Raw genomic sequence first — 71,904 nt, 5'->3', positions numbered from 1 at the left:
AAGAAATTTTAAGAAGCTTTTATTCCATGTCATCATCATCCTTTACTCTATCCTTACCCAGACCCTTCCTAATCATTCCACCTCAGCACCCTCTCTGAACCAGATTCAATATAATTTTGTCCCAAGGTCTCTGCAGGCAGAATCCATGGTAGCTGCTATCAGTGAAACAGCTCATAAAATGTAAAGATATAGACCAGGGCTCTTGGCTCAAGATCAGATGTGGTGTACAAGGAAAGGGAAGCTGTTTTACTGTTCCTGGAATAGCACGTAGTGCTGGAACTTGCCAGACTTCAGGGAATGCAGTGTTTTGTGGGCACCCCAAGTATTTTTAATTTTGTTTCTGACCCACATCCAGCAGTCCTTAGGGTTTACTCCTGGATCTGTGCTCAGGAGACCACATATAGTGCTAAGGAGTAAACTCAGGTCAGTTATGTTCAAGCAAATGCCTTACCTGTTGTACACTCTCCAGCCTGAAGAGTAGGTACCTTAACTTTTGGTTGCTCTAAGAGATATTCAGTCAGGCTATCACCATTCTTAGAGAATCTCTCCCTTAGATTTCACACACTAAGAGTGATTTAGTAGTCAATAAACATGAGGGAACTGGGGACAGGATACTAGCAGGGTAATTTTGATTCATCTCCAGATTATGGTTGCTAAAAAGCAGAGCTGAGGGCCAGAGAGATAGAACAGGAGATAGGGTGCTTGCCTTGTATGTAGCTGACTGGGTTTGATCCTACGCAGCACATATAGGTCTGGGGATACTTCTAGGAGTGATTCTTAAGCACAGAGATAGGAGTAATCCCTGAGAATTGCCAGGTGTGACTAAAATCAAACAAACACCCTCCAAAAAGCAATGTTCGAACACAAAAATATTTATTTATTTTTCTTCTTTAAAAACCCAAATTTAGAGATGTGACTAACTGATTTTATAAGTAGATATACTACCGTAGAAGTAGGGTAGTATATCTATTAAGTACAAAGATTTAAAAGGTATTATAAAGACTTACATAAAATAAAAGGATTTATAGTCAAGAAGAAGATAAAGCAAGGTTATTTGCAAGAAAAAGAGAAAGAAATATTCTTTTATGTAAAACTGTTACAGAAAGATTCTATTTCTGTCCTAGCATAGGCAAGACTGAAAGCTGAGGACCAGAGACAAGATAGTTGAACTGGGGCAGCAGTTTAGCAGGTAGGGCATTTACCTTGTACATGGTCAAAGTTCAGTCCCCCAGAATCCTATATGGTCCGCTTAGTACAGAGTGAGGAGTATACCCTGAGCAGCACCCAGTCATGGCACAAAAGTCAAGGAAAGAAAGAAAAAAAAGAAAGAAAGAAAGAAAGAAAGAAAGAAAGAAAGAAAGAAAGAAAGAAAGAAAGAAAGAAAGAAAGAAAGAAAGAAAGAAAGAAAGAAAGGGGCTGGAGCAATAGCAGAGTGGGTAGGGCATTTGCCTTGCACGTGGCCGACCTGGGTTCGATTCCCAGCATCCCATATGGTCCCCTGAGCCAGGGCTGATTCCTGAGTGCAGAGTCAGGAGTAACCTCTGTGCATTGCCAGGTGTGACCCAAAAAGCAAAAAAAAAAAAAAGAAAGAAAGGAAGGAAGGAAGGAAGGAAGGAAGGAAGGAAGGAAGGAAGGAAGAAAGAAAGAAAGAAAGAAAGAAAGAAAGAAAGAAAGAAAGAAAGAAAGAAAGAAAGAAAGAAAGAAAGAAAGAAAGAGAGAAAGAGAGAAAGAGAGAAAGAAAGAAAGAAAGAGAGGAAGAAAGGAAGAAAGAGAAAGAGAGAAAGAAAGAAAGAGGAAGAAAGAGAGAGAAAGAAAGAAAGAAAAGAAAAGAAAGAAAGAAAGAAAGAAAGAAAGAAAGAAAGAAAGAAAGAAAGAAAGAAAGAAAGAAAGAAAGAAAGAAAGAGAGAAAGAAACTTATGAGCGGAAGGGAAGGGCACGGGGGATGGCGCAAGGGGTGTCTTTAAGTAGAATGCCCAGGAAACATGAGAAACATATCCTTTGGACATCCTCTTAATTAGGGACAGGTGAGCACTTTATGGTCGGTTTAAAGCATGCAAAACTGTAAGACAAAGGAGTTGGGGAAGAGCAGAATGCTTGCAACATTATCTTCTGCCTAACCAGGGTGCCATTCTGGACCCATTCTCTTGACATTCTTTCAGAGAATTTTCTCTGGGGCTATTCTCTTTCTAATCTCATTTTATGTTCCTTCCCATCCCCATCTCCCTCTATCCAAAGTATGTTTGGGAATTTTTGTGTTGGGGGCCATACCTGGCAATGCTCAGGAATTACTCCTGATGGTGCTCAGGGGACCATACAGGATTCCAGGAATTAAACCCCAGTTGACCCAGTAAAAGGCAAACTCCCTACCCACTGTACTATCTCTCCAGTCCCCAAACCATGTTGTTTCAAGGTAAGAGGGTGTTAAAATTCCTCACTAGGCTGACCAAAAAATATTCCGGGCACATATTTTGATTCCACCGTTCTTCCTGCACTAACATATGCCTCTGAGACCTGGGCCCTACGAAAACAGGATGAGAACGCTATTTGGGTATCCCAAAGAGGAATCGAAAGAGCTATGCTAGGAGTATCACGTCTCACTCAAGTGAGAGAAGGAATCTGGGGTTCCAACCTTTGTCAACAATCAAGAATCAGGGACGCTGTCTCGTTTGCCAAGACATCAAAAATCAGATGGGCCGGACATGTAATGCGATTCAGAGACAACCGCTGGACTAGAGCTGTTACTGAGTGGATTCCACTGGACATCAAAAGACCGAGTGGCCTCCCACCAACGAGATGGTCAGACTTCTTCATTAAAACCCTGAATGAGCGGTTTGAGGCTCTTCCTGTTCCTGGAGGGAGCAAGTATCGTTCGGCTACACTAGCACATGACAGGGGAAAATGGAGACGTTACTGGCGCCCACTCAGGCAAATCGAGGATCAACGGGAAGACAAGTGATACAAGTGATACAAGGCTGACCAGGAAATTCCAGATTGAATGGCTTGAAATCCGTCTTTTGGAAGAGGTTGAATCTGCTATCTGTTAGGGATAGAATCATGATATTATCCCTTGCATAAATGACTCCATTTCGAGTCTGTTGCTTTTTTGTTTGTTTGTTTGCTTAAACAATTGTGTTTCTTGTTTTTAATAAGGCAAATATAAAGAAATGGGACCGGCCTGTGGTGGGCAGGGAGGGACCAAGGAACCGCATGCATATAGCCTCTGGCTTCAGCTAGCCCCAGCCCTTGGGGCTCTCCAGTTTGGTGAGTGAGGGTCCCAGGGCGGATGAAGATCCCGGGATTGGTGGAGTGGGAGTCCAAGTGACTGCACAGGCTTGCAGGGAGGATCTTGGTTCCTGCCTGCGTGGAAGGGGAAACATAGAGCACGTGTCCCGGTACCTGGGTGTACCATCGTGCATTCTCTCTGAGCCTGTTAGTGCAACGCAGAGAGCCTCGTCGCCTTCCACTACTGCCCGTAAGGCAAATCGCTGCCCCTTCCTTGCTTCAAACCCATGAGAGGAAAATTCAGTTCTTCGGCAGAGTTCCTACCTGGTCTCTTCCCACCAGCCTCTCCAACCTCTCTGCTATTTGTTCCTTGCCCTGCTGCTACAACGCTCTCCTTGAGGAGCAAAACGTCCGATGCAAACCTCAATGCACGCTTGGGATTTTGTGCTTGCCTTACCCCCCACCTCCACCCCTTCTCCAATCTTTTTTTTTTTTTTTTGGTTTTTGGGTCACACCCGGCAATGCACAGGGGTTACTCCTGGCTCTGCACTCAGGAATTACCCCTGGCGGTGCTCAGGGGACCATATGGGATGCTGGGATTAGAACCCGGGTCGGCCGCGTGCAAGGCAAACGCCCTACCCGCTGTGCTATCACTCCAGCCCCCCTTCTCCAATCTTTGCAACCTTTCCAATGTCACCTCGTGGGGGGGGGGGGAGTTCGGGGGGGAGTTGAGGGGGAACCTTTAAAAAAATAAGTCAAATATATCAAAAATTTTAAAAAAATTTAAGTTATTGATATTCATTATGAGACCACTAGACTCTGGTCCTCTTTACCAGCCTTTGTCCCCATTAAAGGAGTAGTAACAGGGATGTTTAGTTCTAACATTATCAGAGACTAAAGGAGGATGATATGAAACTCATGCATATTAATGATGGCCTGAAGCATCCCAGCTGAGGTAAGAAGAAGCAGTCATTCCTTTTATGCAACAACAATGAAATAAAATAAAGATTTAGGCATGCAGAGTTGAGCATGTTAGGCAGATGATAAATGGCTAATGGTAAAGTTATTAGCAAAAACAAATGTCAAACCAAACGATCCCATTACAACAAAACAAAACAAAAGCAAACAAAAAACTTGGGGTCAGAGAGATTGTACAGCAGGTAAGGCGTTTGCTTTACACAGGGCTGACCCAGGTTTGATCCTCAGCATATTCATATAGTCTCCTGAGCACCACCAGGAGTAATTCCTGAGTGCAGAATCAGGAGTAACCCCTGAGCATCACGGAGTGTGATCTCCCCAAAAGCCAAACACTCGTGTAAAAAATTGGCAATTAATCCGAAACTTTAAATCATTTGTTATTGTATATTTGTAATACAAAAGCATTAGTAGTTTGATTTTAACAGTTTGATCTCAGAGCACAGGAAAAAAAATCATTGTTCAATACAGAGCAGTTCTGTTTACCTTTATGACCAATGCAGATGCATTTGTAAGACCTAATATCAAATTGGTGTTTTTGTGTGTTGTCATTTTTTTGTTTTGTTTTGTGTTTCCACCATACTCAGCCACCCGATACCCCCACCTCTCTGCCCTTCCGGTAATAAATGTTTGGTTTTGCTCAAGGACAGTTCTTAGCTCTGTGTTCAGGAGTGACCCCTGGTGGCGCTTGGGGTACCATACATGGTGCTGCAGAGTGAACTGGGTTGGTCTAGGGCAAGGCAAGAGTCTCACTTCCTAACTCTACGGCTCAATTGAGGCTTTTCCTTATAATTTATTTTCAAGTAATATTGTTGAAGGAGCTGCGTATTCTGTTAGTCTAGAAACTGATGTTTCTATTAAGGATATTAATACTCTTATACAGTATTTATTTTTTTACTGAAGTAATGATTATTTTTACTTTAGGAATTAGAGATTTCATTGACACTTTTTATCTATGTGTATATATGCATTGATATATGTATATATATTTTAAAATAAAATACTATAAAAAACTGTGCTCTACATCAAAACAATTTTTTTGATTATTTTCAGGAGCAGTTTAAGATTGTGATATCTTCCAAATATCTTTGGTGACTCAGAGATAGCTCTGTAGAAAAGCATGGGTCTTGGGGCTGGAGCGATAGCACAGCGGGTAGGGCGTTTGCCTTGCACGCGGCCGACCCGGGTTCGATCCCCGGCATCCCATATGGTCCCCCAAGCACCGCCAGGAGTAATTCCTGAGTGCAAAGCCAGGAGTAACCCCTGAGCATCGCTGGGTGTGACCCAAAAAGCAAAAAAAAAAAAAAAAAAGCATGGGTCTTGTACTATCCATTCACTATGTAGATGTCATTCAGTATAATCAATTGATTCAGTATAATCAATTAAACAAAATGTTGTGCCCCAATCCTTGCAGAATGTCTCCAGACTGAGAACTAAGCCTTGGCCCCATTCCTGCCCAGAAGGGGAAAGGTATTTCTCTCTCTCGCCTTTTTCCTTGCTGGGGGTGAAGGGCATGGCGACCGCCATATTATGAGGACCACAGATGAGAGTTACAAGCTTGCAATAATCCAATATCTGGAAGAAATTTCCCTGGACTTAGTTGCTAAAATACAGAAATCCAAAACCTCATATCTCTTCACAACAGGTCTGACTCTAGTGGGGAACTCCTAACAATAATACTGAGGTTTATGTTGAAATATTGAATGTAACCAAAGTAAAGAGAAAGTAAAGTGAAATTTATCAGTTTGGGTGGGGGGGTTTGGTATTTTTTGTTTGTTTGTTTGTTTTGATGGTGGAATATGGGCACTGGTGAAGGGATGGTTGTTTCAGCATTGTATAACTGAGACTTAAACCTGAAAGCATTGTAATTTTCCACATGGTGATGCAATAAAATTAAAAAATTTAAAAATTTAAAAAATTGTGCCCCCTTTCCTCATCAAAATGAACTCTCTAGGACAAACGAAGCAAGTCTCACAATGGAGACATTACTGGTGCCCTCTCGAGCAAATCGATGAACAAGATGACAGTGCTACGGTGCTACCCTGCCCGTTTGGATGTAGGCACCATATCTCAGCCTACTGTGACAAAGTGTGGGCAAACACTTCAGCAAAGCGTGCACTGTTTCTAATATGTTTGAGCACTCAAAACAATTGCACAGTCCTCAGTCAAGTCTGAAATAACAGCAGAGGGAAGAGAAAGGAAGCATTTTAAAATAAATTGAAAAATTAAATATAAGAAAATTATTATAATTTTAAATATGTTTTTGTTTGTGGTCCACACCCAGTGACGCTCAGTGGTTACTCCTGGCTCTGCACTCAGAGAGGTGAATGGGGGACCATATGGGATGCCAAAGATCAAACCCAGTGCTTGGCAAGTGCCCTACCCTCTGTACTATCTCTTCAGCTTGCTCAAAATTATTTTTTAAATGACTTTCTCTACCCATTCTTCCCATCCCCCTTCATTCTTCCCTCTGCTAGCCTCTATACATTTTAGTTTAAGAAGTTATTTTTATTGTGTTTTGCCACATTTGCTTTGGATGTTTATGTTCCACATTTGATTGATCCAAAAAATCATCTTTCACGTCTTGGTTTGTTTTGCTTAGCAAAATGACCTCATGTTCCACTCACGTTGTCTTGAAAAGCATCATTTCATCGTTTTAACTAATTGAGAAGCGTTCCACTCATCATCAAACTTTTGGGGGGATTTTTTTTGTTTTTTTGGGGGGGATCACACCTGGCTATGCACAGGGGTTACTTCTGGCTCTGCATTCAGGAATTACTCCTGGCGATGCTCAGGGGACCATATGGGATGCTGGGAATCCAACCCAGGTTGGCCACGTGCAAAGCAAACGCCCTACCCGCTGTGCTATCACTCCAGCCTCTTGGGGGGAGTTTTAATTGGGGAGGGCACACACCTGGCTGTGCTCAGGTCTTCTGGCTGCCTCTGTGTTCAGGGATCACTCCTGCAAGACTTCAGTACCATCACTTGTATCACTTGTAGTCTCGTTGATCTTCGATTTGCTCGAGGGGGTGCCAGTAACGTCTCCATTTGTCCCTGTCTCGAGCTAGTGCAGCCCAATGATACCTGTTTGCTGCAAGAACAGGAAGAGCCTCAAATCTTTCATTCAGAGATTTGACGAAAAAATCTGACCATCTAGTTGGTGGGCGGCCACAAGGTCTTCTGACATCCCGTGGAATCCAGTCGGTAACAGCTCTAGTCCAGCGGTCATCTCTGAATCGCATTACATGACTGGCCATCTGATTTTTGATGCCTTGGCAAACGAGACAGCATCCCTGATTTTTTTAAAGGTTTATTTATTTATTTTTTAATTTTATTTTTTATTGAATCTGAGATACAGTTACAAAGTTTTCATATTTGATCCACCACCAACCCCCCGCATAGCCCCCTACCACTCCCCCTCTGCCTGTGTGGCAAACATTTTTCACTTTACTCTTTCCTTACTTTGATTACATTCAATTTTCAACAGGGATCTCACTATCATTATTTGGAGGTTTTCCTCCAATAGGCAGACATGTTGGATGGCATCAAAAGATTGTATGTTTTCATTTTTCAGAAAATGTTCGGAGCTGTCCCAGTCCCGCATCCCGGAGCTGTGTTAGTTGCTGCTCATTGTTGCCGGGGCTCCATCTGGAGAAGGTGTACTGGCTCTACCTCCTCCGTCTGGATCCCCAGTGTTGCTGGCCCGGTCTCGGGTCCGGAGCATTCTCCGGCTGCGTGGCTTACTGGAACGCCCGGCTTCTTCTCTGTTGAATGTGGCAAGATGGCGCCGAGGGTGGGTCGAGGACGTGACTTCTGGCGGCTGGGGTGACCTGGAGGCTGGGCTGGCGCTGCCCCACTCCAGTGCCTTCCCCCCCCCCCCCCCCGAGGTTCCGAGCTGTCCTAGTCCCGCATCCCGGAGCCGTGTTACTTGCTGCTCATTGTTGCCGGGGCTCCATCTGGCTCTACCTCCTCCATCTGAGCATCCCTGATTTTTGACCGTTGACGGAGGTCAGAACTCCCGATTCCTTCTCTCACTTGAGTGAGATGTGATACTCCTAGCTCTTTCTATCCCTCTTTGGGATACCCTAATAGCATTCTCATCCTGTTTGCATAGGGCCCAGGTCTCTGAGGCATATGTTAGTGCAGGAAGAACAGTGGAATCGAAAAGATGTGCCCAGAGTTGGAGGTTCCTCGTTTTCTTAACCACCTCTTTGACACTCTTGAATGCATTCCACGCTGCTCTCTTCCTCCTGTGTAGTTCTGGCACCAAGTTGTTCCTCATGTTGAGTTCTTGACCCAGGTACACATAGCTGCTGCATTTGGAAATGTTCATTCCATTGAGAGCAAATGGAGCTTCAGGGACCAGTTCGTTTTTCGTGAACATCGTCTACTTCTACTTCAGTACCATAGATGGTGCTAACCATTAAACCTGGTTTAGTTGTGTGCAAGGCAAATGCCCTAGACTCTGTACTACGGCTCCAGCCCCTACCTCAACTTCTTTATCTGGTTATCCATCAGTGGACATTTAGGTTAAGCCTAAGGTTTTGGGTTATTGTGAATAATCCTTCTATGAACATGGGGTACATATATCTCTTTGAGGTACTATTTTCATATCCTTTGGATAAATGGCTAGGAGTGATATTATAGAATCATATAGTATTTCCATTTTCAGTTTTGTTATTGAGGTCACACCCAGTCGTGTTCAGGAGCTATTCCAAGCTTTGTGATCAGGAGAGACCCCTGGTGGTGTTCAGAGGAGCATATTTGGCTCTCGGGATTCCAACCAGAGAAAGCCACAAGCAAAGAAGACACCTTAACCCCTGGACCATCTCTCTAGCCTGATTTTTCATTTGTAAGATGTTTGTTTTTGTAATTTTGAGAATTGAACACAGATCTTCTTTTTTTAATTATTTTTTATTTTTTTATTTTTAATTAATGAATCACCATGAGGGTACAGTTACGGATTTATACACATTTGTGCTTATGTTTCCCTCATACAAAGTTCGGGAACCCATCCCTTCACCAGTGCCCATACTCCACCACCAGTAAACCCAGTATCCCTCCCATCCTCCCCAATCCCATCTCCCCCCACCCCACCCGTCACTGTGGCAGGGCATTCCCTTCTGTTCTCTCCCTCAAATTAGCTGTTGTGGTTTGCAATAAAGGTGCTGAGTGGCCACTGTGCTCAGTCTCTAGCCCTCATTCAGCCCGCAACTCCCTTCTCCCAAATGGCCTTCAACTACATTATAGTTGGTGATCCCTTCTCTGAGTTGCCCTTTCCCCAGAATGTGAGGCTAGCCTCCAAGCCATGGAGTCAACCTCCTGGTACTTGTTTCTACAATTCTTGGGTGTTAGTCTCCCACTCTGTTATTCTATATAACATAGATGAGTGCAATCTTTCTATGTCTGTCTCTCTCTTTCTGACTCATTTCACTAAGCATGAAACTTTTCATGCTGATCCACTTAAATAAAAAATTCATGACCTCCTTTTTTCTAACAGCTGCATAGTATTCCATTGTATAGATGTACCAAAGTTTCCTCAACCAGTCATCCGTTCTAGGGCATTCAGGTTTTTTCCAGATTCTGGCTATTGTAAATAGTGCTGCGATGAACATACATGTGCAGATGTCGTTTCGATTATACTTTTTTGCCTCTCTGGGATATATTCCCAGCAGTGGTATTGCTGGGTCAAATGGGAGCTCAATATCTAATTTTTTGAGAATCGTCCATATTGTTTTCCAGAAGGGCTGAACCAGTCGGCATTCCCACCAGCAGTGTAGAAGGGTCCTTTTCTCCCCACATCCTCTCCAACAGCGGTTGCTTTTGTTCTTTTGGATGTGTGCTAGTCTCTGTGGTGTGAGGTGGTATCTCGTGGTTGTTTTGATCTGCATCTCTCTGATGTAGAGCACTTTTTCATGTGCCTTTTGGCCATTCGTATTTCTTCCTTGGTAAAGTTTCTGTTCATTTCTTCGCCCCATTTTTTGATGGGGTTGGATGTTTTCTTCTTGTAGAGTTCAACCAGTGCTTTATATACCATTGATATCAACCCCTTATCTGATGGGTATTGTGTAAATATCCTTTCCCATTCTGTGGATAGTCTTTGTATTCTGGTCACTGTATCTTTTGCAGTGCAGAAGCTTTTTAGTTTAATGTAGTCCCATTTGTTGATCTCCGTTTTTACTAGATTGTTTAGTTCCGTGTCGCCTTTGAAGATACCTTTATCTTCAATATCGTGGAGGGTTTTGCCGACCTTGTCTTCAATGTACCTTATGGTTTGTGGTCTAATGTTGAGGTCTTTAATCCATTTTGATCTGACTTTTGTGCATGGTGTCAGATCAAGGTCTAAGTCCATTTTTTTGCATGTGGTTGTCCAGTTGTGCCAGCACCATTTGTTAAAGAGGCTTTCCTTGCTCCACTTCACATCTCTTGCTCCCTTATCAAAGATTAGATGATCATACATTTGGGGTTGTGTGTAAGGATATTCCACCCTGTTCCATTGGTCTACGGCTCTGCCTTTGTTCCAGTACCATGCTGTTGAACACAGATCTTATTACATCTAATGTACATGCAACATTTTCAGGTTTTTGTCACATGCTTATGATTTGTTTTTATGTCATGATGGAGACTGATCTCAGGGCGTCACAAATATGAGGCTTGAACTAACTGATCTTTGTCTTTAGGTTTGTTATTTTTGTTATTTTTAAATTTTTTTACTTTTTAGGTCACACCCGGCAATACACAGGGGTCACTCTTGGCTCTGCACTCAGGAATTACCCCTGGCAGTGCTTGGGGGGACCTTATGGGATGCTGGGAATCAAACCTGGGTCAGCCGAGTCCAAGGCAAATGCCCTACCCACTGTGCTATCACTCCTACCCTGGGTTTGTTATTTTTTTAAAGCAATAACTATACTGTTATCCAAAAATTCTGCATCAAGTTACATAAAACCAACATGAGTGTTCCCATTTCTCTGCATCCTCAGCAACATGTTGGTTCCATATTACCTGCCCCCCCACCCGCATACTTGTATGACATTCTGAAGATGTAAGGTGATAACTCATTGTGCTTTTAACTTGCATTTTCCTAGTAATAATTGATAATGAGCATTTTTTTTTGAGAGGTGGTTGGGACAATTGGTAATAATGGTAGTGGGAATTTGCCTTGGTAGTGAGATTGGTGTTGGAATATTAAAAGAAATTAATCAAAAGCAACTTTATAAAAATAAATAAAATTTTTTAATTTTTTAATTATTTTGTTTTGCTTTTTGGGTCACACCCAGTAATGCACCGGGGTTACTCCTGGCTCTACACTCAGGAATCACCCCTGGCGGTACCATATGGCATTCTGGGAATCGAACCTGGGTCGGCCACGTGCAAGGCAAACGCCCTACCTGCTGTGCTATTGCTCCAGCCCCAAAAATAAATAAAAAAATTTTAAAAAGAGAAGTTTAAGGGAAAATTAAATCTGGATACTCTCAGCATTTAAAGTGTTTTGTTTGGGGCTGGAAAGAGTACAGCAGGTAGGGTGCTTGCCTTGCATGCTGCAAACTCTAATTCAACTCCCAGCTCCCCATATGGCCTACTGAGTCCCACCAGGAGTGATCACTGAGTGCAGAGCCAGGAATAAGCCCTAAGCACTGTTGGGCATTGCCTGCCCCACCCTCCACCCCCCAAAAAAGCAAAAATGGAACATATAGTCCTCATTACCTAGCCTGACTGTACCTGACTGTACCTGACTTCAGATTGTAATAAATAACCTAAGACTTATTGTCTAGCCTCCCAGTTTCTCACCTGGAAAGAAAAAATACAATAATGGAGATAATAAAGCAACTCTCTCCTAGAAGTGTTTCAAAGATTAAATAAAACAATTAATGTAAAACATGTAAGTTGCTCAGTTTGTAGAATAAGTGGTGTCCCCTTTGGGCTGGAGAAATTGTACAGCATCCAGGGTGCTTGCCTTGGACTCAGCTGATCCTAGTTTGATCCCCAGCACACATCTGGTTCCCCGAGCCTGCCAGGAGTGATTCCTGAGTGCAGAGCTAGACGTAAGTCCTGAGCACCGTTGGGTATGGTCAAACAGACAAACAAAAAACTTGTGTTCCCTTACAAAATTAGTATGCTGAAACCCTAACCCCTAGTGTGTTTTATTTGAAGATTAAAAACTTGAAAATAATCCTTAAGACTAAACGAGATGATAAGGGCAGACTTTCAATTCTTTGTAACTGTTGCCTTCATAAGAAAAAGTAAGCCCCAGGGGCTGGAGCGATAGCATAGCGGGTAGGGCCTTGCACGCGACCCACCCAGGTTCTAATCCCAGCGTCCCATATGGTCCCCTGAGCACCGACAGGGGTAATTCCTGAGTGAAGAGCCAGGAGTAACCCCTCTGCATCGCCGGGTGTGACCCAAAAACCAAAAAAAAAAAAAAGAAAAAGTAAGCCCTGGACACAGCTGAATATATTCACACCCACAAAAAAGAAAAAAAAATCCCTGAACACTTAAAAGGAGGATTAGGAAAATAGCATTACAGGTTGGACTGTATGGTTTGAAAAGCCTCAGGCTTGATCCTGACACCACCTGATCTCTTTAGCACCTTCAGTGTGATGCCCTTGAACACGGAGCCAGGAGTGGTCCCTCCTCTGCCCCACCCAAGCACCACCTGAGATGACTCAAGGAGGAAGGTGTTTGGCTGCTGGTTTAGAGTTGATCAGCATTATCTAGTTTTCCTCCAGTAGAGCTCTATGTAGAGAGTAGTTTTCAGATTTTTTAATATCTTACACGTAGGTGAGATAAAAATAAAGTGGGCTTTAAATAATGAGAAAGTCTATAGCCCCACAAGACACTCTTACTTGGTACTTGGTGAGTCCCAGTAAATATTCATAAAATAAATAAATAAAGCCAATAGTTTGAGTTCACATATTTAATGTTCTTCCCACCCCCAAATGTAAGTTAATCACAGTAAAGAAATACAAGGCTGAGGATTTAGTATAGTAAGCAAGGTGTTTGCCAGGCATGCAACTGACATGGGTTTTATTCCTGGCAACATATAAGTTTCCCTGAGCTCCATTAAGAGTGATCACTTAGGGGCTGGAGCGATAGCACAACGGGTAGGGTGTTTGCTTTGCACGTGGCCAACCTGAGTTGGATTCTCAGCATCCCATATGGTCCCCTGAGTGATCGCCAGGAGTGATTCCTGAGTGCAGAGCCAGGAGTAACCCCTGTGCATCGCCGGATGTGATCCAAAAAGAAAAAAAAAGAAAATATTAAGCTCATGTAATAACAAATAATATAGTGCTCATTTCAGCAGTATATATACTAAACTTGGACTGATACAGAGAAGATTATCATGGCCCATGAACAAGGATGATACAGAAATGTGTGAAGTTTATTTGGTTGTCATCCCCCCAATAATAATAATAAATAAAATAAAGGTAGTGATTTAATTTAAAATTTCAACAAATATTTGGAAGATGGAAAATAGATGGTAATTTGCTGACATATAACAGAAAGCTGGAGCTTTTGTGTAAAATACAATGAGGTGACTTCTGGCACCATATAAACTCATTCACCAGCCATGATCTAGAGACTCATAAATAAATCTCAAAAGAGATCAACAAATTGCAGAATTCTTCCAGACAGCCCCTCACCCCCAGCTGAGTCTTGCAGGGCACCCCAGAGGGGGGGAAAGTGAGCCCAGCACTTGCCGAGGCTTGCGCGGCCAACTTGAACTTCGGCCGGAGAGAGGGAATGAGAGTTGAGTGGGCTAGGGAGGACTGCATGCAATATACGGCATACAGCAAGTTTATTGAAATCCAAGCAGGTTTACATAGTCTTCCTTTAGCAATAATCAGCAGGTTACATAAATGGCATGAACATTATTAAATGGTGAAAGCAACTTTATTTTTGCCAATCTTGCTTGTTTTTCGGTTCCTTCTCTCAGCCTTGAGAAACGTGGGAAAGCAGATGTGGCCTTGAGCATGGCCATGGCAGACTCGAGCCAATCCTCCCTTCAGCCTCCTCTTGAGTCCAGCTGCCAGAGCATGGTGGCCCTTCAACTTTTCTCTCGAGGCAGGTTGCCAGAGCATGGTGGCCCTTCAACCCCCTTTCCAGGCTGGCCGCCAGAGCATGGTGGCCCTCCGGCTGCCTGTCAAGATTGGCTGTCAGGGGATGACTCGCCCTCATACCACGTTTCTCCATACTCATTCCTGTTTACAGGAACTAAGGCAGGGGGTGCCTAGGCCCCCTCCTCACCCATCTCTGTTTACAGGGACAGAGGCAGAGGGTGCCCAGGCCCGTCCCCAACAAGTACTTGCCTGAACAGAGTCCCGGCAGCCAAAAATCTCCACGTTCCACAATCACCGTCATGTCCCAGCTGAACTCCACTGCTTAGGTCTAGCCTCATTCAAATATTTCAATCTGTTGAAAAAACTCAGGTGTGCAGGCTTTGTGACTGAAATCTCCAGGTTTTCAAGGAGTCAGGGATGTGCTACCTCCTGCCATATCTCTACTTCCAGAAGTCCTGGTAGTCACTCTCTCTCTCTCTCTCTCTCTCTCTCTCTCTCTCTCTCTCTCTCTCTCTCTCTCTCTCTCTCTCTCTCTCTCTCTCTCTCTCTCTCATCCCATTGCTCATCGATTTCCTCAAGCGGGCACCAGGCAGGAACGTCTCCATTGTGAGACTTATTACTGTTTTTGGCATATCGAATATGCCATGGGTAGCTTGCCAGGCTCTGCCGTATGGGCAGGATACTGTTGGTAGCTTGCTGGGCTCTCCGAGAGGGATGGAATAATTGAACTGGGTTCAGCCGCATGCAAGGCAAATGCCCTACCCGCTGTGCTTTCGTTCCAGTCCACTATCACTCTAGCCCCTATTTTTTTTAATGTGACACCTGAAACTCCATGTGTGACCCATATGAAATTCAATGAAGCTGGTGACCTAGGACATGTCCTCCTCCCTGGCACAGATCCTGGTGACTGCAAGCGAACAGCAGAATCATCTGCCACTAATGTATCTGATGATTCTTCTTCCTGAAGCTGTTACGAAAATAAATTTTTTTTTTTTTTTTGCTTTTTGGGTCACACCCAGCGATGCTCAGGGGTTACTCCTGGCTTTGCACTCAGGAATTGCTCCTGGCAGTGCTTGGGGGACCATATAGGATGCCGGGGATCGAACCCAGGTTGGCCGCGTGCAAGGCAAACACCCTACCTGCTGTGCTATCGCTCCGGCCTAACGAAAATAAAATTTTTTAAAAATGAATAAAATACAATGAGGAGGAGCTGGAGATACAGTGCTGCATAGAAAGAGCTAGTCTAGCAGGCTGCTGAACCAGGTTCAGCATATGTCCCAGGGAGCACATATGATCCCCCAAACCCTACCAGGACTGATTGCTGAGCAAAGAGCCAGAAGAAAGCACTGAACATTGCCAAGTGTGCCCCCAAAGCCAAAACTAAAATAAATAAATACAACAGAATGCCATGAAGAGAAGGCTGTAGGGAGAAGAGTTATAACACTGCAGTGAAATCAGGCAAGTTCTAGTTGTGGATTGCCATGTTTGAACAGCGTAGTGAATTAGTATCTTCTGGAACAACCCTTCAGGTAGTTGGTCTGACTACCCCTTCTCTCTAGGAGCAGAGCAACTAGAAGCGCTAGCCTTATCAGTTCTAAGAGGAGAGGCTTCTTTCCAAGGAATTTAAAGAACTTCCTAGAGAGGCCTAAGGCTTCTTCTACTCTTTAGAAGTTATAGCCAAGAGCAAAATCTCTGCCCACCCCTATCCTGACTTTCTGGTGTTTTTCCAAATGGTCCTTATGCTCGCCATCTGGAAAGTCGGAATAGTTGACCTCTGACTCAAGTACTTATACATTGCCACTGATAAGAGAGGAAAAATCTATTGAGAAACTTAAATGCAGCAGTAGAAACCCTTGCCCATCTCTATGCTAGTGAACCTAGTCTTTTGTTAATACAAATAAACATGTCGCCAGAAATAGAAAGAAAATGTAACATATATATTATATATATGTACATATATACTAACTAGAAATACATGTGTGCATACATATATATGTGTATATGTATGCACACACATATTTCTAGATAATATTGCAAATCAGTGGGGAGAAGGTAAGTGATTTAATAAATAATGATGAAGCAATTGATTTTTCCATATATGGGAGTTAAAAAAATTTTTCCTCTTCTTGTCTCCGTGTTTGAATGGAATAAAGAATATGAAATAAAATTACAAAATTTTTAGACATAAACAGAATAAAGTGTCTTGATTAAATGAGGGCAAAGAGTCTAATCAAGCACATAGAGCAGAATCTATAAAAGACAACTGATCAAATGAGTGCCAGTAAAACTTGAAATTATGTATGACAAAGGTACAATAAACTAAGTGAAAGACATGCACAAGCTGGAAGATATTTTGTAACTTGTGTAACCAAAATAAGTATAATAAGCAGAAGAATTATAATCATTCTGCTAAATAAATAGGCAAAGCAAGAGGGAAAATGGAGCAATGGATTTAAACGAAGGTAAAAATGAATGGCAAAATAAAGATATTTAGAGACATTAATTCAAATATTACTCAGAGCCATGCAAACTAGGGTATCCTATAGCTATTATATCAGGAAAAGTTGCCGTTTGACAATAGCATATATTATAGTAAGTGTGTCAAGTAGTACTGTCTCACTGTTGTCTCGTTCATCAATTTGATTCAATGGGCACCAGGAACGTCTCCATTGTGAGACTTGTTACTGTTTTTGGCATATCGAATACACCATGGGGAGCTTGCCAGGCTCTGCTGTGTGGGTGGGATACTCTTGGTGGCTTGCCGGCCTCTCCGAGAGGGACGGAGGAATCGAACCCGGGTTGGCCTCATGCAAGGCAAATCCCCTACCCACTGTGCTATCGCTCCAGTCCAAGTAATAGAACTTATTGTACACTCTTGGAGGAAATAAGTATTGCAGCTATACTGGTCAATATAGGAAGCAAAGATTGCTAACCCTATCCACATTGCTTTCTTTCAAGGGCACAAAGCTATCCTTCTTTTCCCAATGTCTTACGCATTTAGGTGTGGTCATTTGACTTTTATTCTTGGAATGGTCTTAAAAGTACATGGTCCTATAGAAATAAATTTGCATTGATAAGCACGAAGGAAGAGAAAGAGAGAGATGAATGATGGAGAACATGAATTTCTTTAGAGGTGAAAAAGCCAACAGAGTACATCTCAGGTTGAGATGTGTGGGTGAACCTCCAGTGTAGAGAAGACCAATAGTTTCATTTTAGGGTGTCCTATTCATCATGGTACTGTTCGTATTGCCAAAGTTAAATGTCCAGTATATTGACAAAATTTGAATAGAGAAATATTAAGTTAAGTTGATCTAGTGGCAGATGTTTTTGTTTTGTTTGGGGGCCACATTCAGCAATGCTCAGAGGTTACTTCTGGCTCTGCACTTCAGAATTATTCCCGGTGGTGCACAGGGCTGGGGATTGAACATGCAAGAGAAGTGCTCTACCTGCTGTATTATAGCTTCAGCCAAAAGCGGAAGATTTTTTTGTTTGTTGGGGTTGCTTAATGCTCTTATTTAGGAATTTTATTTAGGGTCTAGTACAGTGCCCTGAGGAATAGTAAATTAGAAGAGTTCTATGAACTTCACTGAGCAGATAAAGCTGAATTTAAATAAAGTGCTAATAAGGACTGATAAGAAAAACATTTCTAATCAGGTCGGATAGATAGTACAGCAGGTAAGGTGCTTGTCTTACCTGCACCTTATGTGGCTGCCTCGATTAGATCCTTTGAAGCACATATGGTCCGCAGAGCACCAGAAGGAGTATTCCCTAATCACAGAGTCAGGAGTAAGGCCTGAGCACCACTGGATGTAGCCCTCAAGATGAAAAGAATTTTAGGGCTGGAGTGATAGCACAGCAGGTAGGGCATTTGCCTTGCATGCGGCCGACCCAGGTTTGATTCCCAGCATCCCATATGGTCCCCTGAGCACCGCCAGGGGTAATTACTGAGTGCAGAGCCAGGGGTAACCCCTGTGCATCACCGGGTGTGACCCAAAAAGAAAAAAAAAGAATTTTAAAAAGAAAAAGATTCACATATGCTTAACATTATATAAGACTTGTAAGAGGGTCTGGAGGGCCGGAGAGATAGTACAGAAGGTAGGGGATTTGCCATGCATACAGCTCACCAGTTTCCACACCTGGCATCGCATATGGTCCCCTGAGCACCACCAGGAGTAATTCCTGAGTGCATAGCCTGAAGTAACCCCGGAGTATTGCTGGATGTGACCCAAAAAAGACAAGAGTGACTGAAGTGAAGAGATGATCCAGAGGGTCTTTTGCCTTGTATGTGGCTGACCCTGGTTCAATTCCTGGCACTACATATGCTCCTCACGTGCCACCAGGAGTGATCCCTGAGCACAGAGCCAGGACTATATAGGATACAGGGGATACAACCCTGGTCGGCTGAGTACAAGCAAGTGCCTTAGCTGCTGAATTATCATCTCTTAGGTCCCTTTACCATTTTAACTGTGACATTTAGCCTCTCCAAAAGGATTATATCTTGCTTGTTTGTCGATCCCATTTCTTGGCTAAGACTGGGAAATACATTTTCCTTAATCCCTTCACACATATAGATCCGGTTTAGAATAGAACAGAACTTAAAAAGAAGCGTATGAGATTTGAAAACTGAATGGAATTGAAGGTGCCATGATCAGAAATTCATTGCTGCCTGACCAGGTAACTTTAGAGGCAGAGATGCTGGAATAAATCTAGTTCTTCCTCTTCTTCATTTTGTGTCTTGCTTCTCTTGCCATCTGCTGGTCCTACTGACCAACAGCAGCCCCTAACCCACCACTAGGCTGCGGTGTAAAGACAAAGGAATCAATTTCCCTGACTCTAACAGTTTGAAAGGCCTTTCCAAGTGTACTTCCCTTCGGCCCCCCTTGGGTAAGCAGTTACACTTAGTTTTTTGGATTTTTTTTTTTAATCTGCTTCAGTTTCTTCACTCACTCTTTGCAGTCCCAGCCATAAGTGGAATGTGTAGTGTTGCTTTCTATTATCTTCTGACCCTCTTTTCTGGACCTTAAAGACTTTTACTTACTTGTGGTCTATTTCTAATAATATGCCCCTTACTCTTGCTATTGGGGCAGGGCTTTATTTTCTTGCTGATACACTAGAATCTTCTGATCTCTGGTCTGCTGTTCCCATTGCTTCAGTAGTGTTTTTCCTTAAGGTGGTAGAATGGTCACCACAATTAAGTGTATGCTCTCACTGCGAAACTTTCTCTTTATATCCTTTTCTCCTATTTTAGGAAAGAAAAATTTTAACATGTCTCTAGAAGAATCTCCATTTTCTCACCAATCAGGACAGGTTTGTAGACCTTTCTCTGGTCACTCTGGATGGTCATGAGTTTGGTTTAGCTCCTTAGCTCCTCCTCGGCGTGTTTATCAAGACATCCCGGGAAATTTAGAAAACATATTTTGAGTGGGGTAGTGGGGCTAGCTCAGTGGCTAAAAAATCCTGCCGTCCAAGTGTTAGACTATGAGTTTGATCCTTGGTACTGCCCACATGTACATGGAGAAATTCTAGTAACTCTTCTGTAGCAGTTTATGGCTCTTCTCTATAGGCACAGCTGAATATGTGATCTCTAGTGCAAAGTCAAGTATGTTTGAGCACCAAACTGAAGTTTCTGATACCCCAGCAAGCACCACAACTAAATTATGTGCAAGTTCTTTGGCCAGGGATCCGCCCCTGGTAGGCACCACAATCAAGCATGTGACCGTAGATTATTGGTTATTGTACTAAGTGTAATAATAAACTACGTTATTACACAATACAAAGATTATCCTTTCAAACGAATGCTTTTGTGTTTTGGGAATTGATCAGTAAGTATTTAACATACTTCATTTGCAACTCAGAATCATTAAGGATAAGTTAATTTTCTAGGGGAAAAAAATGAAAAAAATCTTTTTTTGTAGAACAAAAACTAAACTCAGGGCATCTAACATGCTAGGCAGGCAATTTGCAGCTGAGTTACAACCCTGGCACGAAGGTACTTTTCTACATCCAGTAGCTTAAGTTTCTGATCTGGTAGTATAGGTTCCATGAAGAGAAAGATCAAGGTTTCTGTCAATGCCAAAGAGAGAGTTCATAATGTTCACACAATAAATACCAATAAAGTAACACACTATTGCCTGACATTAGTAAACTGAAATATTCAAAAGCTCTCTCAGAAGTAAAATTTAACCTCTCTTCTTTTTCTCTAGTCCTGCTTGAAAGTTGAAACCAAACTTTCAAACAACCAAAGAAAAATTGCTTCTATCCTAGAATATGTATCTATTAACAAAACATTTTTATATTTAATACTTGAATAAATTCTAGAATCATGACAATTAAGTGTTATACTTTATGAGGTATATGTATACTTGTGTGTATAACTTTATATTTTACTTGTATATGTGTGTATATATAAAAATGCATTTGAATTGTACTGCATACAGACCTTTTTTTTCCTTAGTATAGTAAGATTTTCTTAGTATATAAATTTCCTTCTGATTAAATTTAAATTAGGGAACTACCCCAGCAAAGATTTCTCCAAAACACTGCTCCTTGCAAGTAGGTATTTGGATATGTTGAAACTGGGAGCAAGCCTAGTTGCAAGTATTGTCATGTTACAGACTTCTTTAAAGCATCATAAGAATTAGTGAGACCAACTGATAAATTGTTTCCCTTAGGCTGAATTCTTGATTGACAAGAAATGTGAGCTATCATTAACAACTTTGTAATTGCGAATCTAATGATATTTATTTACTTTTTAAGAATAAAAAGGAAGAAGGAAGAAAGGAAGGAAGGAAGGAAGGAAGGAAGGAAGGAAGGAAGGAAGGAAGGAAGGAAGGAAGGAAGGAAGGAAGGAAGGAAGGAAGGAAGGAAGGAAGGAAGGAAAAAAAGAAATGCGAACTATTTTGGGGTTAGAGTTATAGTACAGAGGACGGGGCACTTGCCTTGTATGTGACCGATGCTTTTTCAGTCTAGGCAACTCATGTGGTCCCCTGGGCCTGCCAGGAGTGATCCTTGAGTGCAGATCAGGAGTAAATCCCAAGCACTGGTGTATGTGCCCCTCTGCAAAAATGTGAGCTGTTGGTCAAATTTTGTGAGTTCATTCTGATAGTATTTACAAGTTTCTAGTGCAGCAGTTTTTTTTTTTAAATGAACAAACAACACGATATAGTGAGTCATACTTATTCAGATTCCAGTATGTCAAATGGGAGCCAAATTCATGTTGCTTCAGACCAGTCAAAATCACATTGTTCCTTTTTTGCTGTACATTCAATTACGGAAGTCCTAATGTAAATTTAGTTCTAGGGAAGCAAAAGTATAGTATTTCTGTTACAGAATATCTACCTATAAAATCTCTTTTATAAAATACTTCTCCCCAATTGACGTTACTGTCTGTTATATCCAAACCCTTTCATTTTCCACGTCCCAGCCAATCTAAGCAATAATTCAAACAAAGTTTGCAACAAAGTTTAAGTTGTAGATTTTTATAAAGCCAATGAGGTGACATGGAGAACTAGAACTGATTTAATTTAATCACCACAAAAAATTACCAGATGAGGACTGGAGAAATAGCACACGTTTAAGGCACCTTCATTGCTTGAGGCTGAATTCTGGCAACTGAAATAGTCCCTCTAGGCGGGAGTAATGCTTGAGCCCAGAGCCATGAATAAGTTCTGAGCATGGCTAGGTGTGCCTTCCCCTCCCTCTACCTCCATTTTTGGATGAATATATGGTATATTGCATCAATTTAAAATTTTTTCGAACAGAACACCTGAGGCCAGAGAGGACAGCTTGCAGAGTGCTCGCCTTGCAGTTGCCATTTGTTTGATCCCGGCACCCTGCACGTTCCGAGCTTCACCAGGAGTGAGCCATCAAAAAGTCTTTAGTAAAATTAAAGTCCTAGATTATTTTTGCGAAAGCAAATAACTTTTCAGTGTGCAAATAAAAAATGAAATGAGGGGCTGGAGTGATAGCACAGCGGGTAGGGCGTTTGCCTTGCACGCGGCTGATGCGGGTTCGATTCCCAGCATCCCATATGCCCCCTGAACACGGCTAGGGGTAATTCCTGAGTGCAGAGCCAGGAGTGATCCCTGAGCATCGCTGTGTGACCCAAAAAAGCAAAAAAAAAAAAAAAAAGAATATTAATATTTTGATAAAGCTACACTTCCCCTCAAATCAACACATGGTTCATTACATTGAAATGTAATGAGTAAGATATTTTGTGTCAATGTATTCTTCCATTGTCACTTTAAAAATTATTGAAATATTGGAATACTGTATGACTGAAACCCAAGCACGAACAGCTTTGTAAAAAAAAAAAAGTAAAATAGAATTCAATTTGCTCGAGCGGGCACCAGTAACGTCTCCATTTGGAGATTTGTTTTTACTGTTTTTGGCATATCAAATACACCACGGGGAGCTTGCCAGGATCTGCCGTGCGGGCAGGATACTCTTGGTAGCTTGCCGGGCTCTCCGAGAGGGGCGGAGAAACCGAACCCGGGTCAGCTGCGTGCAAGGCAAACGCCCAACAGCTGTGCTATCTCTCCAGCCCAAAATAAAATTAAAAAAAAATTTATGGGCTGGGGATGTGGAGCAGTGGTAAGGGTAGTGTCTTGTATGTATGCTGCCCTAGAATTGATCTCTGGCGCTGCGAAAGAGAAAGTACCTATCAGTTTGGATAGTTTTATAAGTAGGTTGTTGGATTATAGCTCTAATCATTTCAGGTTTGACATTGGGTTGCCCTTTCTGCTCCCACAGAGAGCTTAGGTGGAGTTATACCCACCACAGTGCTCCTGAGGCACATCCAATTCTATCAGGGCACTCCCAATCCTGTGTGTTTATCTTTAATCTCTTCTTTGTGTTCTTCTTCCCCTACCAGTTAATCACAAATATCTCCAAATCAGAGTGTAACTTGTAAAGTCAAACCTTCTGATGACTCTGGATTTTGTATATGTAAGTGAAATATTGCTTTTCTCTTTCCTTTATATCCTCTGCATAGTTTATTTTAGAGTAATTCATTTTTTTCTATAGACACAGGAAGACAATACTTTGCTTTTATAACATGGGAATTGACTCTGAATAATATTTACACCTGGACATCTGTCATATTTACTTAAGCCGCACTTGCCCTTATATTGACCTTGTTTCCTGACACCCAAAAAGGTGACTCCCACCGAGGAACTTAGATGGGCAAGTTTTAAGCTACCCTGGCTTTGAAAGGGACAGCCTGAGAGCCATAAAAGTATGGTAATTTAAGAGCATGATCATGGAAGACAATCTGTCACAACACACAAAAATAACTTGGTAAGGACCCTTATCAAGTTAGGGAACGTTAACCCTTAGTTAGGGAAAACTAATGTGGCCTGAGGGCTGTTGTCTGGGCTATAGAGAGATGTCCCCAGGAAAAGCCACCCTTTAAACTTAATCTAGGGTCTACATAAAAGCCTCTATCTCTATTCATATAAAATGACTAGAAATATTATAAAGTAAATTTAATAATTCTATAGATTACCATCAAAAGGAGAAAGTAAATGAATTCCAGCCTTGGGCGGATCCCCTAGTAGGAATCCAGAGTGCTGGAGCCCCAGATGTCTATGCTTGGGTTTATCTGCTAGAACTTCCCTGAAGGAAGGGCTTTACATCTGTTCCTTGTTTGTGTTAATGTTCAGCCACACCTGTGTAATTGTTGCCTCCCAACATTTCACAAACCCTATAATAATACTGAGGGATTTGGATAAACAGTCATTGACTAGTCCTTCTCCTGAGGGGAGAGTCATTTGGCCCCGAATACACCAAGAGACTCCAGGTCACCGCGGGATGGTGAGGACCAGTAGATGTTAACTTTTCCAAAGTGTGCATCTACTGCAGAAAACTGTGGTTCATTTGTGGAAAACCGTGAGTCCACAGTTGGACTGGCTATTTTCTACTTCTACTCTTATTGTCTCTTTTGTTCTATGCCCAAAGGACTAATTACTATTATTGATTATAGTTTCTTTGTATTGTCTTCCTTTGAGGTTTCATTAAGAGGGGATATTCAAGGGGATGGGGAAGGAAGATTTTTATATCCCTGTTTTTATTCCTTCACCACCCATTTTCCTGCTGGATTACACGGGCTATAGTCCGTCTTCTTTAGGCCCTAGTTTATGAGGTAGGTATACAATTTACTTGTTCTTTTGTTAGTGGTTTCCTTTCTTCACCTCCTTTGGTCTGGAGATGTACTAGGTAATATCAGTCGTGATTGTTCTTTATTAAATGTTGGTTGTGGGGCCGGAGCGATAGCACAGCGGGTAGGGCATTTGCCTTGCACGCAGCCGACCTGGGTTCGATCCCCGGCATCCCATATGGTCCCCCAAGCACCGCCAGGAGTAATTCCTGAGTCCAAAGCCAGGAGTAACCCCTGAGCATCGCTGGGTGTGACCCAAAAAGCAAAATAAATAAATAAATAAATAAATAAATAAATAAATGTTGGTTGTGAAGGTCACACCAGCCAGTGCTTAGGGGCCACCAGTTATTCTCAGCAGTGCTAGGAGGCGAGGCAGTGCTGAGGATCAAATCCCTGGTCTTGAAATCATTTGCGACATCCCTGACCCCTACCTAATGCTTCTTTAACCCAGTGTACCCTTTATTTCATTCTTGGATTCTGACTTACACAATTGCTAAATATTATAGTGTATTCTAAATAAAGTCTTAAGTTTAGCTCAGTATTTGTTAGGTAATATTTCATAGTATTTTTTAAAATGTACACAAGAACTTTAAACACATTGGATTGTAATATTTCTTGCCTTAAAATATAAGGCAGGGCTGGGGAGGTAGTCTAGTGGGTAAGGAGCACAGATGAGCCCCCCCACAGCCCTGCCAGATGTGATCCCTGAGCATAGCGTAAGCCCAGAGTAGTTGGGTGTGACCTCCCCCTCCCCCAAGCCCCAAAGCAAGCCAAATGTAACCGTTTATATACTTTTTTTGGTCCCCAAAGTGGTTCTCAGGGGACCTAAGAGCCGTATGTGATTCTTGGCCAACCAGAGCCCAAGGATGTGTTGCTGCTCCAATTCTGTGCTGGGAAGCACCAGGACAAAACCAGTGGTCTAAGAGGCCATGATACCAGGGATAAAAGTTGGATAGGGTGCATGCAAGGAATGTGCCTAACCTCTCTGGCACTATCATTTCTAGTGAAAATATTCTGTGTTGGGGCCGGAGCGATAGCACAGCGGGTAGGGCGTTTGCCTTGCACGCGGCCGACCCGGGTTCGATCCCCAGCATCCCATATGGTCCCCCAAGCACTGCCAGGAGTAATTTCTGAGTGCAAAGCCAGGAGTAACCCCTGAGCATCGCTGGGTGTGACCCAAAAAGCAAAAAAAAAAAATATTCTGTGTTGTCTTTGAAACACTAATATGATAGCCTGAGGTATTATAAACTAGGGTTCCAATGACTTGGGGGAGATTGTTGGGGTAACACGCTTGGGATCATACCTTGGGTGCTCAAGGGACCCAGCTGTGCCAGGGATGGGACTGGGTGGGTCCCACAGTGGCCACATGCAAGGAAGGTTCACCTCCTGTTCTCTCCAGCCCAGTGTGAAAGTTTCTATAATACATGTCTTAGTTAACAGGGGCCGAGGGATCATTTCCGGGGAGTCCTGACCAAACGGGACAGTGGCAGAAAAGTATATCTTACTATTCGCTATCTGTGTTTTTCTTCTGTGCTCCCTATTTTACTTGGCAGGAAACTGAATTACCAAGACTAAAGTTTCTAAAATTAAGTTTATATATTCACCTAATTACTTAATACCTACTTTAGTTATCTTCAGTTATGTGAGGGTGTTTCTGTGAATATACTTAAAAAAAAAATCTACTTTTAAAATATGGTAGCAGTTAATGCTATTTCTGGCTTTTCAGTCCATTACTGCATTTTCCCTGCTGGGCAGCTATGCTAAGTGTGTCCAAGGAGGTAAACAGAAGCATTCTGGATGATTTCTTAGCCATTTAATTATCATGACACTTCCAGAATAATGGGGGGGGGGGGGGAGAGGGGCAGAGCACTGGGCCACACTTCAGAGCTGAGGGACCATTCCTGCTGTGCTCAGTAGTGACCCCTGGTGGTTCCCAAGCCATTTTGCTACAAATCCGTTGTGAGAAATAAATCTGTACCTCAGGAGGTCATGCATGAATCTTAAGTCTATTTTAATTTCTAAGTTTCATTTTTCCCTTAAAAGACAAGAGTTGTCTAAATTAATCTATAAAGATCACCATTTTGGAACATATAGCTTAGTGTAATTTGCCTTAGAAGCACAAGGTCCTGCTGGGAAATCACAGTATTTAACAGGATTCCTCGGTCCCTCTCCGAGAGCCTGGCAAGCTCCCCGTGCTGTATTAGATATGCCAAAAACAGTAACAAGAAGCCTCACAATTAAGATGTTACTGGTGCCTGTTCAAGCAAATCAATGAACAACAGGATGACAGTGCAGTGCAGTTTGTGCTCTAATGACAACGGGTCGACTGCTACTTTTAAGAGAAATGAGAAACTGCACAGCAATATGCAAGTGTTCGTGTAACAGATAGTTCTACCATTTACCATTTAACCTGTTGGCTTAGAAAATGTCTACAGAACTGGCTTAACCCATTGAATGTTTTCCTTTCAAGATTCTGTTTAGGCTAAATCATCCCAAATACAGAAAACTGATACTCTATAAGTTGAAACTAGGTAATGCACCATATGTGGTAGAAACTACTTAAAACTTTTTCAATTGTACTTTGAAAAACTTTACTGAAAGTTAAGTTGCCTTTAGAAGCTTTACTTTCCTCATTGAAACTTTTCACAGAATCAGAGTGCCAATATTCCTCCACATAATCCTTTGGACAATGCCCTCGAGCCCTGTTCTGTAAAAACTGAACAAATTTATGCTCCACTTCCTTTTGATTAGTCCCTTTAAATTACACTGCCTGGAAGTTTTTTGCATTATTGAAAGGACTAAGTCTGGGGATAAGAGCTTTCATGCCTTCTGCCCATACTATTAAAAGCCTAGTAATCAGCAGATGAGTTTGACAGTTCAAAACATCTCTGAGACTGAGATTCTAAAGAAAAGTTTGGACTCAAATTATCAATTGGCTGTTCTGGCAGCAGCAGAACAATTAATAGCATGCTCGGGCTGAATGCTTCTAGGCATAAAGATGCAAATGTATAGGAATAAGATATCCCTGGTCCTAGAAAAGTGGGGCATTAGGAGTAATAAATGAAGATTGCAGTGAGCTGCAAAATAACCAATGGTACATTTATTTCTAGGTTTTTCCTCAAACTAAGAGACTGCATTTTCTGGTTGATTCAGTAATCACATTACTTACATTTCAGCAACATTAAAGTTCCAATAGACAAACCTAATCAACTAGCCATTTTTTATACATCATGCTATTTAGGGATATTGTTATCCAAAACCAAGTAACCAAGTTTTAAAACAATATACGGTAACTTCTTGTATTTATCTCAACTCATATTTCACTTAAATTTTTCTTAGATATTAAGTGATCTTCCAGGATGTATCCTACTACAGGTTTTAATTTTTAGCACCATTATACAATCCAACATTGTAATAAAACTATTAGTCTTAAAAAGTATTTTTTCACTATTCATGACACCTCCTCATACACAATGCTATTCCATGGGGTATGTGACAACTGTCATTTACATCAAGCACACAAAATTACCGAGGAGGTTGTTTAAAAATGTTTAACTTGCCCTATTCACAAAAGATCTAAATCTAGAGAACCAAAGAGCCCCCACCCGTGTGCCCCACTTGTTGCTTTTGCCCTGACTCTAAGTCTCAAGATGGACTTTAATTATTCAGCTGGAAATGTAGTACATTCTTTAAGTACAAGGTAGATACCAAATTTTACTCGAATTTTGAACTTAACGCTAAAATTAAAAAAAGGCGACAGCCTTAATTATCCCCTTTAAATTAAAAATAGATAAGCAAAAGACTTCAGGCCACTGAACAAAATTTAGTAAGCCCTCATGTGCCAAATACTTACATTCAAACTAATTTCTAACAGTGTTTGATTTGCAAATGAAAGTTGCCCACAAACCAATAAACAATTATTAGAACCGAGCCACAAAGCCACTATATTGTTTATCCTCCGAATACTACACGTGGCTTAAAATTATCTAAACCTTTAAAATGATTTAAATTAAAATGGAAATAATGAAAAGCACTTTAATATTAAACAGCCTTCATGACCCTTACAAAATTTACCTACAAGGAGTTAACTAAGAACTAAAACACTAACTTCATTTTTAATCCTTCATTTGCTAGAAACAAAAAAAACTAAACAAGGACACTATATACAGGACCTCAAATGGCATTATGTGAACTACAATTCATCCAGTTTTCTACAAGTTAACCTTAAGCAAAACAATTTCAATGATAAATTGCATTTCATTATTTATTTAGATGTTTAAGCTCTCGCACTAGATTTTTACAAGCTGGTGAACACTGACAATTATTTCTCCCACAGAACTACAACCACACATTCCCAGACAGTATAAATATATGGTTGAACTAACATTAATACACATCACCATTTTATCAATTACATAATAAAACAAATTATCAAGTATCCAAATATTAAGTTACACAGCTCAAAAGGCATATAAAATATTAGATATATCCTCAATTCATTAGCAGAAACCCACTTTTTTTTGCAAGAGGTTGGGAAAAAAAAATCACACTTCAAACAAAAATAAGTTGGTAAACAACTTCAGATAAGTATGAAAAAAATCAAAGTCAGAAAATTTTACGATTAAGAATTGTTTCAGCTACAACAAAGCATCTCTAAGGGGGAAAAAAAACCCTAAATTAAACAGCATATTCTACATGTTCTGCACAAGACAAAGGCAATAGTTTACTAAAAATACTTAATAGCTCCCCCCTCCTGTTCTCTTTTTTTCCAGGCCCTCCCTGTTAAGTTGCACCCCAAAGTGCAAACAATAAAATAAACTGTAAGGCTTTTTTTGTCTGGAGACATTAAAGACATGTGCTTCTGTACAATGCAGATTTCAAACTGGAGGTTTTCCATAACAGCACAAAATGAGATTTATAGAAAAACCCTAATCACTCTAAGACTTGGCTAAAAAAGAAAAAAAAAGTTGCACAAACCTGATGTATACTGGTACGAATGTGGGAGATGTAAACATAAAGTGAGCAGGCAAATAACCTTATCCTCTACTCTCTATGTTTGAAATGACTGAAGGAATAAACCACATAAGGTCTAGAGTGTTCATAGTTCCTGGGATTTTAGTTCTGTATGATACTAAAAATATACAAGTATTGTGCTGGGTGTTTTGGCACCTAATCTTTCTAAATTTCTTATATATTGATAAAATTCTGGCCTGGGAAGATTTAAAGACATTATTCAATACTGCATGATTTCAGGAAAGAATCGGTACAAACAATAAGCACATCTTAAATGCTGAGTAGCAAGAATCTTTTTTGCTAATTGTCCAAATAGGTTGATCATAAGCCAAATACAGAGGATGCAATTCTGTCAAGCTTGTGGACTGGTGAAACTGCTTTCCATGGAAGCTTCATTAGACTATTCACCAAGCCAACATGTTGGCCAGTACGTGTGACAAATTAGGTCCTATCTCAAGTTCCATTTCCAAGGCAATGGCATCAGGCACCCCAGTTTTATTGAATGCAACAATTGTTCCTATGACCATTTGAGTCTTTGAAGCGCAGCCGCATTTTAGGACGGTACTTCTCCAAATACAAAAGTTGCTTGCTGTTAAAAGCTCCACGCCGCTTTCTGGGGAGGGGGAAGAAAAAGTGAACAAATTTCTTGAGTAATCAGAAGTAAAAACTCTGTCATAATATTTATTGTATCTCAGGCTCCTTTCCTGCACCATTTCATCTTTTGATGAGTATGTTGTGACAATGCAGAATTAAGACCAGCAGATTTTGTAAACACCAAGTGCAGTACAAAGTTATTTTCTAAATTTAATATAAATCAAAACTTTAAAACAAGACAAATAAGTTTATGGCAATTAAATCAGAAGGTTGCATCTGGTGGCAAGGTGACTACAAAAGGTATGCAGACACTTCCCAAGGTGATCAAACTACTCTAAATTATAATAGACTAATTTACTTCGTTTTTCTATTGTCAACTCCATTACCTTGAGACCTGTGCATTTCATCGCACATTAACTATCTCAATAAAAATCAAAAATAAAATAATGTAAAGTATTATTATTGGCTTAAAGTTTTGATAATATGAGCCATCTACACGAAGGTGAAAAGTAAAGACCCTTATTTCCTGGTTTTTATTTTTTTAAAAATAAAAGGGTCATACAAGATGTTGGAAAACTGTATGATTACATTCAGTGATACTTACTGTCTAATGAACTGTACTGCATCTTCGTATTTCATCCCACCTTCAATTAATGCTAGAGCAACAAGTACTGGAGCTCTGATAAAGAAAGAATCTTTTTAAGTTTTTTTTTTTTCAAAACCCAATACTGAACAAACCAATACTTCAAAACATTCCTAATCCCAAATTAGTCTTATCTATGACATTTCTATGTGGAATACTTGTAGTACATGCTAGGTATGTAATAAATAAATAAAATTCCCAGCAGTTTCATAGCAAACACATTTCATCTATGAAGACTTGCCCCTGACACCACCCATGAATTTACACTTTATTCTTTACCAAGTAACAGTTGAGGATGAGTGTCCCATACCTCTATCACACCCAGAACATGTTAGTTACACCTGAACTAATGTATTTTCTATTGTATCTACATAATCTTTTAGTTCAAGAAGTAACTTTACTGGAGTTTTCAACAGAATCAAAAGATAATTAAACTGGTTTAAGAAAATTCTCTTACCTGCCAAGGCCTGCAACACAATGAACAGCAATGCAACAACCAGGTTCTTCTCGAAATTTAATTTTTACAAGACTTAGCCAGTCATCAACAATCTGGTTGGATGGTGGTGCACCATCATCAAAAGGCCAATCCTAAAAGTGAAGAATTTTAAGAAATTTTAATACAAACACCAAACAAATAACTACAATTTCAAGTACCTTTTAAACTAAAAAGGTATAGAATCATGAGCCTACACACAACTAATACGTACTAGAACATGGATGCCTTCTTTCTCCACGAGTGTAGTGTCATAAGTTGCTTCACATACTCTTACTATTGTGGTAACTCCATACTTCTTAAGTTCCTGGGTAAAACATACATTAAAGAATAAGTAAAAATATTTATGACTGTTAACAGTTTGCTGGTTAACAAAACAGCATCATTATCTTTCTTTAGCTTTAGGGTTAGAACTAAGGGACTTACATATGCAGGACATGTGTCTACCACGGAGACTAACACATCTTTGTCATAACTGGGCTAGCATAAAAACAAAACAAAAAAACAAAACACAGACACACATTTACAATGAATCCAGTCATGATAACTAAAGCACTACACTGGAGCAATAACACAGCAGATAGGGCGTTTGCCTTGCACAGGGCGAACCCGGGTTCAATTCCTCCGGGAAGCTATCGAGAGTATCGCGCCTGCCCGGCAGAACCTGGCAAGTTATCCGTGGCATACTGGATATGCCAAAAACAGTAATAGTAAGTCTCTCACTGGAGACATTACTGGTGCTCCCTCAAGCAAATCGATGAACAAAGGGACCATAGTGCTAAGACAGTGCTACAGTGCTAACTAAAGCTTTAAGAGGATTAGAACACAGTTCAGATAAATAGAACACAAGTAACTAATCTGATTTGACTCAATCACATAATTCTTTAAACATCTGCTCATTACGTTTTGTAATCATAATAATAAAAAAAACCTTAAAAAGAAGCTGGAGACTAGATCTAGAATAGTTTGGCTCTTCATATGTCAGGCCCAGGTTTAATCCACAGCATTGCCAAAACAAAACAAAATAAACCCCCCTAAATTCCCTAGAACATGTAAAAACTGCATATAACATTTAAAACAGAAATACTTAGAAATCAGTTAGACTCCAACAGAATAAAAACAAAATTAAATTATTTCCTTATAATCTGTGAGGTCTATTTGTTGCTCCTGAGCATCAGCAGTAACATATATACGCATGTTCAAGTAATATTAAACACTAGTGGATTCTAAGCATCAAAGTTGGGTTGAAGACACAAGCTGACACTCAAGTTTACAGTATTAAAACAGATTAAAAAAAAACCCTCAACTGACAGCCTTCAACCTATCTACTGCAAAATAAAAGAAAGCTATACTGTTCACATATGAACTTAGTAAGTAAACTCTGCTACAGACATTAATTCATATATCCAAGCTCAAACATTTGTTCTCTGCGAAGTGCATAAACATCTTCTCCTTCAAAGAAACCAATTATTTCATTTCTGGAAATCAGAACTTTAAACATATCCATGTCAAAATCCTGATAGTATCATTGTTAGATATAAAATACATCTATTAAAAAGAAAAGAAAGGTAATAGAAAAAAGTATCAAACCTTACCTCTATGAATTTGTTTAAGGTCGCATTGGTTGGATTGTGTGTAATAAGAAATCTCATGTTCTTGTATGTGACTTCCACAGGAGCTGGGCGGTTCATTCGAGCCATGTTAATTTAGTTAAAAAACACTCAGTTATGAAAGAATTTTAAAAATTGGATACAGAAATGATGCAAAGAAACTGAGTCTACTTCAATATACTCCACTTGAAATTCCCAGTGCTTTGAGTAATGGAGTTGGGAGTAATGAGAAATGAACCTCCTAAACAAGAAGCAGCAACTCTTCAATCCAGTAATACTGAGGCAATAGAAAGGAAGTGCACTGAGGTTTACCCCATCCAGGTCAGAACTCTTGTAAAATGCTCTGTGGATTTCAATTCAACACTTCTGTGTCCAGGTTAACCACTCTTAATGGGGCTTCTTGGTGGAGTAGCAAGAATTCTGCAGTTCACTTGTCTGCATAGAGGTCGTGCTGTGCCTGGCAGTAATCTCCACTGCCCTTCAGAAACTCCATAAATGTGTGACCAAGAACACCACAGAACTGCTGTTTAAAAGAAAAAGAGAAAGAAAAAAAAAGTTGTTTTCCAATTCAAAAGAACAAATATACTCCTTTCCAATATATAAACGTGACTGTCTCACAGAATTCGGATCCAAGATAATGGCTTCTACCTACACTTATTATGAAAAATTTATTATGTTACCATCTTTTACAGATTTTCATTATACAAGTCTCCGAAAGTTAATGTATCAAGTATCCTGTTTATGAATCTTAAAGATTTCCTACTTTGCAACTCTAAGTGATTTGTGTGATACTACTTTTACCTTATAACAAAAATTTTATTCAACTTAAAGCTGAAATTACTGTGGATTTCTTAAGACCCTTTTAAGAATTCAGTTGTATGTTAACAGCAAACATCAAAACATTCACAGGCTATTTTTGGAATATATATACAAAAAGCACTGATGCCAGATATTAAGTTTCTAAGTAGACTGAAGTAACTTGTGTAGCAGGAGATATGAACAGCAGGCTATATTGTTAGGCTCTTAAGTGTCAGCCTGCAATGTAACTAATGCTTTATGTTTTCTACATTATTTGGTTAACTCGCTTAAGTAGTTAAGTCTCTTGATAGCTAAAAGTTTGAAAAATGCTGTATTTTGAGGATTATATGAAAATCTTGATCACAGAAAAAGAAGTCAAAATCATTTTTACGCCAAAACAAAGCAATTAGCCTCAGGAGGCATTGCTTAAAAGTTCATCTAGGAAGGAAGATAACTTTCATAATTTCAAATCGTTCGAATGAACCCTCAAGGTTGTTACTTCATCTACTTGCTTGTCAGGTTAAAAGTCAGTGACTTAATTACCACTAAGGCCTTTATTAGTGTATAGACTGCAGTAATCTGGCAACAACTTCAATTAATGCTTTCAGTTTATATCCTGAACATTACTCCCTTAGATAAAAAGTGTCCAACTATCTCTTCCAGCAGCTTTCATATGTATGAAAGAACTCGATCATTTGTGCGTGGTTAAAAGCAAATGACTCATTTCATAGGGGCCCTCCAGGCTGTTTTTTTCCAACTGGAAGATGATAGTGGGGAACAGTATTTCACACCCCTAGTCCCATATTTTACAGCTCAAGAAAGCTCCTTCCACCAAATCTAATTGATTCCGTGCAAGCAAGTTTCAGCAGGAAGCGCCGAAAGCAACAGAATCAACTGCTCCTTTTCCCCGAGTGGAGCCACCCAGCGGCTGGTTAAGCGCGTGTCTGGGGGAGGGGGCGGGGGGAAGGGGGAAGCAGTAATCCCGAACAAAAATTTTTCCCCCTTCGGGTCTCCTGTTAAAACTACTCATGATTGGCAGGTCGGAAACACCCCAAGAATCTCCACATCCGTCCCCCCACCTTCCGCTCAGGCTTAGGAACTGGATGCCGCGCAGAAATATACCCGGGGGAGAAAAGCGATTTCCGCGTAAGGCTGAAATCGGGCAGAGAGCCGCGGCCGGGCCATTAGAACCCGCGCGGCCGCCGGGTCCCACCCAGTCGGTGGGCGTCGGTTCCCGTCCGGAAGTTTGGCGGATGCACCTCGACTAGAGCATGTGTAAGACGCGGCTTCCTCTGGGGAAGGCGCTAACTCGACGGTTTCCCAACCGATTTACGGCCATCGAACCCAACTCGATGAGGTGTGGGGGGGGAGGGGAGGGCCAGGAGTTAAGAGCGGGAAGCACCGGCTCCGAACGTGGATCCCCAGCAGCGCGCCGGTTCTAAGCCCGGTGCCCAGAACAACTGAACGCTCCGGGGAGCGGCGGCGGAGGGGGCGCCAGCAAGCTCCAGAGTTCTGCTCTGCGTGGCCGCCCCCCCGCAACCCCCCCAGCCGGTTTGGGGATCCCGCGGGTGGAAGTCCACTCCGGTTCGGGCACCGTGCGGCCAGGAGTCGGGCCGCCGCGCCCGGGAGCCCCGTTGCTCTGGGAGCCAAGGTCGCCGTGGCCGTTTCCAAGGAGCGAGGACAAGCCCCGACTTGTTCCCTGGTCCCGGGAGCCCCGCGCCGGGCGTGAAGAGCGGCCGGAAGGGCTCCAGTTCCCAGGTGGCGCCCGCGGGCGCCGGGCGGGGCGCGGGCCGCAGGGCGGGACGCCCGGCGCTCACCTCGCACCCGCCGGCCGGCTCCAGCCTCCGCAGCAGCGCCGCCGCCGCCGCCACCGCTCATCTGGGGGCGGGGGGTTCCGCGGAAATAAAACAGATCCCCTCCCCGAGGAGGGGGGCCCCCGCGACTGGGGCCCACGGCGGGGAGGGCCGGGAGCCGCCCGCGGCGCCCCGAGTCGGCGCCGCAATCACGGGGTTCGCGCCGCGCCTTCAGCCGGCCGCCGAGGCCATTTTGTCTGCGGCGCCCGGCCGCGGCGCCCCCGGGTGGGCCGAGCCGCCCCGCCTACCCCGCGCCCGCCCGGCTCCGGGCGGGGGGCGAGCCCGGCGCTGCCCGCGTCCCACCCGGCCCGGGCTACGTCTGCGGTTCCCGCGGGCGGGCCGGGCTGCGCGCGCCCTTGCGGCCGAACAAAGGGGCCTCGGCACGCCGCCTCCCCCGCTCGGCCGCCGCCGGACCCCGGGGCCCCGCGGCGGGCACAAAGCGGCTTCCGCGCCGCCCGCCAACCCCCCGACCCCGGGGGGCCCCCCCCCGCCGCCCGGACCCCGGCAGTCGCCTTCCCCCGCGGCCAGCGGCCCCAAGCCGGTCCCCCGGTTCCGCTCCCCTACGTCAGCACGGGGACCCCCCTGGCCCGGGAGGCCCGGGCGGGAGGCAGCGGGCGCCCGGGCTCCTAACAAAGGCGAGGACTCGGGGCGTGTGTGTGCGCTGGAGACGGGGGAGCTCGTGGAACCCCGGGCCGGGGGGCGGCGGCGGCACGACGGCTACTCACAGGAATATGTTTACTCATTGAAGATTGTGGCCTAATCATACAGTCGGTCCCGAGGCGGCGGCGACACAGGTGGTGGCAGCGGCGGCGGCGGCAGGGCAGGGGGCGGTGGTGGTGGTCGCGGGGCGGCGGCGGCGGTACGAGCGGCAGCGGGGGCACCAGACTCTACCATGCAGTGAGCGGCTCCGAGGAGAGCGCGTCGCCGAGCCGGCCCGCAGTCCCGGGAGCCAATGTACGCGCCCAGGCGCCCTTGCGTCACAAGCCCGCCCTTTTATAGCCCGAGTGACGTCGGCCGCCGCGCCCGCCAATCGGCGCCCGGGACTCGGGGCCCCCGCGCCCACGAGCGGGGGAGGAGGCCCGCCCCCACTCCCTCCTCCTCTTTCCTCCCCCCCCCCGCCCCCGCGGACGTCACCGCGCGGCGGCTGCCGCCGGTGTGAACCGGTTGATGAATGGCGAAGCGCCGAGGTGGGAGCATCTCCCCCGGGCGGGGGAGGGGAGGGGAGGTGGAAGCCGGGGGCGGGGAAGAAGCGCTCAGAGCCGGGGGTGGTTTGGCTCCTGCGACCGGAAGGAATCCGGAGGCTCACGCGGGTCCGGGGTGCGTGGTGGGGGAATCCCACCGAGGGCGGGGGGTGGGGGGGGCGGTGGGGGCACTGGTGTCGCAGGAAGTTTGCCTGCAACTTCGACCACAAAGAGCTTCGGGGCCGGAACGGGGGTCCCCGCGTGGACCCTGCGTGCTTCTGCCGGAAGCCAGAGCCGCCACCGTCGTTGCCAGCGGTTTACCTTGGCACCTGTGTCCCCTCCAAATCTCCGTCATCAAATATTTTTTGTCCCGCGACCGTGCTAAGCGGGGTGACTCAGTCCCTCTGCTGCCGCGGCCCCCGGCTGGGACGAGGCGGATCACTAGGAGCCCCGGGGGTGCGGGTGGGGGGGCCTGGCCGGCGCCGAGACGCAGCTCCGCAAACTTGTTCGGAGCCGCGGCGGCCGTTCCCCGGGCAGTCAGAGCGCGGGGTCGGGGCGGCTCTGGTCACGCCTCATCCTACGCCCGCCAGCGGCCGCCTCGGCTCCAGGGTGGCATTTCGAAATCCCACGCGGCCTTTGTGCTGATGTCCGCCTGATGGGTTGTGGGATCATGAAAGGTTAGGGGCCGCATCAAAGAAAGCCTCGTCCAACTTGCCACTCCGGGGCCCTCTCCAGACTGTCTCTCTGGCCAGAATTCCCTGCGCCGAAGCGCGAGCTTTCCTCCTGGTTCCTAACCAGAGTTGCTGTTGTGCCGTCCAGGGCGGCCAGCGCCCCCACCCCCCAGCCCCACCCCCACCCCCATCACAATCGCGCTGTGCCAACAATCAGCGCGAACCTGTCCTTTGCCACTGAAAACCCTTTCTTCTCTGCTTTCTGCAGGGAGACTGGAGCACGACTGTCTCCCAACACTGAGGCCTTTTGTTTACTGTTTTCATGGAGAGGGCTTTAAGGATCAAATTGTGTTCTCAGTATACTAAAGCATCTTAGGGTTTATTGGAACTGCTATTTAGAGACAGAATTTACGTACTTATTAAACTTTCTTGTAAACATACACTCTGGAGTTGGAGGGCTTTTGCTTTGGGGGGGAAAAAAAAGAATTGGGTCAGGCTTTTACAAAAAAAAAGGTCGATTCATTTGGATTTTAAAGAAAATTTGATATAAAATAGGACACGTTTGAATGCCTCTAAAATCAAAACGAAGGAGCTTGTTCCTCCACAAGTAACTTACAGTATTAAAAGTATTGTGACATGGAATGGGATTTCTCAAAAAGGTCAGGAAACTCAAATCAGAAAAATTTCTCCACCTAGAGTTAGTAGCTTTATTTACCTTTGACAGTATCAAGTAATTTAGGAAAACTTTTTACATAAAAATTAAAAACTTTTGTATGAGGCCCTGGAGGTGGTTCAGTATTAAAGCACTTGCCTGACTGTGAGATCCTGGGTTCAGTTTTCCTGGCCCACCAAAGCAAACCAAACACAGAAACTCTAGACTACAGGGGAGGTAATACAGCAGGGAGGGGTTTGACCTTGAATATGGTAGACCAGTATTGGATCTCAGGCATTTCATATGGCCCCTGAGCACAGAGCCAGGAATAAGTGCTGAGCAGGGCTTTGTGTGGCCCAAATGCCAAAAGAACCCTTCAAACTAAAATTAAACCAATTCCCCCCCCCCCATTTTTTTTTTAAAGGAAAACCGTTTGGCCTAGGAAATAAAGAGTTGAACCCATGCTTTTCATGCAGAAGACAAAGGTTTGTGTATATGACATGGTATGGTGTGAATATAGTTGGCAGTGACCCCAGCAATGAGCTAAGAGTAGCCTCCAGCTAGAAGTAAGTCTGGATCACTACAGGATGCAGTTCAAAAACCCAAACCAAAACCCTAATCTGGAATGGGCACTGGTGGAGAGATGGGTAAAAACGAAACACTGTATGACTGAAATGCAAACACCAAAGTTCCTAAGTTTGTAACTGTACCTCACAGTGATTCACTAGTAAAAATTTTTTTTAAAAACCCTAGTATGCATAAAAGTAAGTCAAAGTAATAACTACTTCACGGTGATTCACTAATAAATTTTTTAAAAATCCCTAATATGCATAAAACTAAATCAAAGTAATAACTGTGTAATGGGAAAAAAGTTTGCTGTATTGAGTTGGAGAGAGTTCAGGGGTTAAGGTCCTTAACCAGGTACTGTCATGCCTTGCATGAGACCCTGATTTGATCTCTACCATACATGATCCTCTAGGAGTGACCTCTGAACACAGTGAGGAGTGAGCCCTAAATCACAGGGTGTGACCCCAGACCCTCAAAGTAAGTCTTTAACAATTGGTGTTAAAAACAAATTGGCAGAATTAACATTATAGTGAAACTCCACCAACCCATGAAATGCTATCTTAACACTGGAAGGTGAGAGAGATAGTGCAAGGGTTAAGGCTCTTGACTTGCATTCCCCAGCACCACTTGATCTTCATCACTAAATGGAGTGACCCGCAGCAGAGTTGGGAGTAGCCCCAAAGGACTCCAATTTCCCCTCCCTTTCAGAAAAAGATCATTTTTGATTAGCTACTAGTACAGTGATACTAAATAGTTCTTTTACGACTTTTCAAAGCATGAATTTGGTAGGACAAGATCTATCATGGTATCATTGTCATCCCGTTCATCAATTTGCTAGAGCGGGTAACAGTAATGTCTCCTTTTGCCCTAGCCCTGAGATTTTAGCAGCCTTTCTTACTCGTCTTTCCCAAAGGTGTCACATTGGAGTCTCTTTCAGGGTCAGGGGAGTGAGACCCATCATTGTTACTGTTTTTGGCATATTGAATATATCATGGGGAGCTTGCCAGGCTCTGCCGTGAGCGATATTCTGCATCGCTTTCTTCTGGGACAAGATATAAATTCAGCAACTAGCATAGCCAAATTAGTATTAACCCGATTTCTTGTAGAACTTGTGATACAAGTTGTGTGCCCTGTGATCCAGAGATCCTGTAATTACCATAGGCAGTGGTTACTTGAATTAGATGCTCTTCAAGCTTGAAAAGCTGAGCTCAAACTATCAACTGGTGGTACTTTCAAACTTCTACTTTGAAAACCAGTTAAAGACTGAAGCACTAGAGAATTACTTTACTATTGAGAAGAGCCACCTCTTTAGATACAACTGGTCTTACCCATCAGCTTGCTAAATTCTCAGGTTGTTAAAGCTCAATCTCTCTGGCAACTGTCATGTTAATATGTGCCCCCAGGTCATTGCGGTTCACTGCTGTAGTGGCGTCTCCTTAGCGCAATTGGTTTAGGCCACTGACTTGAATCTTCTGATGCTGGGGATCAAACCCAGGGCTGCACACATGCAAGTACAATCCAGGTTAGATTCCCAGCATCCCATAGGGTCCCCTGAGTACCGCCAGGGGTAATTCCTGAGTGCAGAGCCAGGAGTGACCCCTGTGCATCCCTGGGTGTGATGAAAAGCAAAAAAAGAGAAAAGAAAAACTCCTCTGGTCTGGGGGCACAGATTATAGGTGATTTGCACTTGTAAATAAGCACCCACACTTATTTGCAGGGGTTTCTAGACTGAGTCAACAATTTCATACACAGGAGTCTAGACAGCCACCAAAAAGAAATGACCCCTAAAAGTCAATGAGAAAGAAGGCTTCTCCTGCTATAATTGGGGGTCCAGTTTCACTTTCAGTGACAGCCACCTCAGGAGAACATGCCTTTTTGCAAAGATACTTCATTTCTCTCCAAAAGAGAAAAGGCGGGGAAGGGGGTACTAGTGCTAGGTGCTCAGCCCAAATTCTACCTCATGTATATAAAATGCCCAGGATGCTGCAAAGTCACCACCATGTTTAGCAAAGCACAGTAATTTTGTACACTGCTCTACAATCCTTACAGGAGGGGAAGCAGTATCTAGAGCGGGGGTGTTCCTTCATATCGAAGCAGGTCTACAAGCAGCCCTAACCAAGATGACTAGAGAACTGTCCCAGTTAAACACATTTTGTGAGGTGGAAAGCACCAGGAAGTGAAGTTTAGTGTTTTGTTTTCTTCTTAGCAAAATACACTATTGAGCTTATCATGGTAGCCAGAACTTTTCATAAGAATATTCAGAATGGAAAGTATCATGCTAAGTGAAATGAGTCAGAAAGAGAGAGACAGACATAGAAAGATTGCATTCATCTGTGGAATATAGAATAACAGAGTAGGAAACTAACACCCAAGAACAGTAGAAATAAGTACCAGGAGGTTGACTCCATGGCTTGGAAGCTGGCCTCACATGCTGGGTAAAAGGCAGCTCAGATAGAGAAGGGAACACCAAGAAAATGTGGTTGGAGACCACGCACAGGAAGGGAGATGCGTGCTGAAAATAGACTAGAGACTGAACAAGATGGCCACTCAACACCCCTATTGCAAACCAATTGGAGAGAGAGAACAAAAGGGTATACCCTGCCACAGAGGCAGGGTGGGGTGGGGGAAGATGGGAGGGGGGATGGGAGGAGATGGGGGGGGAGGGATACTGGGTTTATTGGATGGGCACTGGTGTAGGGATGGGTCCTGGAACATTATATGAGGAAAATACGAACACAAAAATGTATAAATTCTTGTAACTGTACCCTCACAGTGATTCACTAATTAAAAAATAAATAAATTTTTAAAAATTTTAAAAAAAGAATATTCAGAATGCGGAAGCAACAGGGAGATTATCAAGAACTGAAGAACATATTAGGAAGGTCCTTAAAAGGAACCATTGAATAAGCCAACAAATCGGCAAATTCTGATGATGAATAGAGAACTCCTTATAAGGACTGTACATCTACCAGTAAACAGGAGTAATTCTAGTTATAACAGGCATGTAAAAAGAAGGAATAATTTCACCTATTCTACTCACTTCAGATTCTGGTTAGGACTGATTAGTTGAGATATGAGATAGTTTTGACAAAACAATTGATACAGAGGATTGGGCAGAAAGATCAATCAATTGTGCACTGACTTTGCATGTAGGAGGCTTCGATTTAATATCTAGTACTGCATTGTCCCTTGAGCATCCAGGAGTGACCCCAAATACAGGTCTGAGAGTAGTCCCAAGTACTGCCAGGGTATGACCTCAAACAAATAAAAATTGAAAGCAAGAGTATTGCATTGCAATGATAGAACAATCAAATGTGACAATACCAACCCTCACAAAAAACATCAGATTACAAGGTATGATTACATCTCAAATGTATTTAATAAAGCAAACACTCCAGTAGGTAATTACTAGTATGCAACCTAGTGGATACTAGTGCAGAGAAAATATTAATTATATTCACATATTTGACAAGTTTCCTAAAATTCAGATGTAACCATGGCTTCTACCAATTTGGAAAATGCTTTCATTTGGCTGCATTGAGACAGCTTTTTTTTTTTTTCTTTTTGGGTCACACCCGGGGATGCACAGGGGTTACTCCTGGCTCTGCACTCAGGCATTACTCCTGGAGGTGCTCAGGGGACCCTATGGGATGCTGGGAATAGAACCCGGGTGGGCCGGTGCAAGGCAAACGCCCTACCTGCTGAGCTATCGCTCCAGCCTCGAAGTGTTTTGTTCTTTTTAAATTTATTATTTTTTTACAAAGCTGTTCATGATTGGATATCAGTCATGCAGTATTTCAACACCCATCCCTCCACAGTGTACATCTCCCAGCATCAGTGTCCCCAGGATCTCTTCCATCACCTCCGACCCCCCACCCTCTGCGCCTCTATAGTGTACACTTTTCTCTCCTTTTGGGCACTGTAGTTTGCAATATTGGTACTGAAAGTGAAACAACTTTTTATGTTACTGTAAGTACAAACTTAAAATTCTTTTTTTTTTTTCTTTTTGGGTCACACCTGGCTATGCACAGGGGTTACTCCTGGCTCTGCACTCAGGAATCACTCCTGGCGGTGCTCAGGGGACCATATGGGATGCTGGGAATAGAACCCGGGTCAGCTGCGTGCAAAGCAAATGCCCTACCCGCTGTGCTATTGCTCCAGCCCCACAAACTTAAAATTCTTTGAAAAAATTATTTCTGTGACTAAATATCCAGAACTAAAGTCTATTCTACTTTAAAATGACTTATTTTATTCTCTTAACATGCTTATTTAAATGTCAAGTCATTAAAAAGACTTTGATGGAGAATAAAAACCATCAAAAATGAGGCCACCATTTTTGTGGAAAGTGTAGGCAGAGAAATTTCCAAACAATTAATTTTTTCAAAAAAATACCTTCCAAGGACAAAATTCACGGTCCAGTAGCTGTGTTGCTGTTGTAATTTGTAAGGGTCAGATATAAAAAGTGATATCCCTTTAAGTGAGAATTAAAGGTATCAATATAGCTAAATCCCGCTGACCAAAAATAAGCATTTTGTCAAATACATATTTTTCTCTAAAAATATATTAGTATAATTTTATAATTTTTAAAAAATTGTCATATGGGCCAGAGAGATAGTACAAGAGGCATGGTGCTTGCCTTGCCAGCAGCGGACCAAGATTAGATCTGAGGCACCATGTACGGTTTCCTGAGCTCTGCCACTAGTGACCCCTGAGCACAAAACTCACAGGTGTGGTGGATAAATTAGTCAAGATATATTTCCGCTTGCATGCCGAAAGAAAATATTTTCTTGGGACACGTGTTAAATCTATAAAAATCCATGGCATTTTTATAGCCCATTATTATTGTGACCTAGACACTTTGGTACACAGAGGAATCTAGTTTGAGAACTCTTCTCACTTTTAGTAAACTTGAAGAATTTCCCTTTGCTGCTCTACAGCCTGAAAAAAAAATCATTTGAGAGCTGGAAATCAGGAGAGCCAGATTCCATGTAATTGTTTAGAACATGTTGAATTATGCCACAGTCTGAAGTGAGACAAAAATAGCTTAGGAAAGGAAAATTTAATCTGGCCAGAGAAAGGGAATGAGTATAAATAAGTTTTAAAGGTTGTTATGCATGCTATGGAAAAGCTGTCACTTGACAGGTTTAATTTACAAAGTTGGCATTTAGGCTGCAGATAATCCAGACAGTCCCTGACCTCAGCAGCATTACTGGGGTAAGCCTTACAGAGGAGAACTATTTTTAAACAGTTTCTGATGAACTAGAGTAATATTTACTTAATAAAAAGACTCCTATACTTATGATTTTTTAAATTTTTATTTATTTATTTTTTTGTTTGGCAAACTTTTTATTATTAGTGAATCACCGTGAGGTACTGTAACATACCTACAAACTTGCGTCTTTGTGTTTCAGTCATACAATGATGGTTACCCATCCCTCCACCAGTACCCATTCTCCCACCACCAATGATCTCAAAATCCCTCCCGCCCCCTGCTTCCCAGCCCCCACTCTGCCTATGTGGCAGGGCATTCCCTTTTGTTTTCTCTCTCCTTTTGGGTATTGTGGTTTGCAGTAGAGGTGTTGAGTGGCCATCCTGTTCGGTCTATTTTCGGCAGTTCCCAACCCGAGCGGGTCCTTCCAGCATCCTTTGCTTGGTGTTCCCTTCTCTGTCTGAGCTGCCTTTTCCTCAAGCATGACTCACGATTTTTTAAAAAACTGGGTATGTTATCTGTTAAAAACTCTGCTTCTGCGATCATATTTATATTGATTTATCTCTAAGGCACAATTCATCACTGGAAGATACTGTGTTAAAAAAGGAGCACAGAAGCATTTTGAAATTTCTGCTATTTAAAGACAGTTGGTGCCAGGGAGATGGCTCAAAGGGTTAGTACACATGCTTTGCAAGCCAGAGGCCGTGTTTGATCCCTGAACACCACCGAAAGACCCTCCTGAAGTCTAAACTGGAAATAACTCCTGAACACTGCTGATTGTGCTTCAAAAACAAACAAGGAATAACTTAAATGATTTAAAAGAATTTATATCTTGTGTTTCTTGAATACTTTCTTTATTGACCTTCCCTTCCTCCTCAGAGCTTGCATGCTAAATGTCTAGCATATGCCTGACACTCTCCTAGCTTATGCAGGCAAAAACATTGTTTCTGCTTTAGTAGACCTCCAAAAGATGAGGGAAGGGGGGAAAAAATCAAGTAATGAGGCAGGCAAGCATCTAATTATAACTTGTAATATGTTCTGTGAAAAAGGTAAACAGACTAGTTGGAGGGATTCAGTTTAGACAGGAAAGTCAGGGTCACTGTCTCCCAGGCCACAGACTTAAATGAGAAACACAGAAAGAGGGGAAACCTGAGATATTCTTGGGGGGTGGGGGAGTGACAGTGCAAATACTAAGGTAAGTTTTGTAGTCTTTAGGGTGATGAAAATGTGAGGGGCTGCAGCAACATAAAGGGAAGAAGGTAGGTTTTGGCTTAGAGATGTATGTAGCATGGATTAGATTCTGTAGATTTTCTGAGCAATGGTTAAAATTGGGATTTTGTTTTAAGAACATTAAACAATGGGGGCTGGAGTGTTAGCACAGCGGGTAAAGCATTTGCCTTGCATGCGGCTGACCCGGGCTCAATTCCCAGCATACCATATGGTCCCCTGAGCACCCACAGGAGTAATTCCTGAGTGCATGAGCCAGGAGTAACCCCTGATCATCACCGGGTGTGACCAAAAAACAAAGAAAAAAAAAGAACATTAAACAATAGTAATCAATCAGGAAACACACATTAAAAGATTTTTTTTCCTATTTTGTGATGAATGCCTTGGAAATTCAATGTAGAGTGCAATGAGGTGAGAGATTTGAGGTTTCCATACCTTTCTAAATGGGCAGCAATAATAGTGGATGTCCTATGAGGAGGATAGTGGAACTAAGAATAATGGGTAAGAAAAATGGGTGGAACAAAGATATTGAAATAGAATTAACACTCGAATCACAATGTACTACTAAAATTGTTTTAAAGGCACAAAACTAGTATAAAGAGGGTCTCCTTGCCCCACACCGGGTACTGAATTGTGTTGGTATGCTCAGGTAAAGTTCTTTAACTCACAGCCATTTTTTAACTCACAACCATTTTTACTAGCAACGTTTGCAACGCTTAACATTTGCAACTTAAAAGAAATAGTAAGCTTGATAGAAATAAAGGCTCTCGGGGACTGGAGCCATAGCATAGTGGGTAGGTAGTTTGCCTTGCACATGGCAGACCTGGGTTGATTCCCGCATCCCATAGGGTCCCCAAGTACTGCCAGGAGTAATTACTGAGTGCATGAGCCAGGAGTAACTACTGTGCATCGCTAGGTATGGCAAAAAAAAAAAAATAAATAAAGGCTTTCAAAGTATGCCTAGAGAAACAAATGATTTAGGAATATAAAATGAGAATTCTAAAAATTGTATATGCAAATTTTCAGAGAACATATGAAAAGATGCTCATCCTATCCTCACTACCTCACTAATATTAAGACAACACAGATGCTAAGCATGTGGTCCAGTGATAGAACATACGGAATTTATGCTTCAAGTATGAGGTATTATTGGGTTCCATACCAAGAACACCACACACACACACACACACACACACACACACACACACACACACACTGCTGCCAACTGAAGTTATAAGATAACACCAAAAGGCTCAAGTAGTGGCCAGAGAGATAGTGTAGCAGGGAAGGTTCTTGCTTTGAACAAGGACTACCCAGTTAAATCCCTAGCACTACATGTCATTCCCAGAGCAATTCCAAAAGTGATCCCTGAGTGTAGAGCCAGGAATGAGTCATGAGCACAGAGCCAAGAATTAACTCTTAGCACCACCAAGTGTTGTCCAATAGCCAAAATTTAAAAAAAAATCAATAAGCTAAACCCCCCAAAATGGTGGGGAGAACCTGTGCCAGTATTGAAGAGTGTATATTGCTTTCAGTTTTGAAAAATAGTATGGAACTACTTCAATAAGTTAAAAAAAATCAAAACCATATGAAATTCAATAATTCTGGCATCTATGTAAAGTCGTTGCACTTGGTATGTGGGCAGGTGGACGTGGCTATTGAAGAGATCCAAGGATAACTTTCTCCGTTGCCCTTCTGGAAGATGTGATAGATCCAGTGGGCCATCGGAGGGCAGTCATCCTGGTCTTGTAGGTGGGGAAGGACAGACAGGCAGGTGTTACGAATACTTTTCCTGGCTTCTGCTTCATTGGTCAATGCTGCTGCTCTTCTCTCTTTGAGGTCTTCCCCTCTTTGAGGGGAATGAGGTCCATTATTGTTACTGAGCACCTGGCCTCCCACATTCGAGATGGTCGGACTTCTTTGTCAAGAACCTGAATGTATTGTTGAATGCTCTTTGTGTTCCTGGACCAAGCAGATGCCATTGGGCTACACTAGGACACGACAGGAATGAATGGAGATGTTACTGGTGCCCACTTGAGCAAATTGATGAGCAATGGAAGACAGGTGATACAGGTGATACAGGTGATCTATGTAAAGATTATGACAATAACACACAAAAAATCATGTCAATCCCATGTTTATGACTATATAATTTATAATAACTAAACTATGAAAGCAATGAAATGTTTATCAATAGATGCTTGGATAAAGAAGATGTGGTATATTAATGCAATGATCACTATTCAGTTATATAATAGATCAAAAATAGTATAGGGCTTAAGATGCTTGCTTTGCATGTGACTGAGCACAGAATTGGGAGGAACCCCAAATAATAACTAGGTGTAGTCCCATTTCCTCACCCCCTACCCCCAATTACTTTAGATACTTAGATGATATTAACAACTGACATTTTAATGAATGCTTATTTCTGCATACAATACTTTAAGCTGTTTATCACTTTACAATTCTTTTCTAAATTAATGTACCACACAGAAATCTTTTTCACTGAGAAAAGGACAAAAATAAGCAAAATTCCATGTGCTATGGTTTTACTACCTTCATTATCTGAGGCCAACTACTGACTCTATTTATATTAATTTAATGCTGTATACAAACTTCTGTGTAATAAATTCTGTTATAGTTTCTGGGCATTCTGTTAGTTTCTTGACAGGAGGAAATCTATTCCCAAATCTTGTTTGTCTATTTTTCTGGGGCTTCCAGAGTTGGTTGCCTGTTTCTTTCTCAAAGAGATAAAATTCTATATTCTAGTTAGTTAAGTAAATGAGAATACGATGTGATGGAAGACTACAGGAAAAAAGAAGTTACTATAATTTATGATATTTATTTATCTTTGGTTTTTGAACCACATCTGGTGGTGCCCAGAGGAAGGACCCATTGCTGGGTATCAAATACCAGCCTCCAGCAAGCAAAACATGCACTCAGACCATTATGCTATCACACTGGCCTGGAGTTCTATTTATTTATTGTGTTTGTTTGTTTGGGGTCACACCCTGCTATGCTCTGGGATTCTGCCTGACTCTGCACTCAGGAGTCACTCCTGGCGGTGCTCAGGGGGACCGTATGGAATGTGGTGGAATCGGTGCTGGTTTGGCTGCATGCAAACAATCTCGCCTTTCTTTGTATTTTTTAAAATTTAATTTTAGATCTGTGATGTACAATTTCCAGTACTGTCTGTGCTAGGTTTTATGCACAAAGCATTCCAACACCCTATCCTCTACCGTAGTGTCTGTTTTCCTTAACCATTGTCTCAGGATTCTTCCCTGTCCTCCTACCCCCACACACCCCACCCGCAGCTTACCATTCCCACCAGACTCCCAGAGTCACACTGCCCTGATAAACTCTGTTCTGTGCACATATTCTTAGATTGTGTTGCTTTTGAGTTATTTTTAGACTTATATTTCCTTCTATCTCAAATGCCTTTTGTCTGCCTTTAAAATCCCTGTTCCTCCTTTTAAAAAGGATGTTAAAAAGTGTCACTTTCACTAAAAAACCTTTAGTTCTCCACGAATATATGGCCATTTGTCTATATAGCTATTTGTCATGATCTCATTTTACCCTATGGGGATTCCATTTTAACAGGCATTACTTTGTATTATAAGTAATGTAGGCATCTGTATGCCTTATTGCCCAATTTAGATCTTGGCAAATATTAGTGTTTTTGAAATAATGAATGAGCACAAAGAAAAGAGGGTGCCAGATTTTTCTTCAGCAAATCAAGACTTGTTTATTTTATTTTATTTTATTTTTGCTTTTTGGGTCACACCCGGTGATGCACAGGAGTTACTCCTGGCTTTGCACTCAGGAATTATTCCTGGCGGTGCTCAGGGGACCATATGGGATGCCGGGGATCGAACCCGGGTCGGCCGGGGATCGAACCCGGGTCGGCCGGGGATCGAACCCGGGTCGGCCGCGTGCAAGGCAAACGCCCTACCCGCTGTGCTATCGCTCCGGCCCCCCAAGACTTATTTATTTTAAAGGGAAAATCCAATAAAATATGCAGATAAGTCCTTAAGAATTATTTTTGGGGGCTGTGTGATAGGACAGCGGATAGGGTGTTTGCCTTGCATACGGCCAACCCAGCTTCGATTCAAAGCATCTCATAGGGTCCCTCCGAGCACTGCCAGGAGTAATCCCTGTGCATTGCCGGGTGTGACCCAAAAAGCAAAAATAAAATTATATTGGGATTTTATATATGTAAGCTAAAGGACAGAGATGCTTAATTACAAAGTTGAAAGACCAAAAAAGTATTTTTATTCTGACTTTCTCAGCTCTATAAATTCTAAAATTCTTTGAGGGAGAAGGGAGTATCAATTGTCTTTTTCTTTTTTTAATGTCACCAGTATTTAAGGTTGTATTTTGAAAGGTTTGTGAATGTGATGCATTCAGTTAGTGCATTAGGAAGTCTGTTTTGGAGTATGAGGATGGAAGATCCATAAGAATACCAGAGAAATCAAAGAGATCAAAGCATTGGCTTGCATATGGATGACCCTGGATTGATTTCCAGCACCATATATATTTTCCTGAATAGGTCAGGAGTAGCTGTAGAGCACTGCCGAGTATGGTCCAAAACTCCATTCCCAATAAGTAAATTAGAAAGAAAGAAAGAAAGAAAGAAAGAAAGAAAGAAAGAAAGAAAGAAAGAAAGAAAGAGAGAAAGAAAGAGAGAAAGAAAGAGAGAAAGAAAGAGAGAAAGAAAGAGAGAAAGAAAGAGAGAAAGAAAGAGAGAAAGAAAGAGAGAAAGAAAGAGAGAGAAAGAAAGAGAAAGAAAGAGAAAGAAAGAAAGAAAGAAAGAAAGAAAGAAAGAAAGAAAGAAAGAAAGAAAGAAAGAAAGAAAGAAAGAAAGAAAATCAATGGAGAAGAGGTAAAAAGTACAGGTGAGGTAGATTCATATAAGAAAATGAAGGTAGGATATTCTTTTTCTTTTTGTTTGGTTGATTTTTGGGTTGTACCTGATGGTGCTCAGTGCTTACTCTTTGCTCTCTGCTAAAGGGTCACTCTTGGTGGTGTGCTGGGGGATCTATATGCCGTGAAGGGGACAGAAGTGGGATTGGCTACATCCAAGGCAAGCATTCTAACATTCTAACATTCTAACATCTATTCAATCCCAGAAGGGGATATTCTTAGAGGTTTTTTTTTTTTAAAAACATAAGCTATAACTATGATAATTTCAATGTGCATTTTAAGAAATATCACCAAGATACTAGACATATCATAAAACACAGGAACATCGGTAATGGCAAAAACAGATGAGGTCAGGTAAAGATAATCATTTAGAATGTTTCCATCCTTCTTTCTTCTGTTGACTTATTGAACAAGGAAACATTTATTTCTTACCATGCTGACTGCTTAGGTGTACGGTTTGTATATTCACACAAATGTGAATCTATTTCCCTTTCTAAAGAGTTCTAATTATTAGTAGGGGTAGAAAGGGTCTCTCCACCCTTTCAGATCTGTATTTATAAGAGATAGATGTTAAGAGCCTGCTATGCAACATAGCCAGAGATGAGTCAATCACCTCTTTCCCCTAGAGAAAGATTCATTTAACTACTGTCCTGATATCAGTGACTTACACCTGTGTCCTTCTAATGCCCCATCCAGGAATGGACTCCCCTTGTTCTTCATTTCTGATTGCCTCCCAATGTATGTTAAATCCATTGCTTAGTATGTCTAGTAGAAGGAGATGCTTCTCTGTATTTCTTAGGGCATTTTCTTTTTTCTCCTTCTATCCTCCTTTCCCTGTTCCCATAAATCTTTCATTTTTTTTTTATCTTTTGTGTCACACCTGGTGATGCACAGGGGTTATTCCTGGCTTTGCACTCAGGAATTACTCCTGGCAGTGCTCAGGGGACCGTATGGGATTCTGGTAATCGAACCCAGGTGGGCGGCGTACAAGGCAAACGCCCTACCTGCTATGCTATCGATGCAGCCCCTTTCATTGATTTTGTTTGTTTGTTTTGGGGTTTTACTTGGCCTTACTACCTAAGTTGCTGGGGGTATGAGGGAAAGTGGTGATGGTGGAGAAAGGAGGCAAAATTGTGGCAGGTGGGTCGAAGCGATAATACATCAAGGTTGGGCATTTGCCTTGCACGGAGCAGACCCAGCTTTGATCCCAGGCATCTCATGAGCACCACCAGGAGAAATTCCTGAGTGCAGAGCCAGGAGTAATCCATCAGAATCGTTTGGTGTGACCCAAAAGCCAAAAGAAAAAAAGTTGTGGCAGATGCCCAGGACTGAATCTGAGGCTGGTACAGGCAAACATACACTTTAGCCCTTAGAGCTATTTCCCCAGTTCTCTTTTTAAACAAAATGTACTAAGTTGTAGTAAAATAGCTTGCTATAATCACTTCTAATCTTTGGTCCAGCTCATCTATCATGCACTTTAAGATCATGTCATTCCCCTACTTAAACACTCCAATGGTTCTGCATTAGCTTTTTAAAAAAGTATAGTTTCGGGGCTGGAGTGATAGCACAGCGGGTAGGGCATTTGCCTTGCACGCGGCCAACCCAGGTTCGATTCCCAGCATCCCATATGGTCCTCTGAGCACCACCAGGGGTAATTCTTGAGTGCAGAGCCAGGAGTAACCCCTGTGCATCCCCGGGTGTGACGCAAAAAAATAAAAAAAATAAAAAGTATAGTTTCTTCAGTGGGACTTTGAACACACTCCAAATCTTGCTTCTGTCTAACCAGTTCTGTCCCGTTTCACTGTAACATTTTTAGATTTTTAAAATCAATTGTAATTTCCAAAATTGATGCTGTTTTTCTTCCATGTATTTTCAGTTTTTTTAAACCTATGAAATATATTCAACTTCCCCCAATCTTAAATTTGATTTGTTGCTTTCATGAGTTTTTTTTAACTTCCAAATTGATATATTCTAATTTCTTTGGAAGCACAAAAATACCTATATAGAATACATCTCTCTTGAGGTCTTTATTGTAGTATCTAATTAATTTTTTTTTTGCTTTTTTTCGGGGGGGTCACACCTGGTGATGCTCCTGGCTCTGCACTCAGGAATTACATCTGGCGGTGCTTGGAGGACCATATGGGATGCTGGGAATCAAACCCGGGTCAGCTACATGCAAGTCAAACACCCTAACTGCTGTGCAGCACCAGTATGGTAATTTAATTTTGAAAGTGCTTTCTGGCTTCCTTATGTCCCATGTCCTACCAATTTCCCTGTGAATAAAATAGTACTTGGTACATAGATGGAAATTATTAAGCATTTTATAAAATATATTTCATAAAATTAAATTATAAACTTTGTTTGCATATTCAAGGTATTTTGTATATTTTGTTTTATGCTAGATTTAAGGATATGTAGGACAGTGTCAGTATTTCATAGTTCACAGAAACTTGAATGAGGAAGCAGACAATGAGATTAGAAAGTGAAATCAAGAAAATGATGATAGTAGACTGGATTATCATGGGGAGAATCATTTAAGAGGTCAGATTGTTTACTAGGTTTTCTCTATATTTGAATCTGCTCCCCAAACATCAGAAATTTTCTGTTACTATTTAGAATAATTTTACTTTTTCTCCTTGAGGTGAATAACAAGACAAAATAAACTGACAAAAAGTATCAGTGACTCATAAATTATTGATCTAGTACAGATTCACTCAAAGTGATAGTGACATGCCAATCTCCTTGGCAGAGACTTTGCAGAGAATTGTATACTGAATTTCTCTTTCTATCATCTTCCTGTTTATGCAGTATAAAGCAGACAGAAACCGTGCCCTTAGAAAATACTTGAGCTGCTATATTGAAAGCAACTTTATTGTAATAATTCAATTGTTATATTAGTGCCATTAGATTTTTAGACTTGCAAAAATGTGAACTTGAAAATTAAGACTAAAGGAAAATATTGCCTTAGTCTGTATTTTTTGGTTGTACCAAATTCAAATTAATATTTAAAGTTTAATTGAAAGAATATGCAGTTTTTCTTGACATATGCGTGATCTCTACATTTACTGAAATTGAATTATACTGATAATTATTTAGAGCAGATTTTTTAATATGTAGGGTTTTCAATGAATTACAGCCTTTTTTAGAATAGGAAAATGACAATTATAATAGGGCTTTATTTAGGATGGTAATTATTATGAAAACATTTCCTCTTATTTGAGGTTTTGTCCTGACACTACACAAAATTTATATTATGGATATTAATCAGGTTTTTATTCTTTGACCCCTGGATTCTTCAGAAATATCTTTCGTTTTGAAGGATTTTAATTTTTTCAGGATTGGAGCGATAGCACAAGGGTTAGGGCATTAGAACATTTGCCTTGCATGAGGGTGACAGGGGTTCGATGCCTCCATCCCTCTCGCAGAGCCCAGCAAGCTACACATGGCATATTCGATATGCACCCCCTCCAAATAAAACCAGGAACAAGTCTCACAATGGAGAGGTTACTGGTGCCTGCTCGAAAATCAAACAATGATGGATAGTGCTACAGTGCTAATCTTTTTAAAGCACTTTGACTCTATGTCCTGCCTCCCTGCTATGGTCATCATAAAAGGGAACTGTTTTGTGTTTGTATATGTGTATCTTTCTGGAGGGCCTAAGAGAGATTCAGGAACTGCCAGAAAGAAGAAAGGCAGCAAATATAGTAAGGGTAGGAAATGAAATCTTTCCAAATAAGAAATGGAAAGATTTTAGTCATGTAAAATAAGAATTGGAAAGGCCAGGAAAATCACCCCAGTTCTCCAGGAAACAGAGCTCTAGAGAGTATGAGTGACTCATCGAGTACTCACAGAAAGTGACAGTATTCTGAAGGCCCATGACTTCTTCCCCTAACAAGATGGTGCCTTGCGTTCCCATACAAATTCACTCTCTTAAATTCTCTTTAGATGATTTCATTTTCATCTCATATTTTAATAAGATATTGGAAGAACTCACTAGCCCATTTTATTCTATTTAAATTCAGGTTAAACACAGTGAGGCAGTCAAAATTAAGGACTGATCCCAGACTTATTCTGTTCCTAGTATCAGGACCTATCAATCCATTGAATGAATATTCAGCGATTTTGAGGCATTGTTCCGGAGCCCTGTCGAGGCAACTGACAATGTTTTTTATTCAGACAATGGGCTCTTTATTTTTTTTTTAAAGGTTTTTTAAGTTGAGGGCCTGGAGTGATAGCACAGCGGGTAGGGCATTTGCCTTGCACACAGCCAACCCGGGTTCGAATCCCAGCATCCCATATGGTCCCCCGAGCACTTCCAGGAGTAATTCCTGAGTGCAGAGCCAGGAGTAACCCCTGAGCATTGCTGGGTGTGACCCAAAAAGGAAAAAAAAAATTTTTTTTAAATTAAATCATTGTGAGATAGACCCTACAAAGCTGTTCATGATTAGGTTTCAGTCATACAGTGTTCCAACGCCCATCCCTCCACCAGTGTACATTTCCCAGCACCAGTGTCCCCAGTTTCCATCCCATCACCCCCAACCATCCAGTCTTCTTCTAGGGCAGCCATCTTCTGTCTGTGTCTCTGTCTCTGTCTATTGATAGCTATTCAAAGTGGTATCAAGGAAAGAGAAGGATACTCTTGACCCACAGTCATTTAAATGGCTTTACTTCCTAAAGGTCTACTTCTACTGAGTATGACAAGAAAACGAATTTTCTAAATGTTCTGATTCCCAGAGAAGTCTTCCCAAGTTCTTTAGTCTGAAAACCTGACTCAATCCTCTAATGGAGATGAGATAGTCACTCTGGTGAGTCATACCTGTACTTCAACTATCTCAGGTCATCCTAAATGACTTAGAATGTCTTCTGCCATATAGCATGGAGTGGAATATCTGTATAGTGGTCATCATTTGATACAAATATTGGGAGTCAGCTTAAAGTCCCATATGTTTTCTGGCTGACAGACAAATAAATGGTCCAAATTCAGTGCCTTCATCCTCAGTGCTTGTTCATCTTCCTTGAATTAACCTCCACGTGAGTTAAGGAATAGAGAATGGATGGAATCTCCCCAGGCAAATAGTTTGATTGAGCCTATTGTGGAGATGGGGGTAGGGGCTGAATTTAGGTGTTTTTACTTTCTGTGCTGTAACTTCAGGAAAAGTTGCAGCAAATTCCCTCCCTTTCAGAGCATTATGGAAGTCGGTAAGGGCCTTCCACAGTGTTCTGATCATTCCTTGTTATAGGTGTCCCGTCAAATAAGCCAGCCAAAGTGCCTTGGTCTCATATAGCACAGTAACCAGGGACTAGCGACCACCACCATTTTCAATCTGGACCCCTGAGAATTTTTATAGAGCCATTTTCTTTATGGAGACAAGCAAGAATGAACATTATTCTTCCATTATAAGCAATAGAAATTGTTCTGGGAGTGGAAATGCAAAACCAAATGGAAGTTGCCAAGAGAAAATAGAATTGCTACTATACTTGCCTCTGTTCTCACAATAGCCACATGATAACATATTTAGCAGAAACCCTATTTGCTTCACAATTGTCTTAACTTCCTCTACAAAAAAATCTTGAAATGGCTCTGATAAAGTTTCTGAGCATCTCTTATGTCCCGGTAGGGGTCATAGTGAGTTTCTACTACCCTGAGTGTTGTACACATGTATACCACCCTCAAGATTAAATGAAGGGCTGGAGCAATAGCCCAATCCAAAGGGTAGGGCCTTTGCCTTGCATGCAGCCGACCAGGGTTCAATCCCTAGGATCCCATATAGTCCCCTGAGCACCGCCAGGAGTGATTCCTGAGAGCATGAGTCAGGAGTAACCCCTGTGCATCGCCAGGTGTGACCCAAAAAGCAAAGCAAAACAAAACAAAACAAAACAAAAAAAATAAATGAAAACATGAGAGAGATTTTCTGAGGAGTGTAACGGGACCCTGAGGAATGATGCCTAATTCAGCTTGAGAGGTTAAAGATGGGAGTGGAAGTGAAGCCAGGCCATAGCAACTCTGTGAGGAGGAACTGGAGTCTGAAGGAAAGAGTAAAAGAATTTTGGGTTTCAAGTTTTGGATCAGATACTCCCAGTATTGTGGTAACTATATAAAAAGAACATGAATGTTTTTCCTATGTGTTGATATTTTCCAGAAGGATCAGAAGCTTGACAAGAATAGAGAATTCTACTGTAATGAAATGCACTAAAAAAAAAAAAAAACCCAGCTAAACAACCCAAAAGACTTCATTGTAACTAAACACACATTTGGTGAGAGGAATTGTAAAGTCTCTTTATTGCCTATGCTTAGGAATCTACCATCTGTTTGCTTGAATATCTGTACTTCCAGTATTCTGCTTTTTATAAATAATATTAAACAATGAATTGCAGAAAAGAAAAAAGGAAAAGAACAAAAAGGGACTAGTTTATGTCTCTGAACATTCCTAGATTGAGAAACATAAACTTATGATTATACATTTCTTTAAATAAAACCAATAGAAATGACATCACTAACTTTTATGCCCTGCAATGGTTTTTCTGATTTTGTTTGAGACAACTATTGTTATTACCTTTAAAATAATCTGAGCCAAGTAAGTAGATTCATTCCCCAATATAATTACTCTTAAAGTAGGCAATAGGGCCAGAACAATAGTACAGCCAGTATTTGCCTTGCATGTGGCTGACCTTGGATCGACCCCCTTCCCCCCCACCCCATATGGTTCCCTGAGCACTGGAAAGAGTGTCCTTGTGTGTAGAGTCATAAGTAAGCCCTGAGCACTACCTAGTATGGCTCCACATCCCAAAATATGCCTTCCCCCCCAAAAATAACCCAAACCAAACATGGCTAATAAGTTTATTTAGTTGTTCGTATTTTGATTCCCTTTTCTTTTCCTCTCCTATAACCCCTCAGTAAATTTTACACCCTACGCTTCCTGTTGCTATCCATAAAGTGTTGCTATCCATAAAGTTACTCATGTGAGGATGTGGTGAGACGTCTGTAATCTGGGACCTCACAGAACCGACTATTCTAGGGTGCTGATCTTGGACTCTAGCTTGCAGGATGGGCACCAGCCAAATCTAGGACATCACAGTTGCCCCGTTTGGGGGATTGAGCATCCATTAAGCTGGAGCGGCTTGAGCATTAGATGTGCTCTGGAAAGAGTTTGCTTCCAAAGAAGACTCTAGCAGGTACATCTGTCTAACACAAGGTTTGGGAACTCTTTGGAGTCTCTGGAACCTATGTCTCTCACATGTACTGTGATGAAGCTACCTTGAAGCTGAGTCCTCTCCTGTGATACTGACCACATAGACTTCTGGAGACTTACATCAGGATTAATGACCATAATACGGACACAAGGGCTGGAGCGATAGCACAGTGGTTAGGGCGTTTGCGTTGCACGCGGCTGACCCGGATTCAATTCCTCCGTCCCTCTTGGAGTCCAGCAAGCTACCCGTGTCATATTCAATATGCCAAAAACAGTAAAAGGACTCACGGATAGAGGGGCTGGAGTGATAGTACAGCGGGTAGGGTGATTGCCTTGCATGTGGCTGACCCAGGTTCGATTCCCAGCATATCATATGGTCCCCTGAGCACCGTCAGGAGTAACCCTTGTGCTTTGCCAGATGTGGACCCAAAAAGCTGGTGCCCAGCTCGAGCAAATTGGTGAACAGGACTGGATGACAGTGCTACAGTGCAATACAGACACAGTCCAGATGGGAACTGTGCCAAGTTGTAGGTAAACTGGCTGCTGAAGCTAATATTTCAAACTCCTTGCATACTTGTTCCCTAAAGTTAAAAACCATTCACTTAGCAGAGGAATGGGAGGAAAAATGGGGTGGCCCAGCCTTCTTTCCCTGCCTGCCAGGCTGCAATCACAATGGTTAAGTCAACACCCATCATTTTGATTAGGTTGGGGCTGAGTCTTTCAGTGGTATCTTAGTCTCTTAGTCTGTCCATGCAGCTGTCATAGAATACCACAGGCTAGGGATTATATGCAATCTAAATTTATTTTTCACTTCTCTAAAGGGGGTAGCCCAAGACTAGCACAGTCCAGAGAAGGCGCCACTCCTTGGCAGCAGACTTTTGCGTGTGTCCTCACATGGTGAAAAAACTCAGGCTTCCTTAGTCCCCTAATACCCTTCACCCACCACCCACTAACATATTAGAGATTAGAATTTCAACATATGAATTTTCAGGGTATCGAAACATTCATCTGGGTCGGGGCTGGAGCGATAGTATAGCGGGTAGGGCGTTTGCCTTGCTCACGACTGACCCAAGTTCAATCCTTGGCATCCCATATAGTCCCCCAAGCACCACTAGGAGTAACCCCTGAGCATAGCTGGGTGTGACACAAAACGAAAAAAAATAATTCTTGTGGATGAAGAGATCATGGGGAAAAATGATTAATCTCTGAGCCTAGAATCAGGAGCTCTGAGCACAGCTGAGTATGGCTCAAGAGCAAACAAACAAAAAAACACAAAAAATTTAAGAGGGTAATTCTCCCAAAAACACCCCCAATCAGTGACTGGAGGATAGATAGCACAGTAGGTATTGCTTGCCTTGCATGCATCTGACCCAGGTTCGATCCCTGGCATGGATCTCTGGCACCGCATATGGTTCACCTAGCACTGCCAGGAGTAATTCCTGAGCTCAGAGCCGGAGTTACCCCCTGAGCATTACTGCATGTGGCCTCCAAACCCAAAACAAACAAAAAAACCAAACAAAACCCCTTCCCAACCATTCAAAATGTTGCCTGAGATTCATGTGCAGTATTTTTACTGGAAGTAAATTTGAGAATGTTGAGACTAGAGCTTGATCTTCATAAAAATCAAACAATAAAAACAGAATTTCAATTTCCTTCTGATCTAATCAGACACAATGCAACCAGTTCTTTCTTAATGTCATCCCTTAATTGAGGCACCAACATGTGAAATGTGGTAAATCAAAGAGCACTGACAAATCTAGCTAAACTGTGGTGCTAAAATAGCGATACTATATGGGGACAGAAATCCAAGCTGGCTTTCATGAACCTGTCTGGGCCAACAAGAACTCTATTTTTAGACCAGCCATGTAATTGGTTATTTATAAGGAGGAAACACAATGACCTTTGGCTTTTACTATTAAGCATAGACCATGGAGACTAACACTGAAAACCACTTTATTATGGTAAAATTATTCAAAACTGAGTAACCAACAGAATCCAAATTATTTGATGACTCTGAAGCATGCATTTTAGAAGCAAAATTTTAGTTTAATGTTGAAGTGGGGTATTGATATCATTAAGGGTTGCATTCACTGTCACATCACTTAATTACTGGCAATTTATGAATAGACAAGAGATGTAGTTTAAAGTTGAAACTGAGAAAAACCAAATGGTTTTAATATGGTTAGTATTCACAGATAAAACTTGCCTGAATCTGACCCAGGTTCGATTCCCAGCATCCTATATGGTCCCCCAAGCACAGCCAGGAGTGCAAAGCCAGGAGTAACCCCTGTGCATTTCCGGGTGTGACCCCACCCCCACCCCCCAAAAAAACCCTTTTGAACTTTCAGGACAAGTATAATTTGATAAATTGTACTAAGAAATTTATGCAACTAGGGGCCAAAGAGATAGTATGGCCAATATGGTACCAGTCTTGCACCCATATGGTCCCCTGAGCCCACCAGCAGTGACTCCTGACCACAGAACTAGAAGTAAACCCTGAGCACAGTCAGATGTGAACTTTCCCCCACACCAATCTATGCAATTGTTTATACTACATTTTAAAGAATCTTTTCCAAAAAAAGAGGTCTTGCCTAGGACCTCTTTTGAATTTCCAAAACACCAGAAAATAGAATAAGTACCACAACCAGAAGTAAAGGATTCCAAGAGCACAGTACAACTAAAGATGTGTGACAGCAGCAGTAACAGCTACAACTACACCAAATACAACAAGAACAAAAATGGTAATAAATAAGTAAATAGTACTCCTCTAAAGTAAGAGGGGAAAAAATAATAAGAGGGCATGGTCATGTGGCAATATTAGGAATAATGAACTTTGTATGATATCTTAGGTTTTTTAAATAAAATATTTATATACATGTAGATAAAAACCCCGAAAACATACATTAAATTTCATATAGCATCTGTTTCTTAAGCAGTATGAACACCTTATTTTCTTATTTATACTTTCCCATATCATTCTTATTATATACTTGTACTACTTTTGTGTATGAGAAAAAAAATCTTTATCAACTTTCTTCTTTATTTTATTTTTCTGCGACACTGGGATCAAAACAAACCCAGTATTTTGGGGCTGGAGTGATAGCACAGCCAGTAGGGCGTTTGCCTTGCACACAGCCGACCGGGTTGATTCCCAGCATCCCATATGGTCCCCTGAGCACCGCCAGGAGTAATTCTGGTTGCAGAGCCAGGAGTAACCCCTGTGCAGCACGGAGGTGTGACCCAAAAAGCCAAACAAATCAAACAAACAAACAAAAACGAAACCCAGTATCTCAAGCATGCAAGGTAAGTGCTTAATTGCTGAGTCACACTCCCAGCCCCAACAAGTTTTTAAAAAACCCAAGTTTTAACATTAAGATGTTAATTAAGATGCTAGGAGAAGAGGAATACTCCCAGGTGGTGTTTCGGCCCCTGAGCTGGTGGGGCAGTCAGGAAGGGCTTTCTTATGTTGATTTTGCTACTAGACAGGTGTAGTGTGGTCCCAGAGGGCAAGGGGTGGGGAGTGGGGGAAAGAAAAGGGGAGTCAGGGAGTTGTCAGAGAGAGAGAAGCAGTCAGAGTCAGAATCCAGAGAGGAGAGAGAGCCCGGGCAGTGGAGAAGAAGCCCCCAGATGAGCGGGAGACAGGAATGAGGGGCAGTGTGAGACTAGAATGGGAGACTCAGAGAGACTGGAATGGGTGTATGGGGAGAACGGAATAAACGGCAACTGATCAATCAAACAAACAAACAAACAAAAAAAAACCACCCAAGTTTTGAAAGCCCAGCTTTAAAAAAGTTAAGTTTACAAAGCCAGGGGCTAGAGATAGTACAGTGGGTAGGGCATTTGCCTTGCACTCGGCCGACCGGGTTTAGATTCCCAGCATCCCATATGGTCTCCAGAGCATCACCAGGATTAATTCCTGAGTGCAGAGCCAGGAGTAACCCCTGTGCCTCGCTGGGTGTGACCCAAAAAGAAAAAAAATTTTTTTTTTAAATTTATAAAGCAAAATAAGTAATTTCAAGTTATTTAAAGAAAGATGGCTCACTTTCCAATGCCCACATTAATAGACGTGAAAAACAATTTTTTAAGTGAATATTTAAGTTTTCCATTACCCACTGTACAATCTTTCCATCCCTGGATCGAGGTAACTTTTTAACAGACTTTTATAGTGTGGAATGGCTCATCCTTCCAATGCGGAGACCCTAGGTTGGTCTCTCCACGTCCCTCCCCCCCATAAAAATAAATCTCAAACAAATAAAAAATAAACTAGAGGGGCTGGAGTGATAGCACAGTGGGTAGGGCGTTTGCCTTGCACGCGGCCAACCTGGGTTCTATTCCCAGCATCCCATATGGTTCCCTGAGCACCACCAGGGGTAATTCCTGAGTGCAGAGCCAGGAGTAACCCCTGTGCATCGCCGGGTGGGACCCAAAAAGCAAAAAACAAATAAATAAATAAATAAAAATAAACTAGATATTTTTTTTTTTTTTACGGTGGAGAGAAAGTTAGAATCATGGCAGATATGCTTGAAACCAAACCTCCCACTCATCCATCCTTGGAAAGAATTGATGACAATTATTGAAGTCTGGAGGACCCCCCAGTTTTGAGAAGCCAGGTTGTCGCTAAGGCCTACTCACCCAGAGGATCTCGGAGTCCGTTCACCCAGAGGATCTTGGAATCCGTTCGTTGGCTATGGACCAGTCTCACTCTAGACAGCTTCTCTCTGCAATTCAGGTGAGGTGGCTAGCTCAACCCGAACCTACTACCCCTTTTATATTGTGAAGGGTGTGGCAAATCTTTCCTCCCCACCCTAATCTCATTATCTCTAAGGAAATCTTTTCACACTTCTGTTAGTACACTCTAGGAAGGGGCCCATAATGCATTTGTAGACTCAAAAAACAATCTTGTGGGTTATGTATTTTTGGTACCCATTTCCCAATTAAAAAATAAATTTAAGGGGCTGGAGTGATAGTACAGTGGGTAGAGTGTTTGCCTTGCATGAGACCGACCTGGGTTCAATCCCTCGTATCCCATATGGTCCCCCAAGCATCGCCAGGAGTAATTCCTTAGTGCAGAGCCAGGAGTAACCCCTGAGCATCACTAGGTGTGACCCCAAAAGCAAACTCTTAAAAAATAATCTAAAATAAATAAAACATTTCTTTAAAAAAAATTTAATTGTCATTATCATCATTATTATTTTTTTAATTGTGGTGTGGTAGGTTCAACTTAGGGCCTCACACATGTAAGGTAACTCTTCTACCATTAAATTCTTCCTGCAGCCCTATAGGTAAAAAAAAAAATTGTTTTTAAGTCTTTAAATTTTTAACATTTTGCCCTGTTAAAAGTAATTAAAACAGCAATGTCTGCGTACTAATTCAACAATTCTTTTGTGAATATCAAGGGCTGACCTGTGCGAGGGGATAAGAATAAAATAGGACATGCTCTTAGGCTCTACATAACTCACGGGTTTTGGAGACAAATAGGAAAATGAATGTTCATCTCATAGAAAAGTGGCAGGAGATTGTAGGTTTACTGCTGCTTCTCAAGGGCTTAGCGTTCCTAACTGTCCGGTGTGTTAATCCTTATAAGAATCCTGTGAGGAAGGCTTCCGGGTTTTCCTCTCTTGGTAGCTGTGGGAATTGAAGCACAGATAGGCCAAGTCAGATTAAAAGTTGGAGAGCTTGGGGCTGGAGCGATAGCACAGCGGGTAGGGTGTTTGCCTTGCATGCGGCCGACCTGGGTTCCATTCCCAGCATCCATATGGTCCCCTCAACACTGCCAGGGATAGTTCTTGAGTGCAGAGTGAGGAGTGACCCCTGTGCATTGCCCGGTGTGACCCAAAAAGCAAAAAAAAAAAAAAGTTGGGGAGCTAATATGCCTAAATCTCAACTATCAATAACTTTGTAAATCACAGTTCTTTCAATTAGCTCTGTATCACTATCATCCTATTGATCATCAATTTGCTCGAGCGGGCACCAGTAACGTCTCCATTTTTCCTAGCCCTGAGATTTTAGTAGCCTCTTTTTACTCATTCTTACCAAGTGTGCCGCATTGGAGGCTCTTTCAGGGTCAGGGGAATGAGACCCATCATTGTTACTGTGTTCAGCATATGAATACGCCATGGGAAGTTTGCCAGGCTCTCCCGTTCTTTAAATTAAAAAATATATATTTACAGTTTTTATAAATAAATATATATGTGTATATGCATAGCAGAGCCTGGCAAGCTCCCTGTGGTGTTCTCAATATGCCAAAAAACTGTGACAAATGACAGTCCTCATTCCCCTGACCCTGAAAGAGTCCCCAATACGCCATCGGGTTACACTAGCACACGACAGAGATGAATGGAGAAATTACTGGAGCTCGCTCGAGCAAATCAATGAACAACAGGATGACAGTGATACAGTAATATATATATATATATATGTACATATATATATATACATATATCCATGTATATACATGTTTTTCTAATTTGGAGATCTGCATTCAAAGTCTGGTTGTCTAGCTCCAGATTTCATCTTTGAATCAGGTCTTCAGAACTTGAAGGTTGCCCTGTGAAAGAGTTAGGCCTGGAAAAAAACAGGGGAGGGATGGGAGAGAAGTAGGGAAAGTGGGGTGGAATAAACAAGTGCCCTGATTGTGCAGGAATTTGTGCTTCACACTTGGGAAAATGGAAAGTATCTGTGGAGAATCAAAGTTCTGAAGGGTTTTTTGTTGTTGCCTTTTTTGTTTGCTTGTTTTTGGTGCCACATGTTGTGGTTCAGGGGTGGGGGTGGGTGGGTGGTGTGGGGTGGGTATTCAAGGCTCTGAACTCTGGCACTGCATTGTAGTAAGAAATTTAATTATGCACACTTTAAAGCCTTTTCCACTTAGAGTAAATATTAGGTTTTTCACACTCTCTCTCCCTCTCTCTCTTTCTCTCTTCTTTTTTTGTCTTTTAGTCTTTCTGTCTCTGTCTTTCTAGCTCTTATCTCTGTCTCTGTCTCTTCTAACAGTGCTGGGGTTACTCCTGGTTCAATGCCAGGAAGTCGCTCTGGCGGTGGGATTATCGTTGTGATCCATCTGGACTACAGCTCCTGCATATTAAATAGACACTCTAGCTAGTCGGTCTCTCTCCCTGGCCCCAGAAGCTCTCGTTTGGTGCTCTAATGTTGAGACAAATTCATAGGAAAAGACTTAGTGACCTACTCTTTCAAAGACAGTTGTACTGTGAAACTGAGGAGAAAAAAATTGCAGTTTGTGGGCGAGAAAAAAACCTGTGTTCTAAAAAGATGACAAGAAATAAAGAGTTTCTACATAAAAATGATTGGACGATGGAGGGTGAATGTAACCTTCTGACTTTTCGTTTGAAGCAATGGCTTGCTTTTTCAAGATCGAACTTTTCTTTTTTTGAGCTGTAATCTCCAGCAGCTTGGTAGATTGCCTCATTTTGTGAGCTCAAACTTCGTTTCTTTTTGCTTCTGACACCAGCGTTAAATGTTTAGGAAGCAGTCAGTATTTTTCATGACCAGGTGTTTGTGTAAATACTGGGGGGAAAAATCTTGTCTTTCTCTATGATAGATACTTTAGAGACAGCTTGTACTACTGAGGTGTAGACTGGAATGTTAAAGGCCAGGCCTCCTGGAAATAAGATTGATCACAGAGCAAACAAAGAATAAATGTAGGCACCTTGTTTATAGGGTTCCAAGGTACCAAATGAAACAAAGGGAGCCCTTTGGCCACCCCCAAATCTCAGATCACTTTGGAAATCTTAAGGAAAGTGAGCACTATACATGTCTTGCAGACAGGGTATGTCGATGGTGCTTTAGAAAATGGATTGACATGACTCCTGAGCCCTGAGAGGACATTAACTCCCCTTTGTTGGGGAAGGGAAGGGAGTTGTAGGGGGTGAGGCTTATTCTCGGTTTTGTGCTTGGCTTTATTCCTGGTTGGCTGCTTGCAAGGCACCTTTACTATACCCACTTTACTATCTCTCTGGACCTTCAGTCTAAATTATTTATCTCTTTTTCTAAAGTTTTGTTTTTCAGTTACACCCTGTGTTGCTCTGAGCTTACTCCTGGTTCTGCGCTCAGTTATCACTCCTCATGGGGCTTGGGAGACCATATGTGGTGCCAGGGATCAAACCCAGGTAGACTTTGAGCAAGCCAAGCACTCGACCTACTATGCTATCTCTTTAGCCCCTCAGTCTGAAATTTCTTTTTGTTTTTGTTGTTGTTTTTTGGGTCACACCTGGTAATACACAGGGGTCACTCCTGGCTTTGCACTCAGGAATTACTCCTGGCGAGTACTCAGAGGACCATATGGGATGCTGGGAATCGAACCCAGGTCGGCCGCATGCAAGGCAAACGCCCTACCTGCTGTCCTATTGCTCCAGCCCCACAGTCTGAAATTTCTTAACAAAAATTTCTAGTAAGGTAAGTTATGGCCTGGGAAGTAACTCAGTATTAGAGAACTAGCCTTTAATGCAAGAGACTCTGATTTCCATCACCAGTATAAAAAAAAAAAAAGAAATTCTATGATTATGATTTTGCTGTGTTCATGATAAAAAAAATACTGGTCAACTTAACTAGAACTAAAGTTAATCTGAAAATGGAATGACATGATTGTGATTATTTGGTAAAATTGAGGTAAAGAGAAAAATATTTCATTAAAACGCCATTTTTGCAGGTTCTGGTTTTAGTCTTTTAAATGTGCTGGAGCATTAGCACAGCGGGTAGGGCATTTACTATGAAAACACCAATATAATACACAATTTGTTTTTCTTATTATAGTGATCAAATTGGACTGGAGGGATAGCATAGCGGGTAGGGCATTTGCCTTGCACACAGCTGACCCGGGTTTGATTTCTCCATCCCTCTCAGAGAGCCTGGCAAGCTACCGAGAGTATCCCACCCACAGGGCAGAGCCTGCCAAGCTCCCCGTGGCATATTTGATATGCCAAAACAGTAACAAGTCTCACAATGGAGACGTTACTGGTGCCTGCTCAAGCAAATCGATGAATGAGGATAGTGCTACAGTGCTATAGTCTTTTAAATACTTTTTAATGTCTTTGCGCTGTGTGTGTGTGTGTGTGTGTGTGTATGTGTACATGTGGTGTCTGAAATCAAGCCCAGGGTCTCACTTATGAAAATCGAATACGTTACTAACCAAGCTACATCTCATGCTTTTTAAGCTTTTGCTTTTTATACTCTAACCCTGGGTAGATCCTCAGGTCCTCCTAGTATTTGGATATGACTTTCCAATCTGAGAACCACATGTAGCCCTGGGGATCACATGTGCTCGGCCGCTTGGGCACAAGCAGCACATGGGCTCGGACAGCGTATGCACATCCTTCCCTTGTTCAAGGTGGCTTTTATAGGTTGTCTTGATCCAGAAGTTCTGGAGTCTTCTCCAGGCTGAATCACTAAAGTAAATTAAAGGAGAGGTCGGAGGATTTTTGAGGAGAAGAACTTCATGGGGAGGGGTCCAATCTCCTCAGGGTCTACTGCCAGTTTTCCGTACCCACAGAGTGGATCAGTCTTAAAATTTTCCTTCCCAGAAGTTTTGGGATCTAAGTGTCGTTGCTGAGGGCCTTTCCCTGTCTAACTGCCTATATCACAGGCCCAAAAGTTTCTGTTTAAATTTGATTTGACTTTTTTTTCCCAGCCATGCTCAGGGATTATTCCTGGTTTTGCACTCAGGAATTACTCCTGGCAGAGCACGGGTGGACCATATGGTTTGCCAGGGATGGAGCCACCACGTGCAAAGCAAACGCCCTACCCACTGTGCTATCATTCTGGCCCCTATCATTTTTAAATTTGATTCCCAGGCTCTGCTGTTATTCCATATCCCCATTCGAGGCATTCCATCAAAAGTATTTGATAAATGACTCTAAATTATTTTTTAAAAAGATTGAATTAATAGCACCTGAGAATTACAGTCACAGCTTCCTCAGAGAATTAAAAATTTGAACTTTCTTTTGGGGAATTTGATTACAAACAATTCTTTACTAATAAGACTATAAAATGCTTTACATCTCTTTATCTATATTTATTATTGCCATTTAATAATTGATACAATAAAAATTTCTGATAATTTTTTGTTAGATAAACTTTTTCATAGAGTAGGATATTTCTTTAGAATATAGTTAGCACCTTTTTGTGTAAAAATCAATGTAAATACTTTATAGATTATCTCTAAAAGTGGACAAAATCATGTGGATAAAGTATAATGGTTATTTATTCCCAGGAGGTTCTTGGGTTGAGATGGTTTCTAATTCTAAGTTTTTTAATCCAATCTTTTTATATATTTCCCTTTCTCAGCAAAGTTAATGAACTATCCTTAAATCTTTCTGACTGGCTCTCAAATGCCAACAGAGCAGAGTAATAAAATGACTTGGTCCAAAAATAAACATAAATATTGATTTTTAACTGGTCTTAATGTTCTAGAAGGCTGTCAGCTTTCTGATCTTTTGATATGTGTGGATCCAGTTCTGTGATTAACCCTGTTTCCAATGCTGCTTTAACTATCACACCTATGTAAAATAAACATTTTATGTTTATGTTAACATTCAATTCATGTCATAATATTACATACAGAAAAATGGTAATGATTGTATGATTGACAATTGCCACCAGGTTCAACCATGAGAAAAATAAAATGTAATAACTCTTCAATTAAGGAAGAAAATGTATGATAGTTGCTGTTTTCAATTTTATTTATTTATTTATTTATTTTGCTTTTTAGGTCATACCCTTACAATGCTCAGGGGTTACTCCTGGTTCTGCACTCAGGAATCACTCCTGGTACTGCTTGGGGGACCCCATGGGATGCCAGGGATCAAATCCTGTTTGGCCACAAGCAAGGCAAACGCCCTGCCTGCTATGCTATTGCTCAGGCCCCAAGTTGCTGTGTTTTTAATCCTTTCAAATCCTCCTTTGCCTACAGACAAAATGCCTTATTGCCGATAGTGCTTGGAGCAATGTTATGAAGTATTATAGTACTGTTAAATGTTTTCTAAGTTCTGGTCAAACAGACCCCAATTTTTCTTTCTTTCTTTCTTTTTTTTTTTTGTGTGTGTATGTGTGTGTGGGCAAGAGCAATAGCAGCAGTAGGGCATTTGCCTTGCACACAGCCTACCCGGGTTCGATTCCTCTGCCCCTCTTTGAGAGCCTGGCAAGCTACCGAGAGTATCTCGCTCTCACGGCAGAGCCTGACAAGCTATGCCAAAAACAGTAACAACAACTCTCAAAAAAAATGGAGACATTACTGGTGCCCACTCAAGAAAATCGATGAGCAACAGGATGACAGTGACAATGGTGTGTATGTGTGTGTGTGTGTGTGTGTGTGTGTGTGTGTGTGTGTGTGTGTGTGTGTGTGTTGGGAAACTGCTTGAAATATGGTTCACTGGACTGGAGAGATAGTACAGCAGGTAAGTGGCTTGTTTTGCATGTGGCACACCCTGGTTTGATCCCAGGTGGTTCCCAGGGCACACCAGCTGTGCTCAGGGTTTAATCCTGTCTACAAGGATTATTGCTAGTGGGTTTGGGGGACCATAGGTGGTTGTGGGGATTTAACCTCAGTTAAAAGTGCCCTTCCCACAGTACTATTTCTTTAAGCCCCAGGCTCAATTTCAGGCCCTCCAGGCATTCCTCTTTCTCAGTGAAGAAATCTATCGAATGTAGCAGCTCTTTGTCTCAGAATAGCAGTTTCCTCCCAGATTACAGCAAATCTCGATGTAGGAGAGACTGTCCTACAGCAGATGCAGAGAGAAAATACTTTCCATTTTGTTTGTTTTCCATGAACTGCTGCTAAACCACATCCAAAATGAGCCTTTTGTTTTGTTTGGGTGAGGGCACACCCAACCAACAAGCAAAAAACTAAAAAAATTTTCTAAGTGGACTTCTCCACACATCTCTCAATACAATGACTCACATTCTATATATGGGACTTCTTTTCCACTTTTGCAAGAACAGTTAGAATTCTAACCTTGTCCTCTAAAGTCACATATTTCAATTTTCAATTTGTTAATATCTGTAAACTTGATCATTGTACTCTCGTCTATCAGACACACAACTGATGAAAGTGATAGATCATCTTGTATCCAAGATAAAACAATGCACACTCTAGTTTAGGATTGTTCCTTGAATAAACTCTTTTTTTTTTTTTGCTTTTTGGGTCACACCTGGCGATGCACAGGGGTTACTCCTGGCTCTGCACTCAGGAATCACTCCTGGCCGTGCTCAGGGGACCATATGGGACGCTGGGATTCGAACCTGGGTTGGCCACGTGCAAGGCAGACACCCTACCCCCTGTGCTATGGCTCCAGCCCAGAATAATCTCAGTATGAGTCTCAAATGACACTTTTTTCAGATATATATGTATCTATTCGCCTTTTTTTTTCTCATGTAATTATGTCCAAAATGTGAAATTTATAAATTATGAATTCCAGGATAGATTTTTTTTACATCTTATCAAGTATTTTATTTTATTTTTAATTTTTTTTTTTGCTTTTGCTTTTTGGATCACACCCAGCGATGCACAGGGGTTACTCCTGGCTCTCCACTCAGGAATTACTCCTGGTAGTGCTCGGAGGACCATATGGGATGCTGGGAATCCAACTCAGGTCTGACGTGTGCAAGGCAAACGCCCTACCCGCTGTGCTATCACTCCAGCCCCTTATCAAGTATTTTAAAGCAGAAAGTTACTGCCTGCTTAGTTTAATGGCTCAGTATAGCTAGTAGTTCTTCATAGACAGGTCCTGGTGTTTTATTTTTATGTGTTCCTTTCTTGCTCTAATTTCCTTGGATATGGACTCACACCAAGGCTGGAGCACGTTCCTGGCATGTGAAATCCTTGGGACTGATTCCTGGAACCACTTGGTCTCCAAGGCAAACCAGCGCTTCCCATTACTGCTGGGCCCTAGCAGAACTGGGGTGAGTATTGTCAGAACTGGACATAAGCAGAACTGGATTGAACCTCCTGAACACTGCTTGGGATATACTCTCCCCACCAGAAAAGAATATTATATATGAAGTACTTGTTAACTAATGAACTAATAAGCAGATATAATTTGATCACTGTTGTCCCGTTGTTCATCTATTTGCTCGAGTGGGCACTAGTAACATCTCCATTATAAGACTTGTTGTTACTGTTTTTGGCATATCAAATATGCCATGGGTAGCTTGCCAGGCTCTGTCATGTGGGTGGAATACTCTCGGTAGCTTGCCAGGCTTTCCTAGAGGGACAGAGGAATTGAACTTGGATGGGCCGCATGCAAGGCAACCGCCCTACCCGCTGCTATCGCTCCAGTCCAATTTAATCACTATAATAAGAAAAATATATTGTGCATTATATTGATGTTTTCATAGATGATACTTTTTGAGAATTTGTTTCCTACTATTATGCAATTCTATGGAATTTGGATAATGCTGTAACATAATCATACTTTTGTAAAATGTATAATAATGCGGTCTGTGTTTAATGTACCTGTTTTTACTCTTGATTAATGCGTTGGTGTACAAATGGTTTCCAGAAGGAGATTGTAATCCACTGTGCTGTGCTCACCAAGCATAAGAAGTACAGAATGGTGACAAGACTTGTAGTGCTCGAGGACTTCTTGTAGTGGGTAATGGAGGAGATTGAACATGCAAAATAAGGATTCATCCCTGGCACCACATATCTCTGAAACCTGAACATTGTCAAGTATGATCCCCGAGTTGAGAGCTAGGAGTAAGCCTACCTGGGTATGGGGCCCTCCAAAGTCCCCACCCCCCACATATATTCACAAAATGAAAGACATAATTTAGTGCAGGAGTTAAGGTTCTTGGACTGCCCATGGTTGCCCTCGTTCAATTCCTGGAACAGAAATTGATTGTTGTTCCCCTGAGCGCAGAGCCAGGAGTAAGCTCTGATCATTGCCAGGTGTGGCCCACACACTAACCAAATCAGCAAAATAGATAGAAATTTGGATCCAGAAACTAGACTCTGAAAAGTCTTCTATATCTTTTAGTCTTATGTATAATAAAGTGAAACAAATAAAACTTGACAGAAGTTTACTAAATTTGATAACATTGCTGAGAAGTTGCATGACGACACAATGCAACATTAAAATTTAAAAAAATTGAGATTATCAATAATAAAAAATTAAGTTATATGTGCTAGGGGAAAGACAACTCAATTTTCTCTATTAATTATTCCACAACTGTCTTATGGAAAGATTAAAAGTATAGAAACCAAAAGAATAAATGTAGAAAGTGTAATAGGAATGTGTCAGGAAATTAATACAATAACTGACTTCTTTTTTCTGGATTTTATGATATTTACACAATTACACACCTTAAAATTTTTCTGTTGAAACTATTTATTTTAATAATAAATCTGGGGGCTGGAGCAATAGCACAGCGGGTAGGGTGTTTGCCTTGCATGTGGCCGACCCAGGTTCAATTCCCAACATCCCATATGGTCCCCTGAGCACCGCCAGGGGTAATTCCTGAGTGCAGAGCCAGGAGTAACCCTAGTGCATCACCAGATGTGACCCAAAAAGCAAATAAATAAATAAATAAATAATAAAATAATAATAAATCTGTATTTTGAAATGTTTCCACTTAAAGAGAATCCTAGAAAGTGTAAGTTGTAGGTTTCAGAAAACTTGTGTTTACTCTGATTCCATCCCTTCCCCACTGTGTAGCAATGGTAGTGATCCCTGGTCCAGTGTAAGATCTGATTAAACTAAGCCAGTTCCCCTCCTCCTTTCTATGATTGGTCTAAGGCTGGACAGTCCCTCCTCTATACTGGCTTTGAAGTAGAATCATGTGGTTCCGGTTGCTCCTGGCAGATGTGAAGTCTAGAGGGAAGGCAGCCCAAGAGATTAATAGGAAGCCCAAGCGCACAGCT

General features: G+C 41.9%; 2 protein-coding genes and 1 non-coding gene across 4 annotated transcripts; 1 reads left to right on the top strand and 2 right to left on the bottom strand.

The window, feature by feature from the left end:
* The first annotated feature begins 13,482 nt into the window (after positions 1–13,482).
* Positions 13,483–13,589, top strand: LOC129404562 (U6 spliceosomal RNA). Its single transcript, XR_008629956.1, has one exon. It is a non-coding gene; the product is annotated as a U6 spliceosomal RNA (small nuclear RNA).
* Positions 13,590–27,489: 13,900 nt separating this feature from the next.
* PTP4A1 (protein tyrosine phosphatase 4A1) lies at positions 27,490–32,887 on the bottom strand. 2 transcript variants are annotated; one of them, XM_004605878.3, is made up of 5 exons: positions 32,750–32,887; positions 31,369–31,461; positions 31,119–31,249; positions 30,623–30,697; positions 27,490–30,037 (listed from the first exon to the last, which is right to left on the bottom strand). In XM_004605878.3, the coding sequence occupies exons 1-5, from the start codon at positions 32,852–32,854 to the stop codon at positions 29,920–29,922; spliced, it is 522 nt and encodes a 173-aa protein (XP_004605935.1). In that variant the 5' UTR covers positions 32,855–32,887; the 3' UTR covers positions 27,490–29,919. The 2 variants fall into 2 exon arrangements, with proteins under 2 accessions (XP_004605935.1, XP_054992352.1); XM_055136377.1 differs by having other exon boundaries at positions 27,490–30,033.
* Positions 32,888–33,148: 261 nt separating this feature from the next.
* On the bottom strand, positions 33,149–36,273 carry LOC129404292 (uncharacterized). The gene is made up of 2 exons (XM_055136378.1): positions 36,141–36,273; positions 33,149–33,287 (listed from the first exon to the last, which is right to left on the bottom strand). Exons 1-2 carry the CDS (start codon positions 36,177–36,179, stop codon positions 33,192–33,194), a joined length of 135 nt encoding a protein of 44 aa, XP_054992353.1. The 5' UTR covers positions 36,180–36,273; the 3' UTR covers positions 33,149–33,191.
* Between the last annotated feature and the right edge of the window lie 35,631 nt (positions 36,274–71,904).

The sequence above is a fragment of the Sorex araneus genome, chromosome 4 (genome assembly GCF_027595985.1).
Source record: "Sorex araneus isolate mSorAra2 chromosome 4, mSorAra2.pri, whole genome shotgun sequence".
Lineage (NCBI taxonomy): Eukaryota > Metazoa > Chordata > Mammalia > Eulipotyphla > Soricidae > Sorex > Sorex araneus.
This window is presented reverse-complemented; position numbering and strand designations above follow the sequence as displayed.

What these genes read in the sequence shown, in the direction of transcription:
- LOC129404292 (XM_055136378.1), bottom strand. Translation starts at nt 36,179, where the DNA reads ATGATTAGGCCACAATCTTCAATGAGTAAACATATTCCT. An exon ending in CAATGAGTAAACATATTCCT is followed by an intron (nt 33,288 to 36,140) that starts GTGAGTAGCCGT and finishes TCTTTTAAACAG; the next exon opens with CAGTTCTGTGGTGTTCTTGG.
- PTP4A1 (XM_055136377.1), bottom strand. Translation starts at nt 32,854, where the DNA reads ATGGCTCGAATGAACCGCCCAGCTCCTGTGGAAGTCACATACAAGAAC. An exon ending in AAGAAGGCATCCATGTTCTA is followed by an intron (nt 31,250 to 31,368) that starts GTACGTATTAGT and finishes CTTCACTTTTAG; the next exon opens with GATTGGCCTTTTGATGATGG. An exon ending in GCAGTACAGTTCATTAGACA is followed by an intron (nt 30,034 to 30,622) that starts GTAAGTATCACT and finishes CTCCCCAGAAAG; the next exon opens with CGGCGTGGAGCTTTTAACAG.